Source organism: Crotalus tigris, unplaced genomic scaffold, assembly GCF_016545835.1.
Source record: "Crotalus tigris isolate CLP2741 ecotype Arizona unplaced genomic scaffold, ASM1654583v1 scf7180000024307.1902530, whole genome shotgun sequence".
Classification (NCBI taxonomy): Eukaryota; Metazoa; Chordata; class Lepidosauria; order Squamata; family Viperidae; genus Crotalus; species Crotalus tigris.
In genome coordinates this window covers 1,463,267-1,535,355 of record NW_024100479.1, presented here as the reverse complement: position 1 = coordinate 1,535,355, position 72,089 = coordinate 1,463,267, and the positions used below count along the sequence as shown (strand labels likewise).

Genomic DNA, 72,089 nt, shown 5'->3' with positions numbered 1-72,089 from the left:
GGAGAGGCTCCTCCCAAAATTTATAGAGTTAAGTTAAAACCCTATTTTTTTTACGTTTTATGAAATGTTTTTATTTCAAAGAAACTAGCAGAATAAAAATAAGTCAAAATGCTACTGTATAGCCAGGGTGTATGTATATATATATGGGGGAGGGTCTATTAAAAAAAAATCCTACAGTGCAAGCAGTTTACTGTCAAGCATCGGTTTTGAAATTTCACCACTGAAGATAACTATAGAAAATATGACCAGATTAATAGAAAGGTTCTTTTCTTGATGCTTTGTAAAATAAAAGACTGTTCAAACTATTGCAAATTAGCTGTAGATTTATCCTTTCAAGATTGAAAAATAATAATTGGAAGCCCCTTTTTTAATCTTAATTTCATATATAGTTTCATGCAATGGTACATATGGTGAGAGTTTTTTTCCTAAAGCACCCAAGGGGGAAAAGATGAGTAAGTCAGAAGACGCCTCTAAACTGGAAGAAGAAAAGTCTCAGGACAATTCTTCGATGTAGAATATCTCAAGAGAATTTGGACAGGTCTGTGTCTAACTTGAACAAAGATTTTGGAATGCCCCCAAATATACAACAGCAAAAGTAGATGCATGTAGAAAAATGAAACCTCTACAATACATTCTGCTTCGAATCGAATCGTATCAAACTTCAACAACTTAAGTAGATCCCAGCAAGGTTCGGTTGGAAGTGGAATCAATACAGTATGTCCTACATTCTTGCCATGCTTCGTTTTTAGAAATTTGAACTACTTTTGTAATTATTATCTCAACTCTTCATTACTGCTTGCTGCATTCCACCCATTAAGAGAGGCTGATGAGTGATGACAGGATGGTAAGAGAGGAGCTTGAAAACTTATTGGGTACCACAACAGTGAGAAAAGCATGTTGTTTTTCTGCTTTACTACAATTCCAGGGAGATTGTTAGTAGCAATAGCTGGCCAATAATCAGGAATTTTGAAATCGAAAATAACTGGAAGACAACAGCTTTCCAGGCCTACATAGTAGAACATAGTCCATGTTAACTCCTTCTCATTCTCTGTTAAGTTGCTGTTACAAACCACAGATAAAGAAATCATTTTTGATCAATTTTCACTAGTCTAGACTTTACCTAATAAATAATTTGGAATCAGATGAGTTATGTTGCCTAAAATATCCACATGTGTCAAGTTGCATCCTGTTTTGCAAATGCAAAATTGGTTGAATGATTCCAGGGACCAAGATAATGTAAAAAAAAAACAAAAATAAACCTCAGTTCTGTGACTTAAGGAATAAAATACTCCCACTGACAATTTAATAGCACACATACAGAAGAGTATAGGAAATATGTCTACTAACTTAACTATGCTGTTATTTGCCAAGCAAGGGGGGGGGAAGCACACTGATGGGTATCACAACAGTGATACAGAAATACAAGTCTAAGAGTTAATTTATCAAGCGGTATCAAAAAATATCACTGCATGTCAGTGACATGTATATCTATTTCAGTTTTTTTTCCTTCAGCGCCAAAACTGTACTTGTTGTTTCTTCTTTTCTCAGGTGGATGTCAGTGATACTTTTCTCTCTGTGTTATTCTTAGCCTCCGCTATTTCTTCCTGTTTGAGATGCTGTTCAACCGTATGTGACCAAAGAAAGACTAGATCGCTGTTCTCTAGTGTTTCTAAAGGCTACTTTTTGAGGGTCTCAGCAGATGGCAGCAAAGTCTGGCTGACCTGGAGCTTGGAAATAATACAGAATTAGGTATGGTTAGGGCTTGGATGGGAGACCTCCTGACATTGGTAGGACTATGAAATTTTTAAAAGTCCAGAGAAAAGGTTTAGCAAACCAATGCTATATCATTTCGAAGAAAGCTATGGGGGGGGGGGTTTGGCCATGAAGTTACAAGGACTCAGACATGAGTCAAATGAGATTTTATCCCTGTTACAACTTTCTGAAGATCTCTACAAAAGTAAAACATGCATACACATAACTCAAAAGCCATACTTGCTGAAAACAATTCTCTCTTCATCTTGACATTTATAGCTACAAACATATAGGTACTTGTATTTGGATGTGTGTAATGGCATGTGAGGAAAGACCTTGGGAGTCTGGGCAAACAGATGCTGCCTGAAATGGTCAGATAAGAGACAGCATAGCCTGCAGCTGGATAGTGGGTGGTGCAAAAGGATCAGAAAAGACACTACCACCCCCAGTTTCTCAGGCTGTAAAGATGATGGGGGGGGGAGAATTATGCTTTCAGGCTTGCAATATTCTGCTAATGTACTTTTACAATAAAGCAGAATTATCTGGTTTTAATTCCTACCTGGTTCACCTCACAAATCCAATATCAATTTTACAATTGTGTGAGTGAACCCCAAAAAGCATTAAATTATGAGCTAGGTTAATAGTATTATATGAATGAAACCCATAAGATCTTCGGTTCGACAATACCTATTTTCAGCAAAAGTGATTCCCAACTGTGGTATACGAAGAAAGGACCGTACTAGATTAAGAAAAATATAATGATGTCCCAGCAAGGAAAGAAAAGAAAATCTACCTTCACCTGTTACTTTATAGGTTCATTATAGGTGAGATGTATTTCTTTAAAAAAAGAGTTACTGTATTACTGTGTATAGCGACTCAAGTTAATTAAGAATCCATTTACCTTTTATGAATCCATTAATGCTCTTACATTTGAGGATATATTAAATTTCTTCATGCTACTTTGCTCATCAGTGAATATTGAAATATTTAACCAGCATCTAGGCTGCAACATGTCTGTTCTATTATTTTGGCAAGTACAGATAAAATAAACTGGAGCACTGGGAGGAATTGTCAATGAAATAAACACAATTTCTAAGGTCCATTTCCAAGAGTGAGACATACTGTACATTTTAGGTCAAAGTACAGGCAAACTGCATTTTGAAGTTCAAGAAAACATTTTGAAAAATGAGTAATAAAGATGAGAGTAAGTTCTCATTATCAGAAAAAAAAACATGTTCCAGTTCTTTCTAAATTATGTCATATGTGAGAGGAACTAGAAAATCAGAGTGGTGAGAATGGCCGAAAAGATCATTGGCAGTTCCCTCCCTCCCATCCAGGACATAGCACAGAAGCATTGTTTGAACAGGGTCCATAAGATTATCTGGGACACTACACATCCTCTTCACGACCTGTTTTCCTTGTTACCTTCTGGAAGGAGGCTTCGTGGTATCCGAAGCAGAACATCCAGATTCAGCCATAGTTTCATTCCATACAGCATTAACCTTGCGAACTCTCAAGCTTCCTCCTTCTGTTATATATTCAAGATGGACAATATTTAATATTTATTTGCTACGTATATGTAGGGATGTGGGTCTATACATGTGTTGTTCATAGTATGTTTAGGTGTGTGTCATGTATGTGTTTCACTTTGAGACTGGGCAACTAAATTTCATTTTTGATGTGTGCCCACAGTATAAAAATGACAATAAAAGGTTATCTTATCTTATCTTATCTTATCTAGATACATGAAACTAGTGTGTCAGTAAGAATGCGAGGCGTTAATCATTTGAAGGAACATTTGGGGGTGGGGTGGGAAAGGGAACCTTAAAAATATTGTCCACTATGTGATATCTGAGAAGGAATATATCTAGAGGTCAGTCTTTCGGACATGTAGATTGGGCAAAAATATGCCTACAGAAAATTACCTCTGAAGGGCCCACTGACCAACAGAGACATCATCAGTGGTCAAGATCTGAAATCTAGGAGAAAAACTGAAACCCAGAAGGAATCCAGTGATAGCCAGGCTTAGTTGAACTGCAGTCAATGTTCATAAGTAGATGAATCAGTAACACCAATGTGTAAGTTACTACTTTCCAAGGTAGTATTCCTTATTCCTAATGACTCTTAAGAGAGGACCACTCAGCAGGGCAATTTTTTCTTATCAAGTCAAGTGCAACTAATTTGAATAATAGATGGATACATAATTAAGGAAAAGAAGGTGCCATCCCACTCCACAAGACAGGCCAAATTGAAAAAAACTTTACTTGGACTAAATAAAGGAAAAACTAGGATGGGGAAAAAAATGCCAAGGAGGAATGGACTTGATCTATATTTCTTATTTTTCAGGACACCATTCCACCATATTGTGTGCCAAAAAAAATAATCTAGATTAAATTACAAATTGCTATAATCGGAGCAAGAAAATTAAATATATATTTGTAAAAAAAAAGAATGAGAAAGGTTGAATAATCTTACGTTATTTCAAAACAAAAGAAAAGAAAAAAAGAATCCAACCAGTGCTATAAATTCTAGTCAGTTCAATTATTTTCGTTGCAGCCAAGCTGTATACAGAAATGAGGCAGGTAGTTCCCCAATGAACTTTTCCATGTCACAGAACAGGGTAAAAATAATAAATTGGTCATTGCGAGACTTTATGCATTTTGTGGGCACTGCTGAACGTGTTTGAGATTCCTTCCTTGTAGCTTCCTCTTGTTGGCAGTAAATGGTAAGCCACCATTGCCATATTTCAATCCCTTTCAATTTCTTGGCTGTTATCTCAAACTATATCATCCTTACTTCTTCCTTTTCACTCATCAGTTACTGGCCAACAAGAACAAAAGTCTCACTGAGAACTTATAGCAATCAATATATTTGGGGGGGGGGCAGTTTAAAATAATTTCTGTTAAATCATTGTATATACTGGAAGCCTTAATTCACTGGACCTAGAATTAAATTGTAAAGTAAGGGACACATTTTTCACATCTGCCAACTATCTAACACAGGGGTGTCAAACTGTCAGCCTGTGGGCCGGATACGTCATGCCAAGCCCACCCTTGCTTCGCAAAGGCAAAAAACATCGTGATACGTCATGATACATCAGGTGACACAATTGACACCTGTGATCCAACAGGATAGGTGGAAATGCAGACTCATTTCTTCTCCCCAAAATGTTGCCGCAGGGATTATTTTCATGGTAAAGTTCTACATATTCCTATATTTTTTATAATCTTTACTCCATATTTTCTTTATTCTTTCCAATTGAAAGAGTGTTTCCTCAAAAATAAACCATAAAATGTTTAGTCAAAAGTTTCACATGAATCAAGTTCTATCATTTCTTCATAACTATCTAACTTTCAGCACTAAGGATCAGTAACAGGATCTGAAGAATAGTGCACATCCATTTAGAAATAAGCAATTTTATCAGTGTTACTTTATAAAAATCTTATATTAAGCAAAGCACACTCTAGGATGATGACTTAGGATTTGAAAATCAATCTCTTAGGAGCTCTTTGTGACATGTAATTCCTTATAAATCTATTTCAGACATTCATCAAGAATTGATCATGAAGATAATCCATGGAAGACTTTGCTAAAATTATACTATATACTATACTGTACAATTTGTAATCTGCTTAGATCAATGTTTTTTAACTTTTCAAGACCAGGGCTTTGTTTTGCTTTGTCTACATTTACACGTAGTCCTTGGCTTACATCTATTCATTTATAGTGACTTTTCAAAGTTACAACACTGAAAAAAATAAACTAACAATCGTTGCAACATCCCTATGGTCATATGATCAAAATTTCAGGCACTTGACAACTGACATATATTTATGACAGCTGTCATATGATCATCATTTCTAACCTTCTCAGCTGGCTTCCAACAAGCAAAATCAATGAGAAAAACTAGGTTCACTTTTTTTCATTCACTTCTTTAATGAATTAAAGTGAGATATATATCCACTCAAATTATTGTGCCTTGAAAAGTTAGGAAGCCCACTGTGCAATGCTACACAGAAGACATGCCATTGAATATGGTTGTTTATTCCTAGGAAATTGGACTGTGGTTTGCAGTCAAGGTGAATTGTAATAGCTGCCATTGCAGAGCGAACACAAATCACTGCAGGCTGTCAGAGGAAACAATGCTTTCATAATTCTGTCAGTTGTTCAGGTAATGGCGCAGATATGAAAGGGGGAGTACATTTGGGGCACTCTGAAGTTCAGACTGAGGATGCAATATAATGATCCCATCACACTTCATTCGACACAGTAATAATGTGTGTTCATTTCCCATATGGTCACCACACACCAAGGTAGCAAATTGATTGTTCAACAAATTAGGTCAAAGAAGATATCTCTATTGTCAATGAATAATTGTTTCTGCTACGCTTCCAAAAGTCTAGAAAATGTTTTATAAAATGTTTGGAGTAACTCTTAAAACTTCGTGTCCCTGAAGAAAGCACTCACCCTGCAGTATTTTAGATGCAATATTTTAGATGCTGAAGCCTTTGGTCACATAGCTCTGCTGAGACAAATGAGAAGGTCCTGTTGTTGCGTCCTCCTCGTCGCTTTCAGGAGTGAAGAACCTAAACCTGATGCGCATGAGTCATTGTTGCTGTTGTTTTTTTTTAATGGATTATATAGTTAGACTGAGGAAAAAAGATCTCACCTCTTATCTACCATTATGAGGCACACAAATCTGTAGGGAACAAATAAATGGTGGAATACTTCCACCTTCCTCCATTTTCAGTCCCCAAATTCTTAGAAGCCATTTGAGAAAAAAAAAATCTACAGTGCAGGTGGGGTTGAGGAATGAAGATCTCAGTCCCATTGCAAGAAGTATCTGAAAATCGTGCAAGAAGACCCTTTGCTTCTACAAAAGGGAATGTAAGAAAAGGAGGCAGAGTAATCTGACATAATTTGCTGTCAGTTTCTAAGTGGAAAAGAGGCAACCTATTTGCTTTGCCTGAAGCAGTGAAAGGAACTCAATAAACCCCTTTTAGAGCCTGGAAGTTCAAGTGTAGAAAGAGAAGAGGCAAGAATTCCCTCCATGGGGAATAATGTCCCACTGTCAGAAAAAACAACAACACACAAACACAAACAAAATTTTTAACTGGTACAATTTCAAGCACACCAAGTCTGAGCCAGAAATAAATCAGCTCAGCTCTTATACAGTAGGGACCTAGAGGTCAAGTTCCTTCAAATCGGTATAGAATTCTCATGCAGGGGTATTCAAAATTTGCTTCAATAATTCATTATCTTTTTCTACAAGGCATTTAGAGAAGACTTAAGAATGTGAGTCTCTACCCTACTGAAGTATTATAGACCCAGTGGATCCTACTTACCTGCAACCAGGAGTGTTCCACTTCTTGATCGTCACAAACGTCAGAAGAGCTTACTAGCTCAACAAATGCAACAGTACATACTCTAAATAGATAATGAGAAAATGTTCCTTTCCACCAGACGGAATGTGGGAAATTTAACCCCAATCTCCTTGCCCTGGGCAGTATTTGCACTGGAGCCATTCTTGTCTATGAAGCACTCTAGTGAAGGTATCTCTTCAAAATGCACCCTGATCAGTTGCGCTGAATCAGTTGCGCTGATCAGTGAATACAGATGAGCAACTACTGTGTTTAAAACAGGAACCCTAGACTGGTAATTGTAGGAAAAAATTGGGGTCACTAAATGTGAATGTGCAAAATCAAGATTTCAAATTAATTGTGAGGTATTTGCAATTGTTCCTCTTCTTCATAATAATTCACTTCCAAGTTATTTTCCTTCAGAAGAGCACAACACATATTTTAGCAACATTTTTAAAGAAATCAACCTTATGTTGAAACCAATTGCATACGTGAAGAATTTCTTGGCTTCTCTTTTTATTTATTTTTCCTTCTTTGGCCAGCCTCCTGTGCTTTCATGACACTTGAAAGAGATGTGACTGTCCCAGCCCCACTCATGAAGCAGGCAGATGGACTTTGTCCTTGATTCCCATCAGTCATGGTAGACTCTGAAATCATTTCTTGCATGTACAGCCACATCAACTTTATTCCATGGTGTACAGAAACCACAATCTGCTTTAAAAAAAAATCATTAAAAAGTATTATGCAGAAACTGTAATAGTAGGGGGGGAATGGCATTATTTAAACAGTGTGATTTGTGCTTCTTGACTTAAAAGTTCACTATGATGAAAAAAATGCTTGTGTAATTTGGCTGATTGTCGTATTATTTCTTGTTGAGATCTAGATTAACAGAATAGTAAGCATTCTTCCTGGGGAATATATGAAAGGCATTAGGCTGTAAATGTCCCATGTACAGCTATGCTACAAGAAAGAAAGAAAAGTAGAAAACATTAACAAGTACTCTGAAAATGTTAACTATACTGGAGTTATAATTAGAAAACATAGATTATTTTTTTTTATTTAGCTTAGCCAAAAATTTTAAAAGTCTGATTCAAAATGGGAGAGAGAATGAATTCTGTATTAAATTGGATTAGTTGATTCTCAGTTGTGACAAATGCTGAGTGAAACAGAGAACGAAAATCCTAAAGTAGTTTGGCTGGAAATCATAAAGAATGAGAGTATATTCATGAGGGTACATTATATAAGCCATATAATGGATTATAAAATCACAATAGTGGATGTGCATAATTTCTATGAGGCATCTCCATATATGGTATGTTATAATAGTCTTAAATGTTGATGCAACATTCCGTGTAGTAAGGCTCTTCCTCTGAAATCATTCTGTTCTATTCTTTGTGCTGTTGTTCTGACAATTCACTGACTTTTAAGAATTTTAAAATGTTTGCTAATTATTTATGTTGTTTTGTAGTCTTGGCGATTGATTTAGTTGCAAGTTATCATTAATATGTTTAATAAACTGAGGTGCAACTAGAAAAAAAAATACAGCTTGCCGTGTTTATATACAATTTTGTCCCGTATGACTACAAAGTCAAAAGTGATGCTGCAATTCTGCGTGTCATATTATTCATATGATCCATGATCACTAATAGTCTATTGGATTACATGAGTTTATACTTTACATTATTCTGAATAATAATAACAATTCCATAATACATTGAAAACTGGCAATGCTAATGTTTATGTGAAAAAGTAGAGTTTTTTTAAAGAAAAGAACCAAACATAGCATAAATGTATAAAAAACATAGCATAAATGTATAAAAAATTACAAAGGACTTGCTAAGGAACATGTTTTGCATGATCTAAATACTTATTTATGTACCACATTCCTACCCTCTGCTATCAAAAGAACTCTTGAAAGCTTATAGTCAATGTAACCCAAAATTTAAAAATCCAACATTAATGCAAAATATAATAGCAGTAATAATAATAATGGTATATCAGACCTGACACATACATACTCATTGAATATTAGAATTTTAAATTCTTAACCTTATCCTTTCAAAAAAGGCAACAATGTCCAGGGAGAAATGTAAAATAAATGATTTGATAAAGGTGATGGTTTTTCACGCCTGAAAATAATGTTTCTCTTTCATACTCTCTTGATCAGCCGCTTGCAATAACACATTGCAGATATAATCTCAAGACCTTATGGCATGTACTTGTCACTACTTGCATAAGTTACTGTGGACGCAGGATCACAGAGACTTTGAACATAATTTCTCACACTACAGGAGATTAAATAGACCCCATCTGAAGAAGGCAAGCAGTAGCGATGGCCCTAGAGTAACACAAAACAAACTGCACCTTGTTTCACTCACACGGGCACAAGAACACAAATATTGTTTTTGGGGTTTTTTTTAGAAAGTTAGGGAAATGGAGCAGAATCTGCTGGATTCTACTGAAATATATGATGTTCAACTACGCTCTGTCAGTACCTTGACCAAGTTAGGTCACTATGTGTGCCTGGCAAGGTGGGAGTGGATCTACTCAGTAAAGAGTGTTTGGTTTTCTTTCTTTTTTTTAATAAAAGTTTTATTGGTTTTTTTTTATTTTATTTTTTTACGAAAGCTTAGGACACAATATGGTGGTCAGAGTGTCAAATCATTCAAAAACAAAATCATATACATATGGCTCAAATTAATTATAAACAATTTCCTCTCTGTAAGGAATAATATTACTTATTAAAATTAATACAATTTTAGATAAAGTTCAATCAAACAAAAATCCTCAATCACCTTGCAATTATGATAATCTATATCCTGTGTTAAGCTTTACTAATTACAATTGTCATATTCCAGTTACATTTCAATAGATATATACTGTAGTTGGGATTTCAGGTATCCTTAATAATAGATCGTTCATTAAAACTAATTTTTTCCCTAGCACAAGTGGCTCTTACTCTCTCTCTATTACAGCATATTTTTCACGTTTAAAATAACAATATAAATCCAACAAATACAATTCTATTTTTAAAAATATATTCTATCATTTCATCAATCCACATCTATAAAAAAACCTTTTTAAGCCCTTTTATAAAGTTTACACCTTCAAATACTTATCACGTATAATGTCAGAAAATTCCCAGCCTTCATTCATTATTAAATCAAACAGAAATTCTCTCTCTATTTCAAAATAATTATCATATTTAAAATAATAGTGTAGTTCCAAAAAAACAAACAAACACATATCTATTTTTAAAAACATGTTCTATCATTTTATCACTCTACATCTATAAAATCTTTTTAACCCCTAAACAAGTTTGCTCCCTAATAATTATCAACTATGATAACAGTCAATTCTCATCCTTCTTTCATTGTTCAATCAGACAAAATCTCTAAAGCCTTTTTAACCCATCAAGTAACGTTTTATATCACATTTAAACCTGACTCTAGCTTTCTTTTTAGGTCAAGTTGGTTCCCATATTAAAACTTTTCGATTATCAAAAGAGTGTTTGGTTTTCTGTGCTAGCTTAAGTACTTTACAGCTTCAGTGGGAATGATGTAAATGTCCACTCAACTCATCTGTTGTCTGAATGGGAAGTGAAGCATCCAAATTACTGTTCCTAAAGTCTAGGTTTTGCTTGTCTACATACATACATATATACATGCAGGTGGAAACAGGAAAATAAAGGATATATCTCCATAACAGCCAAGACGAGATGCAAGAACAGCTATACAATACTATCAGGTAGGTACATAAATCACACATATTTAAAACAACCAAATAGGTGCTTGATCCTCCACTATAACTATGCATGTCAAACAACTGCTGAAGAAAAGATTAATATATCATATTCTAGGAATGTTGGAAGTTTACTTGTTTTCATGGTAAGTAAGAACTTGCCTTTCTGATGGATTTCCTAGGCATCTTAAAGGAAGATTTTAGGCACCGAGAGAAAGACGTTCTCTATGCTGAACGTTTCTTCTGCATTTCCCCCCTCCCATTTACAAGCTTTCTTATTTAGCATGATAGAAAAGACATTGTCTTCAATATTTTTTAAGCAGAATAAAAATTTCCTCTAATGGTTATGGATGAGATCCTGAATACCGGTGATCAAAGATATGGATATAAAACGTTTGTCCTCTATTGTGTAATCCATCTCTCCCATGGTTTGATGACTTCCCTTGAAGAGATACTATAATTGAAAAAAAATTTTCCATGGGGCTTGTATAGTTCAGAATGCAAGAGCAACTAAGGACGACATTTACAAAGTAGTAACACCACTATCTGATAACCATGAATTCAAAACAGAAAAACAAAAACAAAATAGCCAGTATGATATAGTGGTTGAGGTAGTGGTCTAGAAACCAGGAGATGGTGAGTTCTAGTCCAACTTTGGCAGAAAAGCCGGCTGGGTGATTGAGTCACTCTCAGTTCAATTCATCCCCTAGGGCAGGGGTAGGCAACCTTGGCTCTTTTATGACTCGTGGACTTCAACTCCCAGAATTCCTGAGCCAGGCAATCTTGGCTCTTTTATGACTCGTGGACTTCAACTCTCAGAATTCCTGAGCCAGCTTGGCTGGCTCAGGAATTCTGGGAGTTGAAGTCCACGAGTCATAAAAGAGCCAAGGTTGTCTATCCCTGCCCTAGGGTTATTCTTGTGGGAGTAATAGGAAGAGGAAGGAGTATGTTTGCTGCCTTGAGTCATTCATATAAAAATAATAATAAAGGCAGGATTTTAAAAATACAGAACTAAAAGAAATGGAAGGAAAGGAAGGGAGGGAGGGAGGGAGGGAGGGAGGGAGGGAGGGAGGGAGGGAGGGAGGGAGGGAAAATATTTTGGGAAAAATAGAAACCCAGAAGTCTCCTCAGAAAATGATAATAAACTTTCAGGAAACTGAAACATAGATTTTGGTAGGATATTACTTGAGATTCTAAGTTCAACTCCATCTTTAAATCTAACTGTGAAGCTTATGTCTTTTCTCTGCCCCTTTCAATCACTTATGCACTTCCCATTCCCACAACAAAATTCTGACATGGGTATTCAAAAATTGGTAGGTCTAGGACTGTCCATTTAAAAGAGAAGTTCATCAACTGTCAGTCATCAGAGTCCTTATAGTTGATAGCTAAACCACAAGTCTTTTCAATACTCTGTCACACAAAATAAATGGTAAGTGTGGGCTTTCATGCTTGCAAAGAAAATAGTTTGTGGGAAAAACAACAACAGGCAAAAGGTCAACCATAGCAACCTTGTAGAAATGCTGTAACACAGCATGTTTCCAACCAATATATATATTTGATCAGGAAATCCAATTTAAAACAGAGAAATGGAGAATGTGTTTTAGACAATCATACATTTTTCTACAGCAACATAGAGCACATATCTCCCTAAGTCGGGATTTGTGAAAGATACACTTGATTTAACAATGCTATTTTGACATGTAATGACAGAGGAACATTTATTATACATTCCCTTAATCGTGAGACTTGCATTTTGTCAAGGTTAGAATTGGAATTCAGAGGATATATCCCCTTAGAAGTCTACCATAAAATTGAGAAGCTTCATTTGGTACTTTTCCCCTCCCTCAAACTTAACACATTATTAGAAATATCTCTCATTCGTGTTTCTGCTGTTCTGAAATCTAAATCACAGTAATCCTACTTATGGTGATCATGTTAGTTGAAGATTAGCTTTGTATATTTATGATGCTACAGTTAAAAAAAAAGGTATGCAGCAGGTTTTATTAAGAAATGTCAGTATTCCAACATTGACCATTACTTCTAAAATATGCAATATTGTCTCTATATTTTTAATAAATATTTTGGAAGAAACTACACAAATAATTGTGTTTAATGCATAATGCATTGATGCATCTGTAAAAGATTTCCACTGGGACCCAATGAGGGAATTTATACTTAGGGAATAATCCTTTTGTTGTTCAATACGGTATTCTAGCCAGCCATGAATTATAGTTCATTGTTTAAAACAAAAAGATCAGAACAAGAAATTTGATATTAGAGTCTCTTTCCCAACTTCCCGCTAACCTTTAGGACCGAGTCTTTCCAAGGGTGGCTTTGGAGAGCTTCAAAAAGAATGGAGGGTAAAATGGAGGGGAGGGGAGTGAGAGAGCAGAACTAAATTTATTCCACGTTATTGCATGCAGCGGGAAGCAATTTAAAAACAAATACAAAGAAGAAAGGAACCGATTGTTGTTTCTTCCTTCTTCTGTTTTTCAGAGTGTTCAAAGCAGCTTTCTCTGTAAAGAAATGAGGGGAAACGTGAATTCTGCTTTGTCTTTTGTAAAGCTGTGACATTTCTATATAAAGACAACTACATTCCCCATGTCCGATCCTTACTGCTATGAGATGCAGTCTCTGTGTTTTTGTGTAATGTTAATTCTATACCAAATACACACGAGGGAACTAGATAGGGAAGGCATATCAGCTGTTTATTTCCTCCTTTGGAACTGTTTTCATTTAAGAGGCCAAAAGATGCTAAGTTTGATATCCAAATATATATATATATGTTTTCTGAGGTTTTTGCGGGTATTTGTATGTAGGTCTTTGGTTGTCAATTTCATGTCAATTTAAAAATACCAGAACCATTGCCAAAAGTGAACATTTTAATAACAGAATAATCAGAGAAGCCATCGAGATAGAAAAACCCCCACACAGCATGAACAAGCGAGATGATACCTCCCGCCTACCAGCCATTTGGAAACCCGCCCTTATTGACAAACGACTCCCTAACACAAAAAATGATACCAGACCCACACTCACAAAAAACACACAGGATGTCACCACCAGACACCACGCAAAAAACAAACCCAAAGCCACACCGATGACGAGGCATGACCACAAACCAGAAGCCAGACCACAGCTGCATCATTAGCCACTTTAAACCCCTCCAATCCATACATGAAGCAAACTGACACCCTCCATGAAGAGGAGGCACGACCACGAACGCGAAGTCAAAAAATAGCAAGGCAGCCCAAAATCTTAAACCCCTCTGCAACTCAGACTAACCTGAGCACAATCAAACAGAACACTCCCCCAGCCAATCAGAGCACAGCCAAGCCCCTAACCATTCAGAACACACATCCACCCAATCAGAACACAGCCAAGCTCCCACCCAATCAGTTCATACCCCCACTGGCAGTTAAAAGGAAGAAACAGCTAAGACCACACATTGCTGCTCAAAGCACGAAGCTGAAAATACCAGCCTGAAGATGACGAATGGGACTTTGTCGAAACGTCGCCAAGACACTTCCAATTTTACGCGGGAGAAAACCCGAACAACCAAAGGCCTACATACAAATACCCGCGAAAACCTCAGACTATATATATATATATATATATATATATATATATATATATATATATGTGTGTGTGTGTGTGTGTGTGTGTGTGTGTGTGTGTGTGTGAAGGGGGGCAGGGGGAGAGAGTTAGAGAGCCCACATTGGCAAATGTGCTTTGGCCACAGAATCTTTTAATAGCTCACAAACAAGCGGGGAGGCACTCGAATAGTTGAACTCCTTTCTGTTTCAGCTCAACAGAAGAAGCATCTGCACACGGCCAGTAAAACATTGAATTGCTATGTCTGTATCTGCATAATGAGATTTCCCTTTATTGTAACAATGGTTATAATGGTTTTGATTCTTTTCAGATAAAAAGCAGTTAGATTTAAAAAAAAAAGAAGAAGTTCCAAGCACAGGTAGTCCTTGACTTACCACCATTTATTTAACAATGGTTCAAAGTTATACTGATTTATGAAGTGAATTATGACTCAAGCTCGTACTTGCGACTATTCCATACCTTTGTGGTTATGTGATTGCAATTTGCAACTTTTTTTTTTGCCAATTTATGGCCCCCCAAAAAAAAGCCAATTGGGGAAGCTGGATTTGATGTTTAATGAATATGTGATTTGTTTAACAACCACCATAACAATTCTCATAAAATCAGGTCCAATTTGATTTATGACCGGAACAACTTACAATGGAAATTTGACTCCCAGTTGTGGTCATAGGTAGAGGACTAATGGTATGTCTGATCAGAAGTGAGTCTATCTGAATTTAATGGCAATGCAAATTATGCTTCTGCTGGGTGACGTCTAAGGCAGGGGTCTTCAAACTTGGTCCTTTTATGACTTGTGGACTTTAACTCCCAGAATTCTTCAGCCAGGCACGTGTGCCTGGCTGAAGAATTCTGGGAGTTGAAGTCCACAAGTCATAAAAGGACCAAGTTTGAAGACCCCTGTTCTAAGGCCATTTCCCCACTAATAACTTACAGCATCGTCGTAGCAATCTGTTATCGTTGTGATTATTTTGCCTGATCCTTCTAGAAGATCTCAAGTTCTAAACTGAGACAGTCACTCTATCAGATGACACAGGGAAGAAATCCGTAAGTACAATTCCTAGAATTTTATTCTGTTAAAACCAATGCTATTTCCTTCAAGTAATTTTGCTTTGGGTTGGGATACAAAGGGGAAAAAACACAAATGTACATCTTTACTTAAACTGCTTCAGAATCAAGTAAAGGTGCATCCCACCTGAATGTAAGAACAAAACACCCACTTGTTTGCATGGGAATAGCAACTGGATGTGTGCAACAACAGAACGTCTCTCCACTTCATCCAGGCTGTTGATTGCCTTAGGTTAGCAAACTGCCTGAGCAGCCTTCGGCCAAGCATCTGAAAATCACAGATCATAGATCTTGATTCGAATGATTGCACAAGGAGAAGTGCTGAAGGGTTCACAGTGGCCAGAAAAAAGACTTAAAAGTGATGCGAAATAGGGAGCAAAAAGGGCTACAATCGCTTGGCAGCCTGGAATAGATTTCGCTTCGATGCCATGTACTGTATTGGGGAAAGGGGAGGGAAGCTTCTCCGTCAATTTTTTTTTTTGAAAGGTTAGAATTTTTGTACGTGGATTGGGTGAGCCGTAGATTGTAGATGTATTTAACAGCAGGGTATTTTCCACTGCCAAAAAAAGGGTTTTTTTTTAAAAAAAAAACACACATCTGCTGCTAAACAGTTTGGTCTTCCTCTGGGTCACCTGCCTTATATATGCTCATTGGGGCATGAATTCTTACCAAGCCCCAAGCCTTGTATCAGACAAAGCTAGACTTTCAGTACAGTCCATTACATTTTTAGAAAGGTACCTCAGTGGCTTTCAGTTCAACCCTCCTTTTTAATGACATGGGTCATCTGCTATTTCAAGAGAATAATAATAATAATAATAATAATAATAATAATAATAATAATAATAATAATAATAATAATAATAAAGTTGGAAGGGAAGGGACCTTGGAGGCAGGTCCCAAATGGCCCCGGCTCTACACCATTTCGGACAAATGGCTGTCCAGTCTCTTCTTAAAAACTTCCAGTGTTGGAACATTCACCGCTTCTGGAGGCAAGCTGTTCCACTGATTAATTGTTCTAACTGTCAGGAAGTTTCTCCTTAGTTCTAGGTTGCTTCTCTCCTTGATTAGTTTCCACCCATTGCTTCTTGTCCTGCCTTCAGGTGCTTTGGTGAATAGCTTAATTCCCTCTTCTTTATGGCAGCTCCCTGAAGGAGACCCAAACATGTCATTCCATTGCTTACTATTTTTAGACTTACGGTCAGAACCAATTTGTTGTTTTTTAAAAAAAGTTCAAAATACATAGAGATCTCTGAGAGCGATGAATGGTTCGAAATCATAAACTCAGGAAGTAAACACCATTTGTCTTACTTTTTTCATAGGAACATTTACATTAATTCCTGATTAATGCATTTCTTCTACAATGAGGTGTCCATGTGATTTTGCCGTTTGACAACATATTCTTTCTATGAGATGAGGAAAGGAAAATTTCCTAATAAATCCAGGACATTTCTGAATTAAAAGATGACACCGGTAGTCCTCAGCTTACAGCTATTTGTTTAGTGACCGGATGAAGGGACAACCGCACTGAAAAAAGTTCCTTGCAACTGATCCTCACGCTTATGACTATCGTAGCATCCTTACAGTCACATGAATCACAATTTGAGTGCTTGGCAACTGGCACGGTTGCAGCTTAACGGGATCATGTGACTGCGCCTTGCAACCTTCCCACAAGCCAAATCAATGGAGGAAGTCCTACTCACTTAACAACTGCAGGGGTTCCCTTAATAACCATAGTAAAAAGGGTTATGAAATCGAAAAGGATTCCGTTAACAATCACCTTGCTTAGCAACAGAAATTCCGATCCCAGTTTTTGATCATAAGCTGAGGACTGCCTGTCCTGTTCCAGGCCACAAGCACATACACACACACACAGGAAGGGGTTAACTGTTTTATTTGGCACAATTAACCCTCAGTGCACAGGCCTTGTGTCCCTTGGATCGGATGGGGGCAGCAACTCCTCCCCAGCACTGACCAGCTGCAGTCTGTGCAGGCTGCTGTTCGTCCAAAGTTACCTACTTAGCATCCCCCAGGCATCCCCTGCCATTCTCCTGGTATCCACCTCAGGCTTGTCACTCTCTCAGATGGCTCCAGGACCAACTCCTTCCCTTTGTCTGAGCCGGTCAACGTTAGTTGAAGGAGGTGCCAATAGGTTTATTGGGAATGCTCCAGGATGCTTTAAATCGCTTTAAATCGCAGTTGGTTAAAGAGCCAGTAGAAGACTTAGTACAGTGATGGTGAACCTATGGCACAGGTGCCAGAGGCAGCACTCAGAGCTCTCTCTGTGGCCACATATGCCATTGCCCCAGCCTCGCCTCCCCCATGACCCCCTTCTTATCAGTAGCCCCCCTGGAGGAGAGTCGCCCCGGAGCGTGGCCCACGCAGAGCAGCACAGCCAAGGACATGGCAGCCAGGCAGCGTAGACAAGACTCTGCCCTCATGCCCCATCATGCACAGTTGATGCTGTGGGGCGCGGGCAGAGGGTGTGGCCACCATGGCGCTGCTGGGCTGCCTGGGCCATCTGCAGCGGGCTCTGGAGGCGGTGAGTGGCCCTGCAGGCAGGTGGGGTGGGGACAGGATGGGGACAGGGGTGGGGTGGGGTGGGGGCAGAGCAGCGGCGGGGCAGAGGGTGGAGCGGGGCGGGGCCAGCTTTTGGGCACTTGGTCTCTAAAAGGTTCACCATCACTGATTCAAGGTTATGCCAATGATTTTTTTTTAAAAAAAGGGCTTTTTCAGTTTCTGTTCCTCTTTTTCTTATGTAGTTTTTTTAAAAAAAATGCTCAGCAAAACTTAACAAATATCTGTACTAAATGTGCATAAACTCTAACAGCAAACATTACTTGGAATCACTGTACTTACATTAGATGGCTGGCAGAATTGGGGTTCACCTGATTAAATTTTCTCTGAGTAACACCTATTGAATACTGAAACATCTGAAGATCTAGACCCTGGCTTGCAAAAGTCTGTGCCGCAATAAATTAATGAGACTTTACAGATACGTTGCCTTCTTTGCCACATGTATTTTAATTGGACAGTTAGCTGATTGATGGGATGAAAGTTAGGTAGCTAATCGACTAAAAGTCTTTAAGCCTTTGAGAAGGCAGATAAGTTCATAAAATAATAATGCGTTAAAAGGCATGTCATGGAAGACCCACTTGAGATGCATGATATTCACTTTTATTAAACCATTTTGGTCTTAGGCAATTCCTTTTTCTTCTTTTGATTTTAGGCAGCTGATGTTCCATCTGGAACTTGAAATGTTGAAAGAAAAAGTGGGGGGGGGGGAGAGAGAGAGAAGAAGTTAGGAAGCAGGAGGGTAGCCAGGGAGACAACATGTTTTTGTGAAATATTCTTTATGCAGGGTAAGTATTTTGACGCTATGCCCATATTTGTAAAATGCTTGACTCTCTTTAAGTTATTTAAGTTTTCTAAATGTTTATTAGTCCATAGCGAGTGAGTAAGATCCACTGCAGGGAACAGAAAATGGAAATTTTTAAGAAACTCCTGCAAAAGATTTGGATGTTTTTCAAAGAAATGAAAGGATTCTCTCCACACCCCCTTGATTATTTCGCTATTTACTTCTAAAAATATGTATGCTGTCTAGCCTATGGAGATATTTGACATCACTGGTGAACAGTTCCTCTGTGTTCAAGGTTTTAATTATGAATGGGCTTCTCGTTTCCTTTAGCTTCTTTTTTCAGTCCCTTTTACCCTCCTCCAAACACTGAAATAGTTTGTGGTTGTTAACAGAGGCCTCATCTGGGTTTTTAAAGTATATATCCATGTAGTGTAAACAGTAGAGAAAAAGTGCTACAAATGTGTCTCAACAAACTCTTCAAGTGGATCACTACGGAAGGGGTGAATATGTGAACAGGTTTCAGGACAATGATCAGGTGCCCAGGCAATGGGTTCTTTAGTATCCAGAGATAATAATCACACCAGTAAATAAGGGGTTTTTAAGCTTTATTATTAGCTCAAGAAAACAGATTTAAAAGCATAAGATAAAAAAGCACCCATACCAAACAAGATAATACCTCAATCTCCTATAATCTTCCTGGAGCTCCTTAATAAGTGTTGAAGGAAAAGTCTTCATCATGGTTCAGTCCAAGCCAGGAATAAACAACATGGCGACTGCTTTAGAAAGAAGGTTGCAGTTTATTGAAGAGGAGAGCCAGACAGAAAGATGGCTCTGGAAGAAAAGAGAGAGAGCACATGTAGGGAGTGAGTTTTTATACCCTCTGGGGCTCTTGAGGTTGTTTCCTGTTCTTGTTTGAAGCTTTGTATTTCCTGTGTCATGTACTTTTGACCTGAGTCTGAGAGTGCCCCTTTGGCATCTATGGGTTAATCCTATTATGTCCTGTCTTAGAGTTTGGGTGGGGTACATAGATTTTAGGTGTCTATGTCTTCCTAAGCTTCTAGCTGGGGGCCTCCAACCTTCCTAAATGGATTATTTACATCTGAATTTTTACAGAGCTGGTTTCTGCTTGGGGGGTGGACACTTGGGGCTATTAAGAAAAAACTGGGCATGCTTTTCTGCCTCTTTAAGATGCAGAAAATATAATTGAGGAAATATAATATTCTGCCTTTTAATATTTCCTTGTCTGGGGGGGGGGCTGACTTTCCACAGAAGGACAGTAGAAATCCCCCAAAAGTGGTCAATTTCCACAGTTTCCATGGTACCCAGTGCTAGGTTTCATGCAGAAGCTCCCAACAGGAATAACAATCCCAAGGTTTATATTAAAACTTGACTCTGCCATGGCCATGAAACTGCAAGCCCTGACCTTGACTGGTGGCACAGAATTCTGGGACAAGAAGTCTTAGTTTTTCACAAAAGGAAAAGTTTTGTAATTACATGAAGATTTCTACCCTTCTCCTTTATTCAGCAAACAAGAGTGAAAAACAAGCAGGTGAGCTCAGAATGAGCTCTAAACTTCGAGATTTTTTCTTAATATGAAGGAGAAATCAAAATATGTCACTAAACTTCTCAAAATAGCAATGGCCTTCTGCATTGCCACTACAAGTAGTCAAGGAATCACTCTGTCTTGTTACCAAACATTCATTCATTCATTTATTAAACAAATTTATATAACCACCCAACTTATACACATGATTACATGTGGTGTACAGCAATAAAAATCCACAATTTAAGAGTCCACTTAAGATTGTGTAAGCAATTGGGAAGGCACTGCTCAGGTGTTGCAAAGCAAAGGCTGCTGCCTAGGGCAAGTTGCTGGTCTTCCCTACAGCATAAATCAAAATGGCAATGGAAAAAAAGCAGACCAAAAGAATTTGGGAAGGTTTAGATCTCCTGGCTGCACTTGTTACCACATCATCCATGAAATATACAGATTATATCCATCGCAAAAACCATATTGTGAGAAGAGGGAAAACAAATAAGGTAACTGGAACCAGCCTCATTTATAAGCAGGAAATGAGATTAAAACAGTATCATGGTATAAAAAAAGCATTTATTTGTTCTATGGCAGGGGTCTTCAAACTTGGCCCTTTTATGACTTGTGGACTTCAACTCCCAGAATTCCTCAGCCAGGCACGCTGGCTGAGGAATTCTGGGAGTTGAAGTCGACAAGTCATAAAAGAGCCAAGTTTGAAGACCCCTGCTCTATGGTTAGGAGAAATGAGGAGGCACCCTAAGCAGGGTGGGGGAGCTTCAAAACTTGGCTTGCTTTTCTATGAACATGAAAACTAAGCTGGGAAAAGCTTAGCACTTTCTGGAACAAAAAAATCTCTAGATATTGCCTTCAATGTGCTGCATATATCTTAGAAGAAAGGCAACCCACATTTGGCCATCCATTTTTCATCTTGCATGATACTCCATTTCCCCTTGCAGTGTTGGCTAGCATAGCTACTCACCAGAAGCTGCTAATGTAGATCAGACAATAAAGGCTATTTATTTAACAAACACTATCATGGATGCATATGCTGGTATGAGGTCAGCGAAGAAAAAGAAATGTTATACCCAGATGGTGCAGCCCTTCAGCATTTAATATACAGCTTTAATCCTAGCAGGATGAAGACATCATTTTTTGACGCAACTGGTTTCTGGAACTGAGTAGAGGACTTAATTTTCTACTGCCAATATTCAGGGGCCCAGCATCTGTAGGATAACACACAGCCACAGGGAAGAGGCATAATATTATGGTTTGTCACATAGTCAGCCAGATGTTCAGACTGGATTTGGCATTTTTATGCACCTATCAATTCCTTGCCAAGGACCTCGGACAGGAGAAGTTGGTGTTTGGTAGTGTTAAAGGTATCATTGCAGGAGGTAAACGGTTCCAGGTAAAGCTGCCTTTTGCAATTATTATTTTATTCTTCCCCTTTATTTCATATGGGGCTTGCTGGCCCCTATTTATTATTTATTTAGAGCATTTGTATACCACTTGTCATGTTATGCATCTCCTGCTAGAAAACAGCATTAAATATATAATTATACGATTTAAAATAAAACAAATCAAACAATTCCAAAACTTTTTTTAAAGTTTACGAGTTCATCAATGGCAACATAAAAATATGTAATTATATGTGCAATATGAAGAGAGAATTAGTTAATAAATGATCAAGACAGGTTTATTGGGAAGGAAAAAAAAAGTGGATAGGAAGCTGAAGACAAAGGCAGGAAAGGGGGCAGTTCATTTCTCCAAAGGTGTGCTGGTTTTTTCAGACTTTCCCCAAGTTTTACATTGTGAATCAAACATCAGCATCAAAACTGGTGACCCCTGTAATATATTGAATTAAAATCTGAGAATTGAGTTGCTTAAAACTGTGTAATAACGGTTAGCCACCTGGCCAACAAGCCAGACTTTCTGTCTGCCAGACTACTTAGTATGTATTTAAGTGGGAGAATACTATGTTGCTATTGGCTGCCGCCTTTAGGCTGAGTGTATAAGTATGGGTGGAGCATGTGCTTGTTAGTTTCTGTTTTGACCTTCAATAAAGAAAGTAGTTTTTTACCTGCTGCCTCTTCAATGCCGCATCAAACAGAAAACATAACAACCCCCCCTTTAAGATGACCCACAGTTGTGCAACTTTGGAAGGACTGAGGGGCATATTCCAAAGAAAGATTTGTCCAGGTGAAAAAATTAGATAGGATCAGGATAAATTAAATTTGGATTAAAATAAATAAATTGTTTACTTTCTCTATATTTAATAATGCATAGAAATTTAGTAGGGGCTTTTTAAGGGGTTTAAAAGCTTCAGGACGAGAGTTTTTCAGCTTGTGCACTACTCAAGATCATATATGAAATAATTGGTCACTGTCCATTGCCATCTTTCCCTGACTGTAAATAACAAATAGCAATTCTGAAAACTGACTGTGGTGCTCAAAACAAATAGGCATTCTTTATTTCAAGGCCTTGGTGGGATTCAAATCAAACTGCAATGTTGTCTTAAGAAGTGACGGGGAAACTTCATACCAGATATCCCTGAAGTATCCTCCCTGCTTTTACTTTCGGTGATACAGTTGCTGAAGTCAGGAATATCCTTTTTCTTCCCTTTTTTGATTTTTGAGATGAAAGTTAAGTGATACCGTTTCTGATAAAACAACAAACCAATTTGGAAGTGGAATGCATGTAATGGCAAGAGAAACTTATGCACATGGGTGACATTACCTTGTTTACTTTCCCGTAAGATCTGTCTTCATCTGACACTAATCATAAGAATCATTAAAAGAAACTGGGTCACCTCACAGTGGTAATTTTTGCAGAATCCTACAACCGTCAGCTTCATCTTTTCTGCGGCTAAACATTTGCAGTTTCACTCACTCGTCATAGTTGTCATGGGCTGAATGTGAAGAGTTTGTATCCTTAATGGGATCAAAGGTTTTAACAGTGATCCTTCACAAAAGTAAACAGTTGAAATATTCTTCTATTTGCATTGATTGCATGCCTGACAGGCCTTCTGCTGGTAAATTTTAAACAGTTAGTACCCGCAACTCCAGGGAGAACTATTAAATTTGTAACAATCAAGAAAGCGCTAAGTTGGAAGGAGGGGGAGCTTCTGCAGGAAATTGCCCAGTTATTCTTGAAATAGCTTTGTATTCATCACATGATATTCTTTTGCCATAAATGCACACCGATGTCAGATAAGTGTGAATGCAACAGACTTAATACTTTGGGTTTTAATCCGTGGCGAATGGTCACTATTCTTTTTTTGGTGAGTTTTCTATAGAAAAGAGATGAAACTTTTCAAAGAACTTTGAGGCATTGTTTATCGTAAAGAATCCTTTATTTGAGAAGCATAGCATCGGCACTAACACAATCGAAGCCAAAAACTGGATTCCCCTCCCCTGAGTACATAGTATCAAAGCACAATTCCCTCCTCCAATTAACAGTTATAAATCATATTCTCCAATTAGTTTGAAATGCAGGCTTTCCCTCCAGACCTCCAGCCGCCAATTCTTATCATCTCTTATTTCAATAACCTTGGGTCACACACTAGGTCCAGTATTGTTATGTCTAGCTGAACTCTCATGCACATTCCTCCCTCTAGCATTATCTAACTCTAGCTCTAGCTCTAAAAGTAAAACATAAGAAGAAAATAGTTGCATCTCCATCTGTTGTCAAAGCAAAAACATTCGATGTTAGCAGCATTGACAATAGGCCTGTTGGACCAGAAAATTAAAAAGAGTCCAGTGGCACCTTTTTCAATTAACAAATTTTATTTTTATTTTAAAAAAAAAAGCCTGTCATGAGTTGCAACTAGGTTCATCAGCAAAACTCACAAAACTGCATGCCTTTTATTACATTTCTTAGTCAGGAAAAGTGCTCCCAGATTCCTTCTGTTTTTTCTTTTATTTTGTTTTGCCATCATAGACTTACATACTATTATTTCTCCTTCTACAATGTCTGTTAGAGGAGAGGGGGGGGGGAGAATATCTCCTACAATTATCATATCTATAATAAATTATATATTCATAGACAAAAAGTTGGCCTTATTCCTTAGCCTGACTCAATTTAGAAGTTCGAACAACTAGCAAAAAGGAAGAAAATACACAATTTTAAAAGTTTATACCTGTTTGCAGCCTAAAAATGCATTTATGGGTTGTTGTTTTTTAATGTGAACTATTTTAAGGATTTCCATTATTCCTAACCATTTTGAGCAATAAATCCAAAGTTGCTGTGGGATTATTCTTGGTATTGGTGGAAAGCTCTGTGGTATTTTTAGCTCAGTTGTAGCACACTTGTAGAACATTTCCTTAGAATGCAGATGGACCCATATTTTTTTATGGTATTCCTAAGTTTTACGGCTGGGAAAAATTCTACCTGAAATTTTGGGAAGCGACTGTTTATCACAGGGGTGTCAAACTGCCAGCCCATGGGCCAGTTTCATCATACTGAAGCCGCGCCCATCCCATTGCCAGCAATGCAAAGAGAGTCATGATACGTTGCAACATGTCACATGATGTTGTGAGTTTGTGGTTTATCAGAATCCTGAATTAGAGGGTTAGTTTCACTCTCACAGCTTCTAGAAATTAAGAAAGGATCCTAGTCTCCCTGCAGTTTTGTTTCTCCTCGTCTTAGGGTGTTCTTCTAGTTCCAGTGATGTAGCCAATGTGTAATTTTGTCTCTTTTTGATCACTTACGTTTAGCAAAATATCATTTATAAGAGTAGTTTCATTTCTCCAGTGGCTACTATACTCTCAATCATGCAGTCAATATTCAGATGACTGAATTCAAATAAGTAGAAAATCGCCAACTTGATTAGAGTTGTGAAATCTATGCTACAAAAAAAAAAAAAAAAACCTGAACGTCCATTGAAGGGTTTCTGTCTTGTTACCCAGTGCATGTCTGAATGTTTGCAACCCAAATCTGGTGGGAGAGGAGACGTTCTTTTGTAAATGGTTTAAGAAGAAGCAGAGTAAACTGCTCTTATTCAGCATGCCAGAAATAAATATATAGTGGATATATCTACTTCAAGTTCAAATTATAGGAGACAGATATTGTCAAGTGTTCTGTCTCGCAAATATCTAGGCGTGATGTCAGTCAAATTTATTTGTCCATCAGACTTGGAAGAAAATGTTCTGAAGACTTTAAACAAGGTTTGGGGAGCATGGATGTTATTTCTCCTGTAAAATGAGAACCATGTTTTGCATATTCAACCTGACAATAAATTTCTGGCATAAAACCAGCTGTTTGTTATTGTTTGATCTAATGTATTATAACAAGGATTATTCTGTGCAGTCACCTTTAGAGTGATTGTCAGTTATTTGATTGCTGCTTGCTGCTAGATATTTTTTAACAGGCAATCACAGTCCACATCCATCTCCATGTGCTTCTTGTCACTCACTTCCGCTGCTTGGTATGAAATCAAAGGTTTTACATTGCATGCTAATTTTGGGGGGGGGGAGAGTTCTTGTTTTTGTTCTTATAAAACTATGCTGTTGCTAAGCTTCCTTTTATATCACAAGAAAGAAGAGACCTGCCCAGGTAGCATTTCATCTTTTCTGCATCCACAGCCATCAAGAAAAGATATTTTTGTCTTCTTTTTAAGAAACTTATTCTGGGGATTGATAGAATCGCACCAGTATATTAAGCTGCCATTGATTGATCAATTGATTATGTGCCAACAAATTGTTGTTGAGTGTTAGCAACCACGTAGATTTTTCTCTATGATGATCTGTCCCCCACCTGATCTTCAGTTCTCCCAATTATCCTATGCCTGGGCTATTTTTTTTTCTTTTTTACCCCCTCGTAGACTTCAGAGATTGGAAAGGAAGGGATTATAAGAGAGTAAACAGTTACACAATGGAGAACACACATCAAATGAATGTGATGGTGCCAGCAGCTGAGAACCACAAGCATGTTATGCAAACAGCCCATTGTATTCTCCAATGTGTGTCTGCTTACTTTCTTGCAATCCCTTCCTCTCCAGTCTTTCCACTCTGCAATTGTGAAGGGAAGGGAAATAGGCCAGGCACAAGAGAGATTATCTACAGAGATTGCTTGTTCCCCCACTCCCCCCATCCCAAAAGGAGAGATTGTTTAAACAAACAAGGTGGGAAGGGGGAAAAAGCATACTGTGAGGAATTCTAAGAGTTGATCCCCCTATCTTAAAGCTGCTAAAGCTGCTAAAGTTGAGAAACACTGAATTATAGCCCTGAGATTAATTCCCAAGAGATTTTATTCCTACACTGCCCTGTCCTGTACATACCTATCTACATACAAATAGATCCAATTGAGTTTAATGGTTTAATATCAAATAACTAGATGGTTCCAGGACAACTCAGTGCAGCCAGCTTACCTCTGCCAGCTCTGCCAGCTCACCATCACCAAGTCACCTCTGTCAACTCACTGCCACCAAGTTGCCGCAAGACAACAAACACCCAACTCACTACAGGGACAACTCATTGCAGCAGCCAAAGGGAGAGCCGGGCGGGCAAGTGAGCAGGTGGACAGAGTGTAAAGTAGTGGCAGCAGCCAAGAGTTTCCCATTTTCACACCCTTTGCTGCCATCACTGCCACCACACCAAGTTCTGGGCAAAAGAAGCCAGAGACAATGGCAGTGGAGGTTTGTGAAAATAAACCTCTTCGGCCTAGAGCTCGGTGTGGCAGCAGCAGGGGGGCAGCAGTGTGTGTGTGTGTGTGTGTGTGTGTGTGTGTGTGTGAAAGTGGGACGCCCTCAGCTGCCATTGCCTCCCTGTTGTCAGTCCCACCCACTGCTGCCACCACTGTTCCCAGCCTCTTTGACCTAAACATTGGTGCAGTGGCAGTAGGCTTGGGTATGAAAATGGGAAGCTCCCTGCCACGTCTGCCACTCTGCACTCACTGTCCACCCACCCATCCACTCTCTCTCCAGCTGCCATGCTGAATTGGTCATGTGGAGTTATCCTGCAGCAACTTTGCGGTGACAAGCTGGCAGAGGTGAGATGGCCACGCTAACGGATCATGACAAATTGTCCCATTCTGTAACTAGGCAGTAGCAGGCTTTGGTGATAAACAACCACAACCACAACAATTCTGATATGCTAAAACTGGAAAAGTCAAATTTAGCTAAACTTTGGTGGACAACATCTGTTGTTTTGTTTATTCCACTTTGTTCACTACTAGGCAAATATTTATTCATGACCGATTGCTTAAAGATACTTCTCTGAGTGTGTATGTTTTTTTAAAAAAAATCAGCAGTCCATAACATTTGAGCTGCTCACATTGTCAGAAAATTTAAAACTAAATACTTAGGAATCAAATATAAATCTAGGTTTCAGTCAAAACTCAGAACCTGCTTTACAAGGTTCAGTTTACAGGATGTAATTTCCAATGCCATATAGTGTTTCTGTGCCAAAGATAACAATGTAAATTATTTATAGAGCATATAATGCTTGTATATTCATTTTTAGATATCCCTGATGAAAGATTATTTGAATCTAAAACATATTGAAATATGTTTTCTTGATATTTTCCCCCTTTAAGAGATTCCTTTTTTTTATAAATCCTATTTCTGTTGCTGTGCATTCTCAACAGACCTGCTTAAAAAACAAAATATATACCAGAAATGTATACAGCTATATTTAACTCTCTGTGTGTGTTGTATTTCAAAGTGACAGAAATCCAATTAAGTAGCAATATATTGTAAGGAATATTTCTTGGCATGCTAGTCTTTTTAATATGTTATGAGCTTCCTTGATAGTAACTGTGGATCAATTTTTAATATTTGCCTCCTAGCAACCATTCAGATAATATTTTGAGTGCAGCTACAAGTACTACAAAGAGATAGTCATGACAGGTAAAAGTTGGGGAACTTTCATCCATAAGACAGCAATAGGCAGCGGATCTAACGTCTGACTCAGACAATTATGAAGGGTAAGTAATGTCAATCTAGAGTTAAAAAAAAGATGGGAAATATCAAGAAATCTGAAAATGTAATTTCTTGTTCTGTTTTTCTTTCTCATTGGAGTGACTACAGCAGGGATCTTCAAACTTGGCCCTTTTATGACTTGTGGACTTCAACTTCCAGAATCCCTCAGCCAGGCACGCTGGCTGAGGAATTCTGGGAATTGAAGTCCACAAGTCATAAAAGGGCCAAGTTTGAAGACCCCTGGACTACAGGAATGGTCACTTCTGATGTGAAAAGTGTCTTATTAATGAAAACAGGTGAGTTTCCCTCATTCAACCACATTAAGCAAGTGGGAAGGACAGTTCCTAAGGCTGTCAGTTAAAACATTCTTTCCTAAATGAGCTATCCGGGAAAGAAAGGAAAATGGAGTAAATAGTAAGGAAACACTGAGAAGACCTAAGTCTTTGGAACCAGCAAAAAGTCTATGAAACAGGAAGTCCAATTGTGCAAATCTTCTCCTGAGTGACAGAAGGTGGATTAAGCAAGAAAAAAGTTTTTTTAAAAAACAATTCTGTTTCTATTCAGAAACACTTAAATTTTGATTCTTCACACCAAATCATCTTTCATTTTGTCATCTCCCAAGAATCAAGAACAAACAATAAATGCTCTTAGAAAAAGCAATTTAGTGTTTCAGCAGATAGGGACAGCTCAATGAGATTAAGAACAGGTTTTTTTAAAGAATACTTAAGGAATCTTAAGGAATTTTTGATCTTAAGGAACACTTACGAACCATATATGTTTAATTTGTGCCTTCCCCATAATCTAGTGAATTATAAATCTTCAATTGCATTAGTATAGAAGGTTAACATTTAAAGGAATAAGAATTACATTTAAGAATCCACAAAAAGTGACTCTTTTATTAAGCAGTCACTTAGGAGACACATAGTTAGGAACAATAATAGCTCTAATTTTGCCTTAGAGTTTCTATTACAATAACATTATTAAATCTGCTTCATGCAAAATAGAAACTGAACAGTTTGTCAGCTCACTAAGATCAGGGCTTCTCAAACCTTTTATTGAGAGCAACACCAAAGTTGAGGTCAGAGGTCAGTTAGAAAGCCAAAATGAAAAGAAAGTAGCTCAAGGCACTGGACACATAAAAAGACAACACAAAAATAAGGACCTTGGGGCCAGTACTCCTTTTGGGTGGATGACTATATTAGGCAGGAAGTAGATCATGGGGAAAAAGAAGAGAGTAGTCCTCTAAGAACCTATCATTTTTGAAGGAAGGGCTAATCCTAGGACAGTGGTGGCGAAGCTATGGCACAGGTGCCAGAGGTGGCACTCAGAGCCCTCCCTGTGGGCACATATGTCGTTGCCCCAGCCTTGCCTCCCCCCGCGACCCCCTCCTCTCCAGCAGCCCCCCTGAAGGAGAGTTGCCCTCGAGCGTGGCCCACATGGAGCAGCACAGCCAAGGACATGGCAGCCAGGCAGCGTAGACAAGACTCTGCTCTCACACCCCATCATGCAGTTGATGCTGCAGGGCACGGGCAGAGGGTGTGGCCGCCATAGCGCTGCTGGGCTGCCTGGGCAATCTGTGGCGGGCCCTGGAGGCAGTGAGTGGTCCTGTGGGCAGGTGGGGAGGGGGATGGGGGGGCAGAGCAGGGGTGGGGCAGGGGTGGGGCAGGGGCAGGGCAGGGGTGGAGTGGGGGTGGATAGGAGGAGGAGGGGGTGGGGCCAGTTTTGGGGCACTCGGTCTCTAAAAGGTTCGCCATCACTGTCCTAGGAAATAGACTTGAATATTCCTCAAAATGTATTTATTGTACATGTGCTTGGTTATTGGCTGTCTCTTTTTCTGCTACCAGGGTCATGGCAAGAATAACCAATATAATAAAACAAGAGTCACTGTTTTATAAGGTCTCTGTGGTTTAGACAAATTTCCATCTCACCTAAGATCCAGCTGTCAACATTAGTAACACAGATGTCTTCAGAACTCCTAAGTGAATCTTGAGGTCCATTATTCTTTGCCCCCATGTCTCTTTTAACCTGTCTCCAATTTAGAAAGATATTTTATTAAACCTGAAAATTTAATTTAGCTACTAATTCTAATGGCAGTAGATGGGACTATATTCTGCTCATTTTCCTAATCTTCATGGCTGGTTTCCACTAGTACAGCTTGTCTTACTGAATTCTTCTGACAAAGAGGTCTGTTGTGTCCTGGGCCTGATGAGGAAACTCAGCAGGCCCAGAAATGTTGAAAATGGCCCTGGGCAACCTAAAAGCTGCCCAGGACCAGACTGGCTGGCGCCGAACTACTGTGCATGCACAAGGCGCGAAGAAAGAAGGATTATTATTGGCTGGACTGCCTGGGGGTTGGAAAACTATAAAAGGCCTGCATGTCTGTTTGCTTGTTGCTTGGAGTGGAGTTAAGCAGAAATAAAGAAGTTTGGTTTCCGATGTGTTGTGCTTCAATGCCTCAAATCCCGAAACACAAAAGTGGCGACGAGGATGGAATTGCTGCAAGGAAAAAGGCAGTAAGAAGAGGATAACCCTCATCTGAAAAGCCTGAAGCCTGGGAATCAGCGTCCGGCTCTGCACTCACCTGCCAGTACAGCATCGCTGGAGGTGAGCTTAGCAAACGGGCCCTTCCCCTCAACAAAGGCTTGCAGCGAGGCATTTGAAGCAGAAGATGTCAAAGACATCTTTCTCACCCAGAGTGCTGGAACTCCTACATGGCCCGGGTGGAAAATTACCTAAGGGTTAACCAGGTTTGGGAAGACAGCTTGAAAGCACTAACCCTGCTGTGCATCTGCGGTCAAGACACTTTCGATTAGCCAAGAACCTGGTAGCCCCAGCACCGCTGGAGTCTGTCACCTATATAGACCTAAAAAACATGCTGAATGATCACTTCCACCCCAAGCTTTCTGTGATCGCTTGGAGGCATGCTTTTGAGCAGAGGGATCAGAACCCAGGCGAGTCCGCTGCTGAGTTCATTGCTGCTTTGAGACAAGCTGCCAGGCCTTGTGAATTCAAGGACCTGGAAGAACGCTTACGAGACCGTTTCATCTGTGGCCTAAGAAGCAGGGAGCTGCAACAAAAAATCTTTGCTAAAGCTGAAGTCACCTTCCAAGATGTCTTACGTGAAGTTACAGCTGAAGAAGTAGCAGGCGGCGCTATGAAGGCTCTGCGGCTTGCCAGAAATGCTTCAGCCGTCACAACCATCCATCAAGAGGTAGCTCAGGAAGTCCAAGACTCGGATCCTGAAGAGGAGGTGGACAGACTTCACCAGCCAGCGGTGAGAAGACCATGAGAGAAACCAGACAAGGCCCCAGCAGCCCTTCAGTGTCTCGGTTGCAGAGGACGCCACAAACGCATAGACTGCTGGTTCCGCTCCGCCATTTGCCGGGTATGTGGTAAGCAAGGCCACATTGCCACTATTTGTTTGGGTCGCCAGCAGGTGCAACCTCGGGAAGAATCCCTTCAGAAAGGTACCAGGGTCCCCAGCCAACACAAGGTGGGTTTCTGCACGTCGTGTAGAAGCATCTTGCGAACGAGGACACACAAGCCCCTTAAAAAGAAGCTTCGCATTGATGTACAGTTTCAAGGGGTTCCCTTATCGATGGAGCTGGACGCCGGGTCCACTCTATCGATCATTTCACACAATACTTTTAAAAGGATTTGTTGCAGTAGTGGCCGTCGAGTCAAACTCAGGCCATCGAACCTAATTCTTACTGACTTTCAAAATTCAAAGGTTAATGTATTAGAACAGTGGTGGCAAACCTATGGCACGGGTGCCAGAGGCAGCACTCAGAGCCCTCTCTGTGGGCACGCGTGTCGTCGCCCCAGTACTAGGCCTTCAGCTGGGTTTTATAAAACCTTTTCACTTTAGGCCTCCGCCGCCATGTGCAAAAAAAAAAAAAAGAAGGTTCAATCAGTCAATTTCAACTTCTCGCGGGAAAAAAGATCTTGCAAAGGTGGAATTGATTGATTGAACTTTTTAGTCCCACCCAGTCTGCCGTTACCACAGTGGCTACGTCCACCCAGTGGGCCACACCCACCTAATGGGCCACACCTACCCGGCACTTGACGATGCATAAGTGGGTTTTGGGTTGCAGTTTGGGCACTCAGTCTCTAAAAGGTTCGCCATCACTGTATTAGAAGAAGCCACAGTCAGGGTGCAGCATAAGGCTTTCCAAGGCCTCTTAGATGTGGTGGTTGTTGGGGGTGATCGTACGAGTCTAATTGGACTTGACTGGTTTGAGCCCCTGGGAATTCAGGTGACTGGTCTGAATAATCTGCAGGACTTGCAGAAGTCTGCAAAGAGTTTGTGGATGTGTTTATTTCAGAGCTTGGTTCATACAAAGGGCCTCCCATCGCACTGCGATTAAACCCAAACATCACACCAGTTAGGATTAAGCCTAGGAGGGTGCCATTCGCCTTCAAAGGCAAGATTGATGCTGAACTGGACAAGCTGCTCCAGCAGAGCATCTTGGAACCTGTGGACTCAAGTCCATGGGAAACCCCAATTGTGATGCCTTTAAAGGCTAACGGGGAAGTCCGAATTTGCGCGGACTATAAGTGTACTCTGAACACAGCTTTGAAACAGCATGCATATCCTGTACCAGTAGTGAGTCATATTCTGGCCTCCCTTAAAGGGGGAACACTGTTTGCAAAGCTTGATTTAGCACAGGCCTATCAACAGCTACCTGCTGAGGCCCAAACAATAGTGACCCATAGGGGTGCTTTTAAAGTAAAAAGGTTACAATTTGGGGTGAATGTTGCTCATGGCATATTCCAGAGCATCAAGGAACACACGCTCAGGGGTATACCAAGGGTTTGCCCCTACTTTGATGACGTCCTCATTGCAGGGGAGTCATCGCAGAATTTGGCTGAAAGATTAAGGACTGTGTTGATGAGGTTCCATCAAGTGGGCCTCAAATTAAAAAAGGACAAATGTAAAATTGGTGTTACTTCTACAGAATTTTTAGACTTTAAAATAGATGCTCAAGGCATCCACTCTGCAGAGTCTAAATTGAAGGCCATTCAGGAGGCCCCAAGTCCCAAGTCCAAAAGCAAGCTTCAGGCTTTCTTGGGACTTCTTAACTTTTATCATGTTTTCCTTCCGCATAAGGCTGCTGTGGCTGAGCCATTACACCGGCTTTTGGACAAGCAAGCTCCATGGCAGTGGACTAAAGTCCATGAGAGGAGTTTTAAGGAGGTCAAGGCCTTGCTCTCATCAAATGCGATATTAGCCCATTTTAATGAGCAACTGCCTGTATGCATCACTTGTGATGCATCCCCTTATGGGATGGGTGCTGTACTCAGTCACCTGAAGGCTGATGGGACCTAGGTCCCTGTGGCTTACTAGTCAAGGACTCTGTCATCTGCAGAGCGTAATTACACTCAGATTGACAGAGAAGCCTTGGCCATAGTGGCTGGCATAAAGAAATTTCATGATTTCTTACATGGCCACCACTTCATGGTCTACACAAACCATAAGCCTTTGCTGGGTTTGTTTACCACAAACAAACAAACACCACACATTATTTCTCCACATATGCTGAGATGATCTATTTTCCTGTCAGCATATGACTACACTTTAATTCACAAACCTGGAAAGGAAATGGGCCATGCAGATGGCCTCAGCAGATTACCTCTAAAACAGACAGAGGCAGATCCTGCTCCTGCTATTAATATTCTTTCCATTCAGGAGTTGCCTGAATCTCCCCTCAATGCTAGGGATGTGGCTGCAGAAACTGCCACTGATCACATGCTTGCACGCCTGCTGACATGGGTGTTGTCAGGATGGCCTGACACGTGTCCAGATGCTACATTTCAAAGTTTCTGGCAAAGGAGACATGCACTGTCTACCTTTAACGGGTGCCTTTTATGGGGGAGTAGAGTAGTTATCCCAGCCTCACTGAGGCCTAGGGTCTTGTCCTCTCTGCATTAGGGACATCCGGGCATAGTGCGCATGAAAGCGCTTGCACGCAGCCATCTCTGGTGGCCTGGGCTTGATAAAGCTATCAAAGCCCAGGTGCACAGATGCCAGGTGTGCCAACAATCCCGGCCTGAAATGCCTCAGGCCCCTGTACACAGGTGGGAGAAGACACAAACCCCTTGGTCAAGGGTACATTTAGATTATGCTGGGCCCTTCCAGGGGCAATTCTTCCTTAGCCTTGTGGATAGCCATTCCAAGTGGCTAGAGGTTATACCTGTCTCCTCCACTACTACTGCTAGGACCATCCAGGTGCTAAGAAGAATCTTTGCATCCCATGGCCTTCCGGATCTTCTTGTTTCTGACAATGATCCTCAATTTACTTTCCTTCAGGCCAACTTGATACGGCATGCAACATCAGCTCCCTTCCACCCTTCCACCAACAGACAAGCTGAAAGAATGGTGCGCACCACCAAAGCTGCGCTCAAAAGACTAACGCATGGCAGCTGGCATCACAGGTTAGCAGATTTTCTTCTTGCACACCGCACCACACCTTGCACTGCCACTGGGAAGAGCCCAGCTGAACTCCGCTGGGGCCGCCGCCTCATCATGAAGTTAGACAGATTGCACCCCGACTGGGTGTCTTCCCAGGTGTCACAGCCACAGGCTCCTGGAGACTTCAGGTGGGCGATCCAGTCTGGGCTAGGAACTATGGTCCTGGACATCTCTGGGTTCTTGCTGTCATCTGTAAGATCTCTGGACTTCTATCATACGAAGTGACCTTGGGAGATGGACGCGTCCTGTGGCGCCACATTGATCAACTGTGCTGGAGGTTGTCCCCTGTTGATTCTGCCCCTGCCTCTACTCTCGGGGGGGAGGAGGTCCAGGAACTACGTCACACTTCAGGTCAACCTTCTGAGACACAATCTCACTGTTGCCACAGATCACTAGGGATTTCCCGGGGAGGAGCAATGGCATCCTCACGATTCAGCTATTATGCCGAACAGAGAGTCTGGCGCATCAGCAATTGCTCCCAAGAGGAAGACATCCCAAGGGGTGGCCGGCGAATCTGCAAGAGCTCCAAACAGGAATTCTCCTGAGGAGGGGTTTGCCATAGAGGTGGCTCCTGACTCTGGCACCTCGGCCACAGGGGACTGGGAGTATTGGGGCACACCTGCAATGCAGGTCACATCCAAGACTGGTCACAGGCTCGAGGGACTAAGTTCCCTGGAGCCATCCAGGGAAGTTGGGGAGTCCTCAACCACTCCAGCAGGTTGGGGAACTTCCTCTGCTCTAACAGAGCCTGGGAAGAGCCCTGGCAACTCTGTCAGCATGCCTCACCAGGGGTCACCTGCAAAATTTGTGCATAAAAGTCCTGGTCTAGCGAGCCCACCAGATGGGCCGGTAGGCCAGGAGCCTTTAAATACAAGTCCTGGTCTGCCTAGCCGGGCAGGTGAGCTGACAGGCCAGGCACCCTCCCTGACTTTGCGTAGGTCACAATGGGCTAAGGCCCCTCCTAAGCATCTAGGCAAATATGTGAGGTTCCTGTCAGTACACGGGACCTTACAGGTCTAGGATGAGGAGATGGGACCTATGTTGGGTAGAAGATAGACACATGAAGTCCACATTAACTGGTGGGTTGTTTAACTAACCCTAGTAGTTATAAGAAGGTTGCCTGCATTTGAGCAGGAATATTATTTTCTTTTTTTAATATTATTGTAAAGAAAATGGGAATTGTATGTGTTCTATCCAGGGGAGTGGGGTGTTGTTTCTTGGGCCTGATGAGGAAAGTAAGCAGGCCCAGAAATGTTGCAAATGGTCCCGGGCAACCTAAAAGCTGCCCAGGACCAGACTGGCTGGCGCCAAACTACTATGCATGCACAAGGCGTGAAGAAAGAAGGATTATTATTGGCTGGACTGCCTGGGGGTTGGAAAACTATAAAGGCCTGTGCGCCTGTTTGCTTGTTGCTTGGAGTGGAGTTAAGCAGAAATAAAGAAGTTTGGTTTACAATGTGTCATGCTTCAATGCCTCACATCCCGAAACACAAAAAGGTCCATGATTTTATTATTCATTAACTGAAAGCATTTTATGTTGTCCTTTGGGACTCTACTTTCCAATCTTAGCTTTACTAGGGGCCAACCTCAAGGTTAGTATCATTTCTGGTATAATACATTGCATGTTTTTAGGCAGATGTTAATTCTAAATGCACTAATTCTTAAGTAAGTTCGATTCTGTTCAAGGAAGCATATTCCCCATTAAGTATGTTAGAAACTTCTGGTGAGACTGCCTTCTTGATTATGAAAGGTGTTTTTAGTGAAGTAAGCATCAGCACTCACCTTTAGAATCTGGGAAATAAAAATGAGAGAATTATAATTATAGACTTTCAGATATGGGCATAGAGTGTCATCTCTAGATTAGCAGTGAGGAACTTTACTAAGTAAAAAAAAAAAAACTGCACTCTTCCTTAAATAGCAGCATACACCTAGGAACACAAGTATATACAGTATATTACAGCTGTATTCTTATTGAAAGGAATATAAACGTCCAATGTAGCATTTTCAAGATAGTTATGGATGCAACATTTATTTTCTAATAGCTGTTTTCCACCATTTCTATTAATGCATCCATCTGCTACCCATGACCTTTTTACTTTGGGAAAACCTGAACTGCTTATTAAGCAAATTCCAGGAAAGAGATGTTAAAAGTAAAGGCTACAGATCTGTCCGAACATGGGCATATACAGCAATGAGTTGAGAGGGAATAAACAAGATGTGTGTAATATCACTGTACAAATACAATGGGCTTTGTACATAAAACATTTTGTACTTACATCAGGATGCAAGCACAGCACAGCACTGTTAGCATGATGCTCTTGTTGCACACGAGTCGTCATTTTAACATTATGTAGTTTGGGTGTTTCTATTTTTTAATATTAACAATAGTTAAATATACAAGTTCATAAAATAGGTCATTTCTCATGCTTTTGGGAAAACCAAATGGAGATAGAAATGTAAAATAACAATGAAGCATCATTTCAAGATTCTCTGAGATTTCCATTATTCTGGGTAATGGCTTTGTATCTAGATTTTACACTTAAGTAGTTGTAACTACATGTGCAAAACAGTGTTGAGTGGCAGACCCTGGAGACTTGTTCATTACCTGTCATTAAATCTTTTAAAGCTGGCATAATTGATCCAGCCAATAAGTCATCACTGATTTATAGAGGTCTGTCCCAAAGAATTGCTTGTTAAAAATTCATAACACCAGGATGTGTCTTTACAATCCATTAGCTGTTTATGTATCTACAGTCCTAAAATTGATTGACCTCAGGCTGAAAGTCTCATGGACTTCTTTTATTCTCCCTCTTTTTTCAAACAAGTCCTCAGAATTCAGAAAAGCAATACTTCGGCCTTTCTCTCCAGCTCCACCACCATCAAAACTGAAACTTTCCTCCCAATGATGAATAAATAACGCATATTCCATAAACAGATTTTCACTATTATTTAAGCTCGCGAACTGTGTCCTGTTAGTTTCCCTTTCCCCACCGTAAGATTGAAGTGTGTAAATGTTCTAAAAGGCTTTGAATGTTTTATGATGATTTCAGGGAATGATGGAGTAATCGCTGCAGAGAGAAGCTATTAGTTTTAATATTTATATTGAGTGCTCTGAAACATTAATGTGACAGGATGTAAGATCAGAGCAGCGGGACATATTTACTTCCCAATTGTTGCCATGTGGCAAAAGTATTTATTTTCTCAAGCTCTTTGGGGCTACTTTTAAAGGAAAAGACCAGTATTTGAATTTAGAGATGATACAGCTTTTTACCGTGGGGAGATATTGTCTGATGGACCCTCTTCCTATGGAAGAATGAACTGCATGGGAACAGCTAAATGCTTTGCTGTCCCAAAATTGCAGTTAGTGCAGTCAGCCTGATAGGACGTCTGAGCAATTGTACTTAACTTGCTGCCCTTCAGATAGGACACACTTACTTACCGACTGAGAATTCTGGGAGTAGCTCACTTGCCAGCCTGGTATCAAAAGATAGAACTAGGTATCCTCAGCATATTGGTGATATTGAACCCCAAACTGCAAATGACCTCACTTAACAGATGTTAAGCAGGAGGAGAGAGAACATCACATTCTGGAGCACCCCACATAGGGGAAGCCAGAGGATACTCTATCTCTACCTGCCAACACTAACTGGACATTCATTAAGGAAAGATTAAGAACTGCCATAAAATAGTGCCCCAATTTCCAATTACCACAGACAGATGAGAAGGATAATATAGTTGACAATATCAAAGGCTGCTGAAAAATGAAGAGCACTAGGATGATTGCACCGTCTCTATCCTAGTTCCATCAAATGTCATCAAGAAGATTTGACTAAGGCTGTCTCAGTAGTGAATGAAACTCAACCAAAACGGGTCTTGATAAGCAACTGCAGACTGACCACTTTCTCAACAGACCTTCTCAAAAAGGGAATGTTGGCAACCAAGTGGTACTTTGTCTAAAATCGTTAGGTTCAAGGCCAGCCTCTTGATAAAAGGATGAGCCACCACCTCCTTCAAGACCACAGGCAATACTTCCTTTGTCAACGAGGCTGGCACCATAGCATGGACCCAATTGTAGGTCATCTGGCCATCTTAACAACTCAGGAGATACCCGGCTCCAATAAACAGAGAGTACTGCAATAATAAGCAGAGAGACCTGCAACTTTCAGGTGTCACCAACTCAAACTCATCCCATATCATACCACAAAACTGAGTCCCATGCATCTCAGCCAGATCAGCCTAGTTAAAGTCCAAAGCAAGCTTAGTGAAAGTTTAGAGCAATATGGGCAGCTTTATCAGCCAAAAAGCCCATGTATCCTTCACAGTGCTCTGATGTGATGGCCTGTCTTTCCCCAGTAGGGACCAAGTCATCCTAGAAAGGGCCATGACTGATACAATAAGGATAGAGTATTACTAATGCTTCATCACCCTTATTGGCCTCCAATTACTACCTCAATTTGAGCTCTTACTTGTGTTAGGTGAAACTCATTCCAAATGTTCTTCCAACAGTGTTTCAGGCATCTACTGAAGCAGGAAAGAGGTGTTGTTGTCCTCATCCAGCTCTTGTCCCATCCTAGGAAAGAGTTGCCCTTGTGAGCTAATCAATCTCAGCCCACAGTTGTTCATCGCCTTGAATTGTATATGAAAAAAGACAAGATAAAAATATAATAAATAAATAAAATGAGGGTATCGTTGAAGTTCTGCCCATTTTTCACATGTGGATTTTTGATTTCCCTGTCATGGCCCTGGCACAGACCTTGCCATAGTTCTTCTCAAATAAACTGGCAGTTGGGTGGTATTTAAAAATGGAGGTTTACAAAGCATTGAGGGCAGAGGATATATATTATTCCATAAGAACTGGAGCACCATTAAAACATATTTGGACATATTTCCACACACAGAAGCTCAGTTATCATTTCAATTAATATTTCCATTAGTTGCCATGTTTAAAAAATTACATTCGATTTCCTAACCTCTTCAATGGCCCTTTTCAGCTAATTTCATTTCAGGCTAGAGAGAAAAAACAATTCAAGGATGGCACAATTATCATAATGAAGTAGCTGAGAATACAAAACCTTGATCCACCCAGGATCATCACTTCAATTTTCAAATTTAAAAATACACACCTGCTCCCCTCACCAGCAGAGAGCAGGCCTTTGAATGGCTGAAACAGAGGCAAGGACTCCCTTTTGGATTCAAGGCCCTGCCTTTGAATGTTGTGATAGTGCTGCTGTGCAAAATCTAGCTAAGCCCAGGACAAAAATGTAGCTTAAATTAAACATATATTTTTTTATAATGCTCCCTTCTATTGGATTAATAGAAGGCAGTCTTTGAATGGGATATGGTTTTTTTAGCTGCATTAACAGAGAGATAGAATCAAGATCACGTGAAGTGTTAATACCACTTTACAATGCCTTGGTAAGGCCACACTTGGAATACTGCATCCAGTTTTGGTCACCACGATGTAAAAAAGATGTTGAGACTCTAGAAAGAGTGCAGAGAAGAGCAACAAAGATGATCAGGGGACTGGAGGCTAAAACATATAAAGAATGGTTGCTGGAATTGGGTATGTCTAATTTAATGAAGGACGAGGGGAGACATGATAGCAGTGTTCCAATATCTCAGGGGCTGCCACAAAGAAGAGGGAGTCAAGCATCTGAAGGCAGGACAAGAAGCAACGGATGGAAACTAACCAAAGAGAGAAGCAACCTAGAACCAAGGAGAAATTTCCTGACAGTCAGAATAATTAATCAGTGAAACAACCTGCCTCCAGAAGCAGTGAATGCTCCAACACTGGAAGTTTTTAAGAAGAGACAGAACAGCCATTTGTCTGAAATGATATAGGGTTTCCTGCCTGAGCAGGGGGTTGGACTAGATGACCTCCAAGGTACCTTCCAACTTTATTACTACTACTACTACTACTACTACTACTACTACTACTACTACTATTATTATTATTATTATTATTATTATTATTATTATTATTATTATTATTAGGCTACGTGGAACTTGATGACTCAGAACATAGTACACCTTTGGGGTACAGGTAATATTCTTTCTGTCCCATTTCCTTGTATCTCACTGCTAAAGGCTCTGTGTCTTCAGCCGCACATTTCCTTCGCACAAAAAAAAATAAAAAATCAGCCAACCACTATCTCAGGAGCATCTTTTTCTTGGAAGAAGCAGGAATCATGCTGCATATCTAAGCCACAGATTAGCCTCAAGTTGCTTGGGTGCTGAGCAGATTTAAACAATTTATCACAGATATATTTCCGATGGTCTTCTGGAAGCCAAGTGTGTTGGCAAGGAATAAAAACGAAAGCAAGAAGGAAAAGTGATGCAATTTCAGAGGGCGGATAGTGTGGAACATGAAGCAGCCATATTTGCCTTTTGTGAATATATCACAAGTACGTACGGTTCCATTCTAGATTCCAGTAAGAGGCCATTTCATAATATGGCTGGATTCTCACAGTAAGCCAACCGATCCATTGGACCAGCCAAAAGAGGCAATCAAGAGTAAGAAATCTGAGAAACGTTAAGAAAGGGAAGAGAGAAACTTGAATTTGATGCACTGACTGAATAAACTAAGCTATTATTATAATTATTGAAGAGGCAGAAAGAAATATTCTTGCAGTTCTATTTTTGTTCTTCAGAAATTCTCTATTTTTTACGCGATGCGTTGAGTCTTGAAGAAAGACAGGGTACCCTTAGCTCATGTTATTTTTATCTCACAGATACTGCATTAAACTTGTTGAAGCCCAGGTTCCTGGCATGATATTTGGTGAGAAATCAGGGTTGTGAAACATGTTTATAAAAATAAAGCTCCCTAATTAAAGCTGGCATTTCTAACCCACTTACTGAGTTACAGGAACCTTGAAAGAAAGACGATGCCATTTGGGCTGATAGTTATGGATCATGGTGAAGCTGGAATGAAGCCAGGTAATCTCTGCTATAATGGTGTCATAAATGTGGATTGTTTGAATTGAAAAATGTTGGATTTGGTAGAAATGATGATATTGAGGGACAGGAGCGATTTCTCTCCTCTGCTGTGGTCATATTTTTTGTTGTTGTTTTCAAGTCTGAAGCAGCTGGAAATCCAATTTGTAAATGTGATCAGACGGTTGTGTTTTCTGTTTGTTTAACAAGAAGTCTGAAAAGTTGATTATTTACACAGAGAAATACCTAAAGCGGCTGCTAGTAATATTCTCTAGCAGCAGTATGATATATTTTAATATTGCGTTTATTTATAAATGTTATAATTTGATATTGCCTCATCTGGCTATTGGATGGTCAAGAAACTCTTACCGTAAATGCCGGGGTATAAGACGACTTCCGCGAGCGCTGAAATTGGCGCCAAAGACGGGGGTCGTCTTATACGCCGAGTTGTCTTATACGCCGGAAATACTGATAGTTTCCGGCGTATAAGACGACGTTCTAGGAATGCGGCCCGGCTATAAAGACGGGGGTCGTCTTATACGCCGGGTCGCCTAATACGGCAGCATATACGGTAATTCCTTTTTCTGCAGTTTATGAACCAGGAGAGAAGTTACGTTGCCTTAAAATGCACGAGCTTCACTTTTAACTCCTATTCTGCCCATAGAAGAAGTGGGGAAGGCGATAGATGGGTTGGTAAATACTTTCTTTGGTGCTGGTTACTGGGAATTGGAAGCTCTTGGGTCTTTTGCTATCAATCCTTCAATTCCAGAGATTTGTCACTCCAGGGAATTAGGGAACTGATATTTTAGGAGCCATTCTCTTTTGTTCCCCCTCCCTTCTTCTCCTGCCACTCACAACAAGAAAAGCAGGGGTGGGGCAAGATGGGGTCAAAAAAGATAGGGTCAAAAAAGTCAAGATGGCTTCCGGTTCCAGATTGCGGCATCTCTAGTCGCACGAGAAGACTTGTCTCCTTGTCGGCTAGTTTTCTCTCCACCGGTAGACCCTTATGCGGGTTGAAAGTCGCCCTGGAGGGTGCGACTTCTGTCGACGAGGCTTTGCTCGGCTGCGGAGGAGTGGCAGCTCCTCCAGCTGTCCGAGCTATTTCTGAGGGCTGACGGAGAAGGAAGATTGGCCAGTAAAATGGCCGATCACCCAGCTGCTCCAAACTGCTAGTCAAAGAACATCTAAGCATTGAGAACCACCATGGTGAATCCAGTGAGACTTTTTTTTTTGGCTCCTCTCTTTACTCTATTTTGCTTTTTTTTTTTTTTTTTTTTTGCCTGTAAGAGTTTTGTTGGAACTATTTCCCTGTCTTGAAAAAGCAGCTTCTATATGTTTGGCGTTGAACAAAAGAATAGAATAAAATTTTAGAGACTATATTTTATTTTCATCTGGTTTTGGGGTCCTCAATAGATCAACCCGCATAAGGGTCTACCGGTGGAGAGAAAACTAGATGAACTCTTTCTTAAGAGCTGTACTATTACTTCATGCTTGGAAATTATTTTTTTTTCACATCATATTTTAAAAGATAGAAAAAAGGGAGGGAAATGGTGTCTGGAAAAGATTTTTTAATCTATTGAGGACATCTACTGGCAAAAACCTAATATTGCAACCTCTGGTTATTCTTTGGAGATGGAATAGACCTGACCTTCAAATTTTTTCAAGAGAAAAGATAAACTGATGTAGCAGTGGGAATTGTGGGGGTGGATACTGCTCAACTTTTACTAACTACAGCCTCCACAAAAAAGGAAAAAAGAGACTTTCTTTAATTACTATCAACATGGAGAAAGCTCAGTTACAATTAAACTGCAAACTTATATTGGAAAAGATTTATGAGGCTACTGCAGAAATATGTGTTACAATAAAAAAAGTTTACTACAGAATTAAGAAACAGAGGTTCTACTTCAAACCTTCAAACTGATCTCCAGACTATATCTGAACATTCTACAAATCAAAACTTACTAGAAGAGGAAACCACTGAGATAAAAGAGACTTTACCTTATAAACATGCCATTTATATTTTTGAGGATCAGAAGAACCAAAGATTAAGACTTGAAACCTTAAAGCAATGAAGCTTTAAGGATGAGAGAAACAGAGAGAAACAGAGGCCTAATACAGAGGATGGGAATCCTATCGTTTCAAAGGGCACTGCAAGCAAGAGAGATCTATCAGTTGAAGGGGCAGCTTGGTTATGGAAACCTGCTTGGCATAGAAGGAAGGCCAGAATAAGACTGAAAAGAGACGTTTAAAATGATTTGTAATGGATTAAAAGGCACTGTTGATTTATGGACTGTTTTAAGGACTAAGATTCAGACTTAGAAATAAGGGGAAAAAATAGGGGGTGATTATTAGAACATATATCTTAAAATAGATTAAGAATGTAATTGGTGGAATAATAGGTTTATTTTGATGATAATTATTATGTACTAGAATGGAAAAAATGGTGGTCTTTTAGATTTGGATTGTTTCAATAATCAACTGTTTTAAATTAGTGGATGATGTTTTTGTATGATAATATAGATGTGATAAGGCATGATAATCAATCGGATGAAATTTGAAATTTGTTTAATGAACTGAAATGATCTAAAGCTTAATATTATTTTGTTACTTTAATTATATAATGAATTAAAAGTAATCTAGAATATTAAGAATGTATTTTTTAAAACGATAGGTTTATTTGTATGAAAATTATCATGTAATGGAATGAAGAAAATTGAAGAGATATTTTAGATTTGGATTGAAATAATAATTAATTGAGTTAATTTAATAAGATGATGTGTTTGTTTGATGACATGGATGTTAGTAGTTATGATAATTAACTGGATGTAATTTGAAGTCTGTCTAATGGATTGAAATGATTTAAGGTCTGATATTATTCTGTCAGCTTAAAGAGATTGATTAATTGATGGATTAGATATGTATAGGATAGATCAATATTTTATTTTAAATAGGGGATATTAGTGGAAGAAGAAATAAATAAGATTTATGTTAAAATTAAGGAACTAGAATATATTTGGAAGGGATACCTGAATTGATAATGTTTTTATTTAAAGTTATTTTGATTACAATATTTTAAATTTATAAAGCTTTAAAACAGGTTCAGGTTGAATAAATTTAAGCTAGAATTGGATTATTTTAAATATACTATGCTATTTGAAGGAAAAAGAGAGGGAATATTTGATGTATTGATTGAACTATGTATATATGTTTTGTTTTGGGATGTTTGATTACCCCACCACCATGGTGTGTCCTGAGTACTTGGTCTTAAGAATTAAAAAAAACCAATAAAATTTGTTCCTCCCCCCCCAAAAAAAGAGTCAAGATGACAGTCAAGTCAAAAGACAAGATGATGGATGTAAAAAGGGGCAGGGCTTCAATTGCATGGGTGTCATGCAGTTGAAGCCCTGCCCCTTTTTACATCCATCATGACACTTGTAAAAAGAGGTGGGGCTTTGATCTCACAGTGGTGGTTCTTGTCTTGACCTTTTTCATCCAATATGTGCAGTCACTACTGTGGAGGGAGGGAGGGAGGGAGGGAGAGAAGGCCCAGAACAGGACTACTATGTCAGTTTTCCAACCCTACAAAATGTATTGAAATAAAAGAATAGCCTTGAGGGACAGGAGAAAGATTCGTAACCCGGGCAAGAATAAGATAAATAACATCTGAGTTTGGGTAGAATTGTAACCTGAGAAAATACCTCAGACACACCCTTCCCTAATTCTCACAAAGGGAAAAGGAGGAAGTGAGGAAACACATTCCGACTTACTAGAACTTTAGAATAAATGTAATATTGGCCTGGGTGACTTTGTTTCCTGTTCGGGTCTATCTTGAAAGTGTAGCACAGGGGTCTCCAAACTTGGCAACTTGAAGACTTGTGGACTTCACCTCCCAGAATTCCTCAGTCAGCCATGGGGGGGTGGGATTCAAATACCTGAATAATCGGTTCTCTTATTTGATGCCGGCCTGGGCCTCCGATACCTAGAACAGACTTCTGGAAGTGACATCCACACACTTCCGGTGGGCTGTTCTAGGCCTAGGAGGCCTCCTCCAGCTGATGCCTCCTTCAGGCCTCTAAGGCCTAGAATGGATTTCCGGAAGTGGTATCCATGCACTTCCGGTGGGCTATTCTAGGCCTGGGAGGCCTCCTCCAGGCCTCCCAGGCCTAGACTGAACTTCCAGAAGCCAGCCGGTTCTCCGAATTCAGGTAAATTTAGCTACCGGTTCTCCTGAACTGGTGCAAACTGGCTGAATCCCACCACTGCCCCTGGTATAGCACAATATGATCTGTGGGATTGAACTAGAACCAAAGGAGCTATTCTTCCCCTTTCTCTCCATCTGCTCTTCCAGCCACACGGGGCCAGAAAAGAAAATGAGAGAGGAGAGGGTAAAATGCATTCATTTGAGATTCATCTATCCTTCCTTCCATCCAAAAAGACCTACTGCCCCACACACTTTATTGCAGGTGAGAGTTTGTGGAACAACTGCTTTCCCTGCACTTCTCTTTCCATGGAGAAAGGGAATTGAGGTGGATGTAGCTCTTTAGCCACCATCTCTCACAGTGACACTGCTGACCATTCAGCACTGCATCTTGTCATGGGTTGGGATCATTTTCTGAGACACATCCAGCAGTTTGGACACACTTCAAAAATACATTAGGGTAATTCACAGGGGAGTAACTTGATCATGAAGAGGGATGGATAGAGAGGATGAGAGTGGAAATGGAAGTTGGTGCCTAGTTCATGACTAACACACACTATAGTAACACATGGGGGAATTGGGTCTGATACCAACAAGAGCCCTTTCCCTTATCTTCCTGCTTCTCTTGAAACTGGTGGTAAGAAAAGGAGAAGTGTGAAGGGAGAGTGGAACATTTGGTGTCGGTTCTCCAATCCTATGGATGGCTTTATGGGACCAGAAGACTCACTCCCCCCCCCCATTCTTTCTCCTCAATCAAGTTGGCCACCTCTCCATCAGTGGAAGTGCTGTGGCCAGCTATTGCACAGGTGAAAAGCTATGCTGGTAAGTTAAATGGGGTCCTATTGCAATCCTTTCAGGCCACTGACTTTCAGTTCTGCTACTGGCTTGCCATATTTCCAGATCAAGCAAAACTCTGCATAGTACCATTCAAGATACAGCTCTCTGATTCCCACCCCCCAAATATTTATTTAATAAGACTGAAGAAAAGAAAACATGAAAAGGAAATCTTCCGGTTGAAGATTCAAAAACAAAAGAGGCAATCCTAGACCCAGAGAGAGAGATAGTAGGGGGCCAGATTCAAAATATATGAGAACTTTAAATTAAAAGGATAGTAATTCAAAGAGTTTCTGTGCAAGTCTTCCTTACGGATCAGAAAGGAAAACAAACCACAGTTTTTCTGATAAAATATGAAGCCATTCATCAGAGAATTACACATATATAGTATGCAGTCAATTGAAGAAACAGAAGAAGAAGAAATCCTAACTATGAATTATTAAACTCACCATTTTTAATCAGAATCAGGACAGATTTTTTAAAAATAGTTTTATTTAAATATTTTAAAGACTGATCTAATATTGATCTAAGCAAAGCACTGAGTTATTTAGTTCCTTATGCATTTTAATACCACTTTGAGCTTTCCTCTTTTTCCTCTGCTGTGTTTTGGAGTTGCCCTCTTTTTAGTTAGTTTCAGTGAGGTTCAAAATCAGGCAGGCTTATGTTGCAACCAATGAAAATGATTCCCTGTTAAGAAAATGAACTTTAAAAAAAAAAGTACTTGCTGCCACTCACCTGAACAATCCATGCTAGCAATGTTTTTTAAAGCTGGCAACTTTAAGATCTGTGGGTATCAACTCCCAGAATTCCTTAGCTGCCATGAAGAGTTAAGTCCACATTGTCTAAAGTTGCCCAAGTTTGTGATTTAAACCAGTAAGAATATTTCAACCATAAAATATATACAGAACAAAGAAACAAACAAATTCTGCCCAAAAGGCTCAAATAAGCAGGAGGATGACACCCGTAAGAAATCGCACCGGGTAGTAACCCTTTGTAACAGCCAATCAGTTCAATAAGTATCAAATTATCTGAAATTGGAACAGGCCTTTTGACAAAACAGTCCCCACCACTGCCACAACTGAAAGGATCTGTTTCTAGTAGACGTCCACTCTATATCAGCATACCTAGCAATCAAGATGATATCCCAGTCTCTTTGTTGTTGTTAGTTGCGAAATCATATCCGTGCGACCCCAACGTTCCTCCAGGCCAGCGGTTCTCAACCTTTGGGTCGCGACCCCATTTGGGGTCGAACGACCATTTCACGGGGGTTGCCAAACAACGTGATCCGCCATTTTTTTCTCAGCTGGCAGCACTGCCCATGTGCGCCGCATCGCGCATGGGCGGCGCGCATGGGCGGCGCGCATGGGCGGCGCACGGGGACACTGGCGTGCATGCGCACTGTGCATGGGGGCAGTGCACGTGCACCACCATGCATGGGGACGTCGGCGCGCATGCGCAGCGCGCAGGCACGGCGCATCCTTATGACCGGGGTCGCCGGTATAAAAAGGTTGAGAACCACTGCTCCAGGCCTTCCTATCCTCTACCATCTTCTGGAGTCCATTTAAGGTCACGCCTACTGATTCAGTGACTCCAGCCAGCCACCTCATTCTTTGTCATCCCCTTCTTCTATTGCCCTCAATCTTTCCCAACATTAGGCTCTTCTCCAGTGAGTCCTTCCTTTTCATTAGGTGGCCAAAGTATTTGAGTTTCAATCCCAGTGTCTTACAAGCTCCTTAATAATGGCAGCAGAGATTCCCCAAGACTAGCCAATTTCCACAGCACCCAGTGGTAGGGTCTGTGCTGAAACTCCAAAGCCTTTATCAAAAGCTGGTGCCATGACTTCCTGGCCCTGCTATGGTCCATAAGGCTGCAAGACCTGACCATGACTGGGATGACTCTGGGATGAGAAGGTGAGAGAGAGTGAGAGATTTTCACAAGTTTGCAGCTAGACGACGGTTTCCCTCCCCTCTTCTTCATTATTCAGCAAGTCAGAGTGAAAAAAAAGACAGGTGAGCTCAAAACGAACTCCAAGCTTGTAAACCTTTCTGAATATGAAGAAGAAATCAAAATAGGTCACTAAACTCCTCAAAATAACAAAGGTTTTCTGCACGGCCACTACAGAAGGTAACCTGCCCAGGCAATTTGCCTTTATAGCCTGGTGGTACCATAGAATAAAAGAAAGTTCTTGCACTCTTTCAGTGTCAAACTTGAGGATGATATTGTTGACATGCCATACAGGTAGTCCTCAACTTACAACAGTTTGTTTAGTGACCGTTCTAAGTTACAATGGCACTGGAAAAAAATTGACTTCTGAACAGTTTTCACACTTACGGCCATTGTAGCCTCCCCATGGTCATGTGATCATTTGGCAACTGACTCATATTTATGATAGTTGTAGCATTCTGGGGTCACGTGATGCCCTTTTGCCCCTTCTGACAAGCACAGTCAATGGGGAAGCCAGATTCATCTAACGACAATTTGACTCATTTAACAGTTACAGCAATTCACTTAACAACTGTGTCAAGAAAGGTCGTACAATGGGGCCAAACTCTCTTAACAAATGTCTCACTTAGCAGCTGAAATGTTGGAGGGGCAATTTGTGGTTGTAAGTTGAGGAAGACCTGTGTTTGCCTAGATCTGGGGTAGACAACCTTGGCTCTTTTATGACTTGTGGACTTCAATTCCCAGAATTCCTAAGCCAGCATGCTGAGGGGAAAGAGAGAGGTTCCAAGCTGAGCCATGCTGGCTCAGAAATTCTGGGCGTTGAAGTCTACAAGTCATAAAAGAGCCAAGGTTGCCTACCCCTGGCCTAGATGAATATCCTGGCTAAGGCACTGATAGATATAAAATGTATCTAATATTGCCCTTCCTCTATTTAGCAGCACAGATGAAATAATAGCTGATGGGAGAGGAAGAGAGGCATTAGGCCTCAAGGTTGTGAGAATAGGTTTCACCATCCCAAAGTGCTTCATGTACCAACGCTGTTAATATCACCATTAACACAAGAATTCTCTTGTGTTCCCCAAACAGAACACGCTCTTTATAGCATGTTCCTTTCTCATTGCCACCACCATGAAACAAACAAGACCGTTTCCCAGGAAGGTCGTCACTAGCAGCCATGAACTCAGAAACGCCCGTTTTAATTATACACTTTTTCATGGGGTTTTTTTTTTTCAACAACACTTCACACTTGGTACCTAGTGAAAACTGTTCCTCATTGTATGAAAGCTGAGGTTGTTATGCTAAGGGAGACAAGTGTGGCTGAATTCAGCAAAGTTCGAATTCATCGGGGCTGCTACTCCTCTCTGGTTGTCACCTGAAATCACAGCTTCGGCCTATTGTACAGCTATGACTAGTTAGAGGTTCAGCCTCCATTATGGGTCATGCCAATGAGCATGGCTGAAGCTCTAAATGTCAATTCCTCTGAGCACATAATTCCTCTGGAAGGCAACGATGGATGGAGCAAAGCAATTATAGATTCTCACTGCCCAGAATCAGAATGGGCAAATTCCCCTAAATTTTAGCAACACTGACCTGGCCTTTTTTTTTCTTTCTTTCTTTTTTTCTTCTTTTTCCCAGCCTAACCTTTTTGAAAACTCCACTGTGAAACCCTGTGAAATGAGCCAACTTTGGCTAGAAAAAGATATAAACTGCATTACGATTGCATCGGTACTCTTCTTTAGAGATCAGGAGGAAATATGACAAGTCTGACTCCTATTACATTATAGAGCCTGTTCCATTTAACAGTGCTAGAGCTGAGCGGTTGAAGGCATATCCTAAGATCTTTTCACTTCACGCATTTGACATTGGCATTAGTTCCTGCATTTAAGATACGGAAGGCTGTTTATTGCCCTGTCCTCCTCGTTGTGAATGTTAACCGCAGAAGGGGAATATTTGATGCTGCAAATAACTTAGCTGCCTAGTTTTCCATTCCTTTTTAGTATGCAATTATTTGTTTGGTTTCACTGAGCAAATGAAATTTCAAGGGCATTTCAAGGAAAATAAACAAAAGTACAACCCCAGGAAGGACGGGGGGAGAGCAGGGAGAGATTGGTCTTTGTATTCAGGAAGAGCACTCCAGGCATGCATATGTATGAATCAACAAAATCAGGTTAGAAATTGGAAATTGCACTCCACACTAGAGCATTTCTCTTGCTCTGGAGATGTATGCTACAGATTTGAAGGACTAATAAAAAGCAGCAGCATGACTGGAACAGATGGTTTTTATGGACTCAGCTTGTTAATAGTCTTTTTAGCTTCTCCTAAGGACTTAAGGCAGATACCTGCTTTGTCCTGAATATTTGAAATCCTGTTAACATTGTCCAAAACGTGCATTAACAAGCTGCAGTGGAAAAGCTGACGTTTTACGCACCCCTCGGAATAAGCTTTACTTTGGCAAGGTTGCCTTATTCCCCCAAAGCAGGCAAGCTTTTGAAACTTGAAGGCTGGGTAGAAAAGAGTCCTTCTTAAATCATCTGACCTTATGGTCTATTAACAGAATTAACAGAACAACAGAGTTGGAAGGGACTTTGTAGATCATCTAGTCCAACCCCCTGCTCAAGCAGGAGACCTGTAACATTTCTGAAAAGTGTCTGTCCAGTCTTTTCTTGTAAGCCTCCAATGATGAAACACCCACAACTTCTGAAGGCAAGCTGTCCCATTGGTGGATTGTTCTCACAGTCAGAAAATTTCTTCTTATTTCTAGGTTGAATCTCTCCTTCATCAATTTCCACCCATTGTTCCTTGTCTGGCCTTTGGGTGCTTTGGAAAATAGGTTGTCCCTCTCCTCTCTGTGACAGCCTCTCAAATATTGGAACACTGCTATCATGTCACCCCTGGTCCTTCTCTTCACTAGACAAGCCATGCCTAGTTCTTGCAACCATTCTTCATATATTTTAGACTCCAGGCCCCTAATTATCTTTTTTGCTCTTCTCTGCACTCTTTCTAGAGTCTCAACATCTTTCTAGAGATGGCGAACCTTTTAGAGACCGAGTGCCCAAACCGCAACCCAAAACCCACTTATTTATTGCAAAGTGCCAGGGCCACATCAGCATTGTGGTGCCTCGGGGGGGGGGCAGGGAGGCTCCTCTGAGTGCTGCCTCTGGCATGCAAAAATCAGGGGCACAAAAATGGGCCACCATGCTGCAAGGCTCAAAAATGGCCACTGCCGCACCGCACCTTGTATCTGGACCACATAAGAATGGGGCAAGGCTAGAGAGTATCATGCAGGCACTAGCTCCGCCCCATTTGCAGTGCGTTGATGCTCGAGGCCCCAGGTGCACATGCATGCATGTAAAATGCTTCCCCCCTCCCTTTTCTTCCAGTCCACCAATCAATAATGGTTGGTGACCTCTGCTCTACCACCTCTACTCAAGCTTGCTAGTTGGCTGCTTCGCATCCTTTGTGCTGGGTAGGGCTCCTGCTTCAGGTGGCGGTGGTGGCCTGATGGACCTGCTGCTGGTAGCGAAGGCGCGCGTGCCAACAGAGAGGGCTCTGAGTGCCACCTTGGCACGCATGCCATAGGTTTGCCATCACTGTTCTAGAGTCTCAACATCTTTTTTATAGTTGGATGTATTCTAGGTATGGCCTTACTAGGGCTTTATAGAATGTTACTAGTACCTCACATGATTCAATCTCTCTGTTAATGCAATTTATGATTGCATTGTCTTTTTTGGCTGCTGTCGCACACTGCTGGCTCACATCACTGGTTTACAAAATTTGGGGAAATTATTGACCTCCAAGATAAAATGTGTGAATTCTTACATATTTTGATTAAATGAATTAGAAAACAGGTGATAAAGCTGCTGGTTGGCTAAAGTTTTCAAGATATTTCACAATAAAGATTTATACACAGGCGAGTATATTTGCCTGAAAGGAGGTGTCTAATGAACATGATATCTCGTAACATCTCGACAAAGTATAGTAGAACAGTGAAAATGGTACCACATGGAAATGTATAAATTTATCTTCACTTTGAGACTAAAGATTACCTAACTGTAATTTATTGTTCTTTTATTGCAAGGTACATTTGTCTTGGTCAGATCTACGCATCATGTAAAATGGGGAGGAATATATATTTTACACAAGGTTTCGTTGATCTAGCCACAGAGTGTGCATTTTACCATTTACATCTGGTGGATTGTGAAAGTGTTATTGCCTAACATTTCCAAGGAACAGTTGCGTGATATTTTCCCTCAGAAGCCAAGATGCCACAAAACTGTGTAAACAATGCAGATAACTTCTGCTACATTTGTGGTGAGGTTACATTTGTAACTCAAAAGTGCAGTATGACAGCGGTGGTAAAAAAAAAAAAAAAAGGCATACCACCTATATTTTGGATGCAAAATAGGGGATCAAGAGTTGGGCCCCTCGTTATTGTTGCATCACTTGTGCAACTTATCTGCATCATTGGCTAAACAAGAAGAAAAAGTCCATGCCTTTCGCAGTCCCAATGGTGTGGAGGGAAACCACCAATTATAGTAGCGACTGCTATTTTTGTATGGTTCTCAAAATTGAAAAGGGATCTTGGGAAAGAAAAAGTGGACCATGGAATATCCAAACATTCCATCTGCACTGCATCCTGTACCTCATGGTGAGGACTTGCCAATTCCAGATTCACCAGAATCCTACTCTCTAGACTCTCTAGATGATGATAAAGACGATGAACAGGATGGAACTGATCCAGGGCCGCCAATGTCAGCAGACCCAAAGTTTAGCCCACTGTATGCTCCTCCTGAGCCACATCTAATTTCACAGAATGAACTAAATGACCTGGTCAGGGATTTGGAATTGAGTAAGAGTAAGACAGAGCTACTGGGCTCCAGATTACAACAGTGGAACCTTGACGTTTAATCTGATGGTAGAGCTTGTCAGTTTTTCACGCAAAAAGAATGAAAATGTTACATGAAAAACAAATAAATGAATGGAAATTTATGTTATTGGTATAATAAAAAGATACATTTATAATGATTGGTGCAGCACCATTCTCATCGCTATGTCACATTTTGCAGAGAAGTTATGGAGCACAATTGCACATCCCCCTCATAATTTTGAATTATTTTGATGCAGTTTTAACCTGAAGGTGTATCTTGGAAACTGGAGCCAATTAATACTCAGGACTTAATTTTCCATTATTAGTGACCCAATTCTGGTAAATTAAGCTACTTTCATTCCCGAGGCTTTCTTCTTATAGACCAGTTAGTTGATTGTCCACTAGGACTCCAAGATCCCTCTCACAGTTACTGCTATTAAGCCAGGTTTCTCCTAATCTACATGTGTACTTTTAGTTTTTCTTGCCTAAGTGTGAGACTTTACTTTTCTCTTTGTTGAATTTCATTTTGTTAGATAGAGCAAGTCTGGATCTTGAGCCTATCATCTAGGATGTTGACTATTCCTACCAGCTTAGTGTCATCTGCAAATTTAATAAGTTCCCCTTCTATTCCCTATTGCTTCATAAGTCATTTATCAAGATATTGAAGAGTACTGGGCCTAAGACAGAACCTTGTGGTACCCTACTGCTTACTTCCCTCCATGCAGATGTAGTACCATTAAGGACTACTTGTTGAGTATGGTTTGTCAGCCAGTTACAAATCTATTTGGTGAAAAAAGTGATCTATCCCACTTTTTTTCTAGCTTACCAAGAAATAGGTTGTGGTTTACTTCATCAAATGCCTTACTGAAGTCTAAGTATATTATGTCCATAGCATTTTGCTGGTCTACTAATTTACTCACTTTGGGGATGGGCAGCATGTGGGGTGGCAAAAGGGCCGTGAGGATGTTTTTTGAGTCTCTTGAAATCCCCCAAATGCAACCCCCCCCGACACATTGCTAAAAATGGTTCCATTCTCCATTCATTTCCTGCAACCCTTCCTCTCCCCCCCCCCTCCAAGAAATAAAAGCAGTGAAAGGAGTCCATCTCTACTCATTTGGATGATGTCACTGCCCTAATGATGGATGATTTCACAGCCACATAGAAAGTACAACTCAACTACGTGTGGTAATTTAAAAAAAGAAACTGGTAGGATCAGACTTTGTGAGTGGAGAAATAATTCAAGGGATTCCCTTGCCCATTAAACAGATGGATTTTTTTTAGGGAATCAAACAAACTCATACTGTATTGTAAAAATCTATCAATAGTTATTAGTCAAGCTGTCTATGTAAAATAATCAAAAGTACATCCTGTGGTTTGAATGATTACAATACCAAAGTAGGACTGGGGAAACTGGAGTTCAAATCTTCACTCAGCTAGACTATTCATTAGATTGACAACTATTAGCCTAACATACTGAGAAATTAAGCAAATAAAATGGGGAGGAATATATATCTTACACAAGGTTTCATTGATTTAGCCACAGAGCCTGCATCTAAAAATTGCATTCAATTTCACATTTTTATTTTCAGTTTTAGTTTGGGAATAAATAGGTCACTTCCTCATTTCTCCTAGGTTAGTACTGGAATTTGGGAAAAGCAGAACTTAAGCTCCAGAGCCCCCTTCTTTTATTAAATGCTGTGCAGACTGAAGGCAATGTTTCATTTTTCAAGCGGAAAATGTCAAGTCTGCAAATTCTTTTCACCTTCTGACAGTAGAGTTTCTCCATTCACCTAGTGTGATCTCATTGTTTTGCATGCCCTCAGCCCATTTTCAGTCCTGAACTTAATCTCAGTTTTAAAACTAACAGCCTTCCTTTATAATAGGTCAGACATGCAATAATGCCTGCTAATGAAGATAGGCCTGCCTTGTTATAGGAATTATTTGTATGTATGAATCCAAATAGACTTTTAAATCACAAATCACAGATAGGAAATTTTACATGTCGTGTTACTTCACCATAAAATGTATGGCCCCAACCGCAGGCAAAGTTGGCCAAGCTTAGGTTTGGTTAAATGAAATAGACTGACTGACTAAAGTGGAATTGAAAATACAGAATGCAGAAACATGCAAGAATAGTCTTTATTAATGCCAAGAACTGCCCGGGTAAGTCTTATTGCTATAATTTCTCTATAAAGTAATTTAGAAATGCTTCCACCCAGGAAGCCTACATAAGAAGGCATGCTTAATAGCCTTAAATTCCGCTATTGGGCATTTCTATTTTTTTTAATATGTTTTATTGATTTTTAACATAATCACCTTAATATCTGGTAAACAGCATGTTGTCTGGGTTAGTATTTACAAAACAATCAATAACAATTAATTTCTATAGCTCTACAGTCCATATAATGGCTTTGCTTGGTTTTCTCTTCTTCCAATAATTTTCTCTTTTGCCAACCTTAATTTAATACATTTCTTATTATTTGAATACATGACAATTAAATATAGACATTTTTCTCATGTTTCTGCAAATAATAACCACATCAATATAAAGCTTCTTTTCTAACTGATCATCTCGATTGCCTCGTCATAGATCCTGTTTACAAAATTCTTATTTAAATTTGTTTTCCCCCAAAATATTCAAAACATTCTTACTGGTTAAGATTTTCTTAAAATTAGTTACACTTAAGTATTTAAGTCTTTTTTTCTTATACAAGCCATCCCAATACTTTTACATTTCTCGTATCTTACAAAAAGAAGAAAAAAACCAAAGAAAATGCACTATTGGGTATTTCTAATCATCGCCACTCCTCATGGAGAAAACCAATGCAGCAAAAACTTTCCAGGTACAGAAGAATTTCAACCTGCGGGGGGGGGGGGAATGAAAAGTAGCTTCAGGATGTGAACAGATAGTCCTTGACTTACAGCAGTTTGTTTAGTGACCGTTCTAAGTTACAACGGCACTGAAAAAAGTGAGTTGTGACCAATTTTCACACTTATGACCGTTGCAGCATGCCCAAGATGATTTATATTTGGATGCTTGACAACTGACTCACATTTAGGACGGTTGCAGCGTCCCAGGATCATGCAGTCCCTTTCTGCAACCTTTTGACAAGCAAAGTCAACGAGGAAACCAGATTCATTTATTAATTAACAATTGCAGAAATTCATTTAACAAATGTGGCAAGAAAAGTTGTGAAATGGGGCAAAACCTAACAAGTTTCTATTTAGCAACATAAATGGTGGGCTCAGTTGTGGCCATAAGTCAAGAATGACTGTGTTATATAAATGACACTAGGTAGCAGTCAGTTGATCCATTCTAGACCAGGGGTAGGCAACCTTGGCTCTTTTATGACTCGTGGACTTCATGCTGGCTCAGGAATTCTGGGAGTTGAAGTCCACGAGTCATAAAAGAGCCAAGGTTGCCTACCCCTGGTCTAGACTAAACACTGACAAGGAAAATAATGTAAAATTCAATCGAAGTGCGAAGTATGAATTAGAGATGATAAACTTGCAATGAAACATAAATCAGGAATTTCTGAAACCTTTGCTAAGTCATTGTCTTGTCAACTCTGTGGCATAAGAAGCACATCTAACAGACTCTGTTTTTGCAATCATGATTTTGTGTTATTTTCTTTTTACGTATTTTATTTGTGCTGAAAGACAATTATATAGGCAACACAAGTAATTAGGCAATCTTGCCCTAATGTTTTTTTCTTCTAAAAACACTGTTTGGAACACTTGTCACAATCCAAATTATTTTTTTTTAATGTTATCTAGATTCAGGCCAAATAAATGACCAGGTCAGTATTTAATTGATAATTGTGCCCTTTCTTGTCTTATTAAAGCTGACCTTAACTGTACACTGTACACTCAGGTTCTCATGAGTATATGATTAAATTAGACTATCAACAATACCAAACACACTCCCTAATTTATCTTTTAAAACCGACATAAACTGCCTGGATCCCTTGAAGCTGATTAGCAAAGTTTTCTTATATTATTTCCCTCCTGAATATTAAGCAGAAATGAAATACCAGTGAGAACAAACTGCTTTGTCCAATTGGAATTCTGCTTGTGTCCAGATTTATTAATCTTACCTAATTCACGTCACCTAACTACATTTGAACTATGACCCCTGACTACTGTAGGGGATTTTGTACAAAGATCTCTCAGGATCAGTTCAAAATCATGATCTGTCATTTGTTCATGAGCTCCTGCATTATTCCCAGCTAACTTCCCAATAAAAGCAGCAGCTGCTGCATCTGTACCATATGCCTTAAATTAAGATATCACAGTTCTTTTAAAGGATCTTTTTTGGAGGGAGGAGGGGGGGATAATATTATGGAAAAGACAGAATCTATTAGAATTAGAATTACTCTCTTACTCAGGTGACCACAATTCCCAGCCATTCTTTTCTGTTTGATATGCAAGTGCAGTATAGAATATGAGAATAATGTCTGCCAATGCTTTAAAATACCTAGTCGTTTTTTTCTTTTCTGAATTATGTCATTTCTGTTCCTCAAACTTATAAGAAAAGGCTCACCATATCTGTGGGTTTGTTGTTTTTTTTTTTTTTAAAAAAAAGCAAAGCTCTGTGTGTATTAAGATACATTTTGGGTTAGATTTATATCCCACCTTCCTGAGACTTACCGTCAAACAACAATTTTATTCATTCATGGATAAAATACATCCATTGCTCACAGTCCTTGTTCTGTTTTTGCTAGTGGAAAATATCTCTTTCTCCCTCCTTTCTCCATTTGTTCTTTCCAAGATGTTGCCTTGCTTTATAAGATGCTGTTTCTTCCTTCTCCTCCTTATTGTTTAAGATATTCTCTACAGTTCATTTTACGCTTGGCATAATTTTATAGTCTTGTGTTCTCCCCTCTCTCGTTCTCCAGTGCAAGGAAACATTAAAATATGAATTTCTGATTGCTTCTCGAGGTGATACAATTTATTCCACAATCTTAGATCTTTACCATTTTGTTTTTACTTATATCTATAGGTCAGGTTTACAGATCCAGCATTATGATACATAAGGTAGGACAGTTTACTCTGCCTTTTTGTCATGTCATCATATCATTCCTGATTGCTACTAAGTATTTACCTATATGTTCCTCATTCCTCAAAATCTGAGTACTGAAGCCCATAGATAAAGTCATTATAGTGCCTCAAGGGAATAATAGATTTTAATAAATATACTACAATTTTTCCACTTACAAGTTGCAAGACAGAATCTCCCTCTCACAATGCATGTCTTCTGAGACTGCATTATAATAGCTAATTTAATTATATTTGTGTTAACTGAACAGATTGAAGAACAATTTTCTCAGAAACAAGAGAGAAAATCCATGTATAGCTGTTACTAGAACCTTACTATTGCTTTCTCTTTACAAAATGGAGACCGAATGCTTATTGTCTTTTGCATTATTTTTATTGTCACAAGGGAGCTTTTTAAAATGACAGATCATAGACCACAGTAAGGGGGGGGAAACTGAAGAAAAACAAAGTTAGATAAATATATCCTCATAGATGAGAACAAGCAATTTATCAGAATCAAGTGCTATTTCACAAACTAATTATAGTTTCCTACTTTCTCTTCTTTGCTTTTGCCTAGAATAGATGTCACTTTCTGTATGTGGTGACAACAGATGAGCTTGTTTTCAAGATAACTTTACTGAAGTTATTCACAAGGGTATTCGTCTTTCCGTCTTACAGATGAATGGACGGATGGATAAATAGGCAGAAAAATACATAGGCTTTCCTAATGTATATATAAGTTTTTCCTTATGTGCTGAAAAAAGATAACTTATTTTCTTCGCAGATGACTTAAATTGTAAGGTGCTCTTCATATATCCCTGCATCAGAGTACACTTTATGTTGCTAATATAAATGCAGAATGTCTTACACAATGCATCGCTATTGTCATTAAAAGAGTTGAGCCACGTTAATATGGCACAAAAGTTTTGAAAGGCACGGGAAGAATCATTTCTAAATCAACCTGTGATTAAGTCTTGACTTGATTAAGTCCTGACTTATATAAGGGCCATATTTAGTCCTTCCATTTCCAATGCTGGGTTTGTAGATACTATTATTTATTCAGATAGGCTTCTTTGAGGCTGAGGAAGGAGGTAGTAATAAGCTTGGCAAACACAAATTTTGCAGAAGAACAAAAATAATATTAAGTGGGGATGAACAGAGGACCAAAACCTCAGAACTGTCTAATCTGGATGCTCAGTTGAAAGTGGAATTGCATGCAAGGTTAGCACTACAGCATTTTGTTATATCCCAGTTGTGAAATTGAAACTCTAAGGAGTGGGAGGCTAAAGGGGTAAACTAATCAAAAAGGCCATTTTGTTGACATTTCTCAAAAAAAAAAAAAAAATCAGAGATATTTGGGAAAAGACTTTTCTTTTCTTTTTTCCTTTTTTGCAGGGTATAAGGGGAAAGCAATGTTGCTAGCCTTGGGAGTTTATTTTTTAAAAAAATGTTGTCAACAATAAGAAACAACGGAAATGAAAGAGAAGGGTTATTAAATTTAAATTTAGAACAAAAAATAAAGGATTTTGTGCAGCCAGCAGGCCAGATGATACAAAGTTAAGCAGAAGCCTCAACAAATGAATTCTATTTTAGTAATTCAAGTTTCTGGGGAATTCTAGAAGACCTGGTATTCTTTCCATCACCCAGTGAGATTTAAACAAATTATGGCATCAGAAAATAATAGAAGAAATGAATGTAATGGATTTTGAGTAAACTAGACAAGGAATCAAATTATCCATCCACAACTTTCCAGGACATCTTCTAGCATCCCAAATCCCAGACATTACATAGACAAAGGAAGAATCATTTTTTATTTTAGTTTTTTAAAAAAAAAAATCAAAGAAGTCACACAAATTTTCTCCTTCTGGCACAACTAATTTCTCTCCTTTGGAATTAATGGGAAGGAATGAAAAATTCAGAAGATTGCTCAGAAGAAAGTAAAATTGCTCCCACACATGCTTATTATTCCAGCCTGTCCAGTTCAGCAGGATTTTGCTCATTTTAAACCTTTCACTCTTCCTTTCTCTAGAATTAGCTAAAGAGAAACAACATTTCCTGAATCCGATTTATCTTCGTGTTTCTTTGCACTCTTTATTCTTTGGTTATTGTTTTATAACTGCTACTAAATTCATTGAGCACTATTTTAATTTGTCCCATAAAATGAGGCCATATTTTAGGGCAAGGCAATGCAAATATTTCTGAAAGTTCTATAGTCTACTACAGTCTATTTTAGTTTACGTACGATGCTTCTAAGGTATCAGATAACCGCAACTGAAAACCTATTACACAAAATAATAATAAAACAATAAGTAGCTACTCAGGGATTCAGTCTAGGCTTCATCGTCCTAATGACTTACTCAGATCGAAAATACCATCTCCACCATGCATACTCGTTGACTGTCACTCTGAAACTCATTTTCACCACCAGGAGGATGAACTCTTATTAGTGTGAATATGGAATTCAAGTACTATTTGCAGGTTTTAAATGTACGTAGCACTTTACATTATGTGGCAGCATGGCACCAATTATAACAGACCTATTGTAAAATCTAGTGTAGATGGGCTGAAGCTAAGAATTTTGGCTGAAAAAAATCTTCTTTGTGTTATTAAAGGGGTCAGTTATAAATGCCAGATATTGTGGTCTTCCTCACTATCTTCCTTGCATTTATTACATATTTCTCTTTCCTCTGAGCACACTAAGAATAGAAATAGTGACCAGTCCAAGGTCACAAAGTGAGCCATGTGATTGAAGAGTCATTTCAATGTCATTTGGAACAATTCTACTTCAGATGGTGGCAACCTACAGCGAGTGGACCATATACCCCAAGGCTGTTTTGCGCCGCTTAGAAGCCGACATTTTTTTCCAGAATTAGCCACTTGAATAATTAATCCAGAATACCTTTCTAGAGTAATTCATGCCTGAGATTAGAGGTGACCTAACAGTAAGAACCTTTCAGAAAGTTTGCCCAAGCATATCCGGGCGATCTTTCAGATTCATCAATCTTTAATGCTCACCCATGATATACTGTTACATTCAGGCTTCAGGTTTATAGAATTGGTTTAAGAGTGTTGGCTGATCCTCTTATTTCTATTTTGCCATGTCATACACTTAAATGCCTGGAAAAAAATGGGGAATATTTCTATACTCATTCAAAGTCCTACGTATGCAGAGTTTTTGGTACCTCCTCTCCTCTCCTCTCAAAAGCAATGGTGCAAGTTATGAGATGCATGTTATAATAATAGAGCAATACTGCTTCATTGTCTAGTTATACCTGTCTATTATGGTATATCATAACACAGGGTAAGATCAATCTCTTTAGAACTGTATTTCTCAACCTTGGCAATTTTAAAATGCTGATGGGGAGGGGAGAAATCTGGGAGTTGAAGTCCACACAACTTAAACCTGCCAAGGTTGAGAAACACTGTTTTAGAATTTCTCTAACCCTACAAATTATTTATTTGATTTTTCTCCCACCTTAATTTATAAATAACAAAAGGGGGTGACCATACCTAATATTCCTTCCTTCTCCTATTTTCCCCACAGCAATAACCCTGTTAGGTGGTTTAGAATGAGAGAGAGTGATATACCCAAAGTCACCCACCAGTTTTTCATGCCTAAAGCAGGACTAGGAACTCATAGTCTCCTAATTTCTAGGCCAGCACCTTAACTACTAGACATGGCTGTTTTCATCAGAATGATAAAGTAATGAGCTGAGGACAGACTCTAAGACCTGTAAGATCTCTTCCAATTCTACGTTTTTATGTTGTCTGATTCTAGAGAGTGGTGCTCATCTCTGTTTCTTAGCCAAGGGAATCAGCATTGTTTGAAGACACTTCAGTGGTCATGTGGTCAGCATGACCATACACCGAGGCTCACGGAATGCTGTTACCTTCCCACCAAAGTGGTACCTATTTATCTACCTGCATTTGCATGCTTTCAAACTGTTAAATTGGCAGTAGATGATAAAGAACAAGAGCTCATCCCATCACATGGTGTTTGGGTCTCAAACTGCCTTCCACTCAACAAGCCCACTGCTAGGCCATTGGTCCCCCTGTCTAATGCATACCTCTTTATATATGATCATATTGAGATATCCTTCTGATTAGTCCTATGGTACTCTACATATTTGTATTCAACTACAGCCAGGATGTACACATATATGTGAAAGTATTTTAGGTGATTTGACAATATGGATCATAGCAGCATGAGTAGCTTATTGCAGGAATACAGATAAAAAGAAATAGCATAAGAAGATATCCCTTGGCTATTATTTATATCAAATGTTCATATAGACAGTGTTAACTTTCTACAGCTATTTGAGCTATTGGTTGGCATTTCATAGGGAATATGACAGTTAATTCTATAGTATGATCCCCAGAATTGTATGCATCATCATTCTTGATCAAATATGACAGATGTTTTAACCATTCCTTCAAGAGTAATGGGGGCAAAAGGCTTAGCACTGATGTCACTGCAGTCAGAGAGAAGGACCCTGCTGAAAGAAGTATTTTTGGCTCAGTTATAAGGCAGAAAATCTTTTCAGATTTTTCTTTCTTATGTAATACATGTCTTGTATTATTTGGCTTTTCCTTTTGCTATTCGTGGATTCTTACTGCAATGTATAAGTCAAATGCAGTTAGTGACCAGTCATGTATGACAAAAAAAACTCTATAAAGCAACATAAAAGATATACAATTTTACAGTTATAAATTTCTAAAATGAAGACATTTTTCTCTGTAGAGCAATGGCAGCTGTACAAAATTCTGCAGATGTTCTGCAGATGTTAAGATTCTGATTCCATCATATAAAGCAAATAAAGTCATCGTCGGAACAGAACTACTATGAGCAAATGGAATTATGAGAGAGCAGAGATAATTTGTTTATTTATTGGGGGTTTTGTTAATCCCATTTTTATTACTTTATGGTTACTCAAGATGGTAACCATACATAATCCTCCTTCCTCCTCCTAACGACAACCCTGTTAAAAGGGTTGGGCTGGGAAAGGGTGATTGACCCAAAATCACCCAGGCAGCTTTCATGCCAGCTTCCAGAGTTGAAATATACTAAGCTGAAATAATTGAAGGATGAATGATATGATTTATTTACCATCCAAGTTTAAGGCAGTGTACATGAGAACTGATATATTTTTAAAAAGAAAAAAGAAAAATCCAGAGGAATATACAATGCTCCAGACAGACTACAAATTGGCCAACAATAACACTAACCACAGCACTGATAGATACAGGATCAAAAAGTTAACCCTGCATTCCTCATCCCTTATAGGTTTCTCTCGCACTAGAACTTTATAGGGTTAGTGATACATTCAACACACACACACACACACACACACACACACACACACACACACACAGTGTTTGTTCTTCCATAGCCAATCATTATCTCTTACCCATCAGAATGAATTCCTAAGTATATTTGTGCTACTGTATAAGCACCAGCATTAAATAGACAGAAATACACATGCTGCTGAATATTTTGCAGTTCCAGACTGGCTTGGTTGAAGCTGATTTAAAACAACTAGCCAACCTTTGGAGAGAAGGTTTTTAGAATATTTAAAGTGCAGAAATTTTTTACCACTTAAAACACACACATACACACACACTGAGGGGAAGAAGTCCATCTTCGTTTAGCTTAAACATCCTGGCCTCCATTTCCTGTTTCCCTCCTGATTTGGCAGCAACTGCCTGCCAGCACCTCCTGCTGCAAATATTCGTAAACAGACTAGACAGCAATTCATACTGTCATCTACCTAGCTATCCCTGGATTAGTATGCAAATAAGTGGCAGAAGAATAGGCCATAGAAGCAAAGCTAATACCCTAAGTGATCTTTCAGGGTAATTAGAATTTGTTTCATCATGCTAATTTGACATGGCAATTAGTGTAGCTAAAGGAAGGCTCTTCCTTCCAGAGCTGAGGTTCCAGTGTGTACACAGAGATTTGCCACCAAGTCCACTTGCTCAAGGGAATTGTGTAACATTATCAGGAACTGACCATTAGCAAAAGCTCTAGAAAATATCATTTTGCTTTATTTATAACTGCAACTCAGTGGGTCACAGATGATGGTTCACGGACCTTAGCACAGAAGTAGAGGAGAAGAATAAAAAGAATAATAATATCTTATAATGGTGCAGATTTTAAATCCAATTGGATTCAAAGAAGGTGATGGGCAGTTCTAAGACTTCTGATACATACATTCAATAAAAATACATGGAATCACATCAGTTTAGCATTCTGTAATATCAGTTTAAAGAAAATATACATTTGCACTAATTATTGAAAGTTAGTTCCTCTAGCTTGACTAGCATAGCAATCCCCAAACTGGTGCCCTTCAGCTACAGCCTTGTCTATGCCTGGAGTTATATGGTATGGTATCACTTACATGATGTGGCATAGGTATGCATCTGTGCTAATAGACTGGATCAAGAAGATTTCTAGGAAATAGTCCAATTGGCAGGAATAGCCAAAGTCTAAGAGATAGGCTCAAGATACAGAAGGATCTTGACATACTTGAATACTGAGCCTAAAACATATGAAGAACGCTTGCAAGAATTGGGTATGTCTAGTTTAATGAAAAGAAGGACTAGAGGTGACATGATAGCAGCGTTCCAATATCTAAGGCACTACAACAAAGAAGAGGAGGTCAAGCTATTCTCCAAAGCACCTGAAGGCAGGACAAGAAGCAGTGGATGGAAACTAATCAAGGAGAGAAGCAATCTAGAACTGAGGAGAAATCTCCTGACAGTTAGAACAATTAATTAGTGGAACAACGTGCTCCAGAAGTTGTGGGTGGTTTTAAAGAAGAGATTGGACAACCATTTGTCTGAAATGGTATAGGGTTTCCTGCCTGAACAGGGGGTTGGACTAGAAGACCTCAAAGGACCCTACCAACTCTGTTATTCTGTTATTCTAGAGAAATAAAGTCTACCATAGCAAGCACTGAGTGCCCAATGTATGCATCTTGATCCTTGGATAAAGAAATGGCTCCATGCAATATCCCATAATCAAGGGTCCTCTAGATATTACAGTTATGACTTTGTGAATGTTTAGCTATCAGCAGTGCTTTTTTTCTTAAAAAAAAAAAAAGGTGCCAGAACTCCCACACATTATACTGTATAACCCGTCTTGCCTACCCTATAAGGTTCCATCCAAAAAAGGAGCCGGAACTCCGTTCTGGGCGTTCTATGAGAAAAAAAGCCCTGGCTATCAGGACAAACAGCTGGCTGACAATTCTAGGAATTGTAGCTTCAGCACACTTGGTGGCATTAGATCAGGGCAAGTAGGGAAACAGAACTACAAGAGAAAAAAAGTTCAGCGATTAACATTAGTTATCGAATTAAACTTTCTTTAAATCTCGGTCTCCTATGAGATCCTGCAGTAGCTGACCAGACAGATTCTGAGGAGATTACAAAGCTATCAGCTATCCCCATCACTGCTTTCTGCAGTATAATCTTGTTAAGCACTGCATTTGATGGAAAGAAGTCTTGAGGTAAACAACGGAAACAAAACTATTGAATACAGAGGCTGAGTAAGGATGACCTTGATGTTTGAGGTCTGACTGCATTTCTAAAACTATGCATTTCTCAGTTATAGAGCGGATCATATGGGATAAGATCAATTTATTCCATCTTGCATTCTATGAAGACAAGTGGGAATACATCTATACATTTCATAGATATATAGGAATATTCCATTTGTACCAAAATATAATTTCCTGCCAAAGAAAAATCATACTCAGATTCTGCTGCAACATAGTGAGCGATAACAATTCCAGGTTGCCCCTTGTTCCCATTTAAACCTAGAATTAGGCTGACATTTCTACAGAAGCAATGTTACAGGGCAATCCTCTATTAAGCAAACGCCACCTGCTTCCCTAAGTAGAAGATGCCACTAAAAAGCTGGTGAAGTCCAAGGAAGAAAGCTGATGTAGGATCTCAAAAATTAATGATTAATCTAATGAATGCATCTTCCTTAAAAATAATGAAATGGGATGGAAAGGAAAGGAAGGAGGGAAGGGAACAGGAGGGAAGAGAGGAGAGGGAAATGAGAGAGGGGAGAGGAAAAGAAGGAAAGGAAAAGGGAAAAGGACATACTATTCCAAACATGGCTGGAGGCTACTGGGAGAGTTAAATAAACATATGATAACAACACCAATCAAACCACTTTGCTTAAAGCCTGCGGAGTCAATCTGCTTCTGACAGAGGAGCTACCAACCAGCAAAGGCAAGCTAATTAGAGACAGTCAAACACTTAGGCAATCACACCTTGCGAATGTAAGCGTCTTCCTGTCATTTGGCAAGTCTCTCGGCTGCCTTGGAGCGTGAGACAAACAAGTCCTCCCCCCCCCCGCTCTCCCTGTTAGTGCGATCTAACCGAGCACAATGGCTGGAGGTGAAAGGTGGCCGTCTGGGCAGGTAGTGACAGCATCTCCAACAGCCTCGTATCAAAGAGTGGCACTTGTTTAGACTAGCCTATTTGCACCTGCCTGCAGAGGGCCTTTTTAATGTAATTATTAGCCTCTGCAGCCTTGCTTAGGGTTTGAAAATAGCATTCATTTTCATTCGGTTTCAGCGTCCGCTGTTCCCCCCCTCCTCTCTTTCTCTTTCCCCATTCGGCCTCCGTCACCTCGCCTCAAAGCGGAGGCGGAAGAGAAGAGATGAATTAACAAGAACAAGTTGGCAGGTGAGTTATGTGACAACAACAACATCAGCTAAAGAAGAGGAGGGAGGGGAGGAAATCCCAAATCCTAGGAGACTTGAACATACCTCTCTCTCTTTCTTCCTCTCCGCTGGCATCACAATCACTTTTCAGAGCCAAGGAGAAAGAAAGGCCAACAAAATATTTCAGAACAATAATTCAGAACTCTTTGGCTGTGTCAGCTGAGGAAATTGTTTTGAGTTATCTATTTAATGAACATCTGATTTTCAGCATAGTCTCCTGGGAGACTTTCTTTCTGTAGGTTGTGGGTTTCTTTGTAATTGTTTAGACTCATAGGCATACACAGGAGGTCAAGGAGGGTGGTGAAAGATGCATTGTGACATTGTGACACATTCTACCCCTTCTATTTTTCCAATTGAGGTAACAGGGTTTTGATGGCGAGATGGGCAGCACATACATTTAATTAGTAAATAATGCATATTTATTATTTATTTTAGATAATCTATATGGCCACCCATATTGCAGTAGTGACCTTGGATGGCTTATATAGAGTTGGAAACATAAAAACCAAGTATCACCATATGGTCAAATCAAAGGTTCTGCAACCTTTTCTCTTCATTTCAGGAATTGAAGAGAAGGACGAGGGGTGACAGGATAGCAGTGTTATCTCAGGGGCTGCCACAAAGAAGAGGGAGTCAAGCTGTTCTCCAAAGCACCTGAAGACAGGACAAGAAGCAATGGATGGAAACTAACCAAAGAGAAGCAATCTAGAACTAAGGAGAAATTTCCTGACAGTTAGAACAATTAATCAGTGGAACAACTTGCCTCCAGAAGTGGTGAATGCTCCAACACTGGAAGTTTTTAAGAAGAGACTGGACAACCACTTGTCTGAAATGGTATAAGGTTTCCTGCCTAGTTGGGTTGGACCAGATGCCCTCCAAGGTCCCTTCCAACTTGAATAATAATAATAATAATAATAATTATTATTATTATTATTATTATTATTATTATTATTATTATTATTCAAACAGACAAGCACCTGCAACATAACACCCCAGACTTAACAATTGTCGATAAGAAAGACAAAAAAGTCTGGATAGTGGACGTGGCAGTGCCTGGAGACAGCAGAATAGACAAGAAAGAACTGGAGAAGATAACAAAATACAAAGACATACAAATAGAAATAGAAAGACTGTGGCAAAAGCAAGCAAGGGTAGTACCAATAGTAATAGGCTCCTTGGGTGCAATCCCAAAACAACTGGAGCACCACTTGAACATCATTGGCATTGACAAATTCGCTATTAGTCAATTACAAAAGGCGGCCTTACTAGGAACTGCTTCCATCCTGCGACGATATCTGTAATACCATCAAACATCCACATCTGCCTATCCCAGGTCCTGGGTAAGGACTCGATAGGTAGACAAAATGCCAAATCCAGTCTGAACATCTGGCTGATTGTGCGATGATCCATAATAATAATAACAACAACAATAACAATCATAATCATAATAGTATAAATAAATGGCTCATCCAGCACTCTGATTTTAATACCCAGGGAAATAGATTTTCAAGGTCTTGTAGAAGACCAATAGCTCTTCACTTTGGCAGCATCATGGTCAGCTTTAGGCAATTTTGCTTGAAAATGTTAGGGGCAATGAAGTGTTGTAAAAAGGTTTCACTGCTGATGTTGCAATAAAGATCCAAGTCAAATGTGAAATATTGTGCATTAGGACAAGGCTTTTCAACCAGTGGTACAGGTACCACCTGTGGTACATTTGCATCTGGCAGGTGGTACGCAACCATCCTAGAAAAGTGGTAGCGGGGGAGGGGAATGAGCTGAACCGGTGGTAACACTGTACAAGCCTGAGCCAGAGATGGCTGGAGCTGCAGGGCTGTCAGGGCACAGCGGAAGCACCAGGATCAGTGCCAGGCTCCAGCTGGATCTCGGTGCTGATCCTGGCACTTCTGCTGAGCCCAGAAGAAGCACTGATCAGCTGGAATGTTGCAGCATCTCCAGGGTCTTGTGATTTACATTCAGATGCTTGGCAACTGATTCATATTTATGACAGTCACAGTGTCCCAGGATCATGTGAAGTGACCAAAACCTGCTGCAACCACCTAGCAGACATAAAATAAAAATAAAAACCAAATGGTAATAAAAACCAAACACCCCCCACCCTATCCCCGCTGCCAATCCTCAGCAGAAATGCTCACAACAATGAAAACCTCAGACAGGACAAAGAGTGCAGCCGGGTGGACAGGCAAGTGTCTTGCTCAGCTGTGGCTTGGGGGGCACTTTTTGAGTGCCATTATAACTTCAAACAGTCACTAAGCGAACTGTTGTAAGTCAAGGACTACCTGTACTTCATCACTTTTTTCCTTTTTTTTTTTTTTTGGTCATCAAGTTTTTGACACCTTGCTAGGCGACTGGTGGTACTCGGATGTTGCCATATCCTAAAAGTGGTACAATGGGTGAAAAGGTTGAAAAGCCCTATATTAGGAAACTTCAGATACGTTCTGGGCAGCCTACAGTACCTGCTAATGGGTGTTCCCCAGTTGTGAAAATATATACATCATCCTGTTTTTGAATCCTTCTGCACAACCACTTATTCAAATGACAGAACCAGAATCTTCAAAGGGACTAGAAAAGGGGTGTCCAACTTTGACAACTTTAAGATGTGTGGACTTCAACTCCCAGAATTCCCCAGCCAGCCATGCTGGGAGTGGCTGGCAAGAGAGTAAATTTGATGGGAAAGCTGTCCAGGATGTGCTGTGTGGTTCAAGGTTTGGACAATAATGCTAGAAACAGAGGGGTGAAGTCAACAATTTTTTTTCTGCCTAGTCCAGTCCTTTAGTTCTGAAAACTACTCATTACACCCATTCAGGAGGATTCTGATAAACAACTGGACTTTCATTTTCCAGATGAGATCATTACTCTAGGTCAGAGTATTTTATGATATAGACGTTGAACTGAGTTTCATTTTTATTGTTATTCCAGCCCAGCAGTTTCTTATTATGGGGCAAAGTTTTATTTTCAAAACTGCTTACTAATCCAAATCAGAGGTTCTCTGATAGGGAAGAGAGTTTTTACTTTCAATTGTAATAACATAGAAACTAGTAAACCAGTCCAGGTTTTTTTTTCTAATTCAGAATAGTATTTTATTCTCAGAATCCTATCGTTGTACTATGCCTAAACAAACATTCAAGCAAAAGCATAATGAAGCTACATACCGCTTCTCATACTCTGCAGAGTAGACTCACATTTTTCTTCTGCAGTTTCACTTAACACCTGTGTGTATTTAAACATGTCTGGCTTAATCTTTGAAACAAATATAGGCGACTGGAAAGGTCCACAGGTACTTAGGAGAAGACTGCTGTCATAGTGATAAACACTGCTTTGGCCCCAGTTACTACTATCTTGTTTGTTAAAGCTCTCTCTTTAGGATCAAGAAGCAGGAAAAATTGAAGGGCAGAACAAAATTAAGCACATTGATTAAATCACATCCCTATTTCTGATATTGATATGTGGCCAGGTATTTATTAGGGCTCTGCATTGCTTTTTTAACCAACTCAGAAGAGGCATTTCAAAATGGGTTGGAAGGCAAATTCAGCATCTTTGGCTTTCAATTAAAGTAACTGTGTCTTTTTCCAGAATCAGGTGGGATGATCTGAGTAAGTCAAAGGAACAAGGGTGGTCAATCAAGCTTCCTTTTATATTTCTGTTCAGCTGATATCCACTTTTCAACTACTTGGGTTTACCATTGATTGTGGATCTGCAACTTCAGGACACATGATGCAGTCAAATTCAGACTTTGCACTGAATGTACAGCTTCCATTCTAAACATTAGCTCTAAATCTAGTTCATTGTTTTATCCTGGTGAATAGCACTGATATTAATTAGATTAATGATTTCCCCCTATTATCTCAAACTTTTAGTTTATTTGACTACTACTTTTCTTCTTTTGAATATTCTTGTTTATCTCAAAAGAGAATAACATGATGGATATGTTTGTATGCCAAAGCTATGTATGGCGTGAAAGACCAAGTACATACATGAAGGTCCAGCTTAACTGATTTGTTGCTAAAAGCCTATGCACAGGAAACTTCTTAACTAACACTCAGCATCTGGTTAAGATTAGATAAGGGTCGAAGGCAGTCAAGAGGGGGTTGGAATTTGTTTGTGATTACATAACGACTCTAGGCTGATCCCTCTTTTTACTCCTCCCCCTAGCTTTGCCAGTCCTTCTCCTATGCTACCTTGAACCTGAATAGCATGCTATGTGCACATTTTTGAAATCTGTAGGGGAGGGAAGGCAGAATAAAAGATAAATTTGATTTAAAATTTGATTTTAACTGGTAGATAATTACAATTAAAATGATCGTACATGTTTTCATAATGTGGTCCAATTAACTGACAGTGTCAAATCAAACTGGTCTGATTCAGAAAGCTAGGAGACTATCAGGAAATAACATCGACATAAACTAGACCAGTGGTGGCGAACCTATGGCACGCGGGCCAGAGGCAGCACTCAGAGCCCTCTCTGTGGGCACGTGCACCGTTGCCCCAGCAGAGTTCACCAGAGTAGCAAGCATGTGGCGTTTAGAAGCGACAGGGCAGGAAGTGAGCAAGCAAGTGGCATTGCCCCCCCCCCCAGGGATGCCCCGGAGATGGCGAGGGACTGGCCCCGGCCACACTCAGTCTGCCGTGATCACTGCAGCCATGCCCACCCAGTGGGCCACACACACACCCCACACCCCCTGAGGGCACCACAATGCTGATGCAGCCCTGG

At 39.7% G+C, this 72,089-nt stretch overlaps 1 long non-coding RNA gene across 2 annotated transcripts; it reads right to left on the bottom strand.

Annotated features, from left to right (window-relative positions):
- Positions 1–19,572: 19,572 nt before the first annotated feature.
- On the bottom strand, positions 19,573–67,517 carry LOC120299680. Of its 2 annotated transcripts, none has more exons than XR_005554470.1 (3): positions 67,406–67,517; positions 39,279–39,438; positions 19,573–19,719 (listed from the first exon to the last, which is right to left on the bottom strand). It is a non-coding gene; the product is annotated as an uncharacterized LOC120299680 (long non-coding RNA). The 2 variants fall into 2 exon arrangements; XR_005554471.1 differs by lacking the exon at positions 67,406–67,517 and adding an exon at positions 66,905–66,951.
- Between the last annotated feature and the right edge of the window lie 4,572 nt (positions 67,518–72,089).